At 41.3% G+C, this 72,089-nt stretch overlaps 1 protein-coding gene across 1 annotated transcript; it reads left to right on the forward strand.

The window, feature by feature from the left end:
- The first annotated feature begins 12,562 nt into the window (after positions 1-12,562).
- On the forward strand, positions 12,563-40,600 carry LOC148509676 (nicotinamide N-methyltransferase-like). The gene is made up of 5 exons (XM_088442944.1): positions 12,563-12,710; positions 12,979-13,186; positions 13,465-13,880; positions 39,584-39,791; positions 40,174-40,600. Exons 1-5 carry the CDS (start codon positions 12,563-12,565, stop codon positions 40,598-40,600), a joined length of 1,407 nt encoding a protein of 468 aa, XP_088299070.1.
- Positions 40,601-72,089: the final 31,489 nt, after the last annotated feature.

Consider the following 72,089-nt stretch of genomic DNA (forward strand, 5'->3'; position numbering starts at 1 on the left):
GCACATTGTATATTGTATATGTTTAACCATATACATTCCACCTTACCAAGTTTGCAAATTCCTATTAGAAATTTGTCTTCAAATTAAAAACAAAACAGAATCGGGTCATTTTTCTACTAATATATATATATATATATATATATATATATATATACAGGGTGGTCCATTAGTGTGAAAACACACTTATAAAAAAGAAATAACTAAGGGAATAATAATCCAGTGTCTACACATATGATATGAGAGTGGGGAAAACTTTTAGGGTATGTCACCAGTATGGCGGTCATCTTGAGGTTGGCCATCTTGGATGCAAACTCTAATTTTTTAATTGGGAAGGTAGTCATGTGACACATCAAACAGATGCAGAATTGTCTAAGAAAAACAATAGTGTTCTTCGGTTTAATATATTTTTATTTATTCTCCAATTTTAGCATAAAATGTATAGGATATGTTGGAAGTGCTGTCCACCATGTTGCAGTGTTAAGGATATTCTCTTTTCCCATTCTTCATGAACCTTTAACAACATGTCTGGATGAATCTAAGCACAAGCATCAACAATTTGTTGTTGCAGATGATAACTATATTGTATCTTCACAGCAGAAACACGTTCCTTTAGGTAACCTTAGAGTAAATAAATCCAATGGAGTTAAATCTGGGGATCTCTGTGGCCACTGAACTGGACATCTATGGCCAAGTCACCATTGGGGAAACTGCACATCAAAATATCCCTGACAATGAGTCCATATATACATGTATTTTTTTGTAATAGGATATTATTTACAGAAAAAATGTGATTCAGCTGGTTGGGGACTTAATAATAGAAAGCTACAGTAGTTTGTACTGAAACATGCAGCTGTCAGACTGTGGACTTTCTGGTAGCCCAGACTGAAAGTTGGGCTTTAAGGAGCCCACAAGTCTGGACTAACACTTAGGATTTGAAGATGGGAGAGCTTTGCTCATTTAGGAGAGAGGATATGTGAGGTTCCATTGGCCGTGAATGAGGGATCTGTCTGAGATAGCAAACTTTGATAATCAGCGAACCTGCAGTAATTAGAGATCTTTGGAGAACGATGATGTATGAGGTGGTGTGGAGGCAAGACACTGCAGTGTGACTGAAACTGATCCCAACAGTAAGCTACAGTGCAGGGGGGAAATTGAAACTTATCCCACCCTGTAAGGGATGGAGGATTGAGTTACAGTAGTCAGCTGGTGGAGAGGGATTGTGAGGGGCTGAAGATCAGCCTCGTGAGGTGGAGCAGAAGGCAGGAGAATGGCACATGCAGAGTAAATAAGCCATGATAAGCGGAGTAGATAACACTAGTAAGGAACTGCCACTGTTCGAATGCTGGCAGCAGTGACGAAGAGGACTCAGGTGCAGCTGACACCTCCTGAGGCAGTGATATGACTGCAGCTAAGTTGGACTGATCACATGGGCTACTGATGAGAGGCTGAGACAGAGGTGCAGGTGATCCCTATAGAGAAAAGCAGGACCTGGTCACTATCCAGGTAATCAGGGCTGAAAAATCACCTCATATTTTGTCAGACACTTGTAAACGTTCTACAGTGGCTATTGAGACCCAATTCAGGGGAAACCCACAAATATTAAGTATACCCCTGATTTGGTCCCTCTATTTCCAACAGCAGCCTCAAATAGGTTTCTATGGGGGTGCAATAATATCAGATTTACCAAGCAGTTTGGTCCCTGAAGCTTACACCATCTGAAGATGGCATTTCATACCTCCCAACTGTCCAACATTCAGCAGGACAGTCCCATTTTTTTGGGACTATCCTGCTGTCCCACCCGCGGGCCGCAGTTTCCCGTGGTGGGGGGGAAGTTGGGGGAAGCATAAAGTTGGGGAAGCGTGTATGCAGAGCAAGAATAGATGCTGTGTGCATGCGCATAGCATCTATTCACAGAAGGGGGGAAGCCTGGGGGAAGCCCAGCATCTCGGAGATGCTGGGCACACCCCGTAGTGATGAAAAAGGGGTGTTTTCTCTCATTTTCTTCTTCATTCAGTGCAGTGCACACAGTTTTTGTCCAATGAGAGCAGGGGATGAGAGTCGGAGAGCTGGGTGTGGAGCAACTATGGAAGAAGACGAGGTGAAAAAGAAACTTATTTGGTGGGGTCCTGAGAGGTGAACCTGTCTGTGAGAGGGGGCCCTGTGCTCCTAACTTTATTATAATCTTGTGTTTCTGAATCTATCAGAAGCAGCCAGTCATTGGTGTCAGGTAGGTGTGTGCTTTAGCAGTGCTGGCTGGAGAGTTAATGAATAACTCATCACATTCACACTCATCACATTCATATCTCCAGACAGCACTAGGAGCTCAGCCAGTGTGAGTGTGAATGATTAACAATTAATTAACTCTGCCAGGTGCCAGGCCCCTCAGCTGTCCAGCCCAGTACAGGAGTACTGGCTGTCCCCCCCCCTGATGGCGGCCCTGAGAGAGGTCATGGGTAGTGGGTAGCCAAAAACATTTTACCTTGTAAACTTCTAATTTAGAAAAAGGAGGGGGGGTTAACCCTCTGTTGTTCCTCAGCACACTGAATAATACCTGCAACAATATATGAAGACTATATGGTCATAGAATTCAGAGATATTAGTTGCATACATTTGCATATACATGGGAAGCTGCTAGGCCACGTCACTTCTTCTCTGTCATTAGCAGTCCATAATACTAAGGGGTTCATGTCCGGGGCACAGTGCACCCTGAAAAATGTCCAGCCCAGGACCCCCCCAGGGCATCACACAAAAAATGCAAAAAGAGTGGCAGTTAAGTGTAAAGTATAGATGTGTAAGACTAATGAATAAGTGTTGAAAAAAGGGGTTAAAATATATGTGAAATATTACATGAATAAAATGCAAACATAACATGTGATGTGAAAAGCAACTATGTGTATTAAGTGGTGATGCCCTGAGGAGGCCCAGCCAGACCAGCCCCGGGGGCCCTACACCCAAACGTTCACCCCAAATGTATGATATACCAATTATAAGGCCTCATGATAAAGGCCCTGAGAGAGATCATGGGTAGTGGGTAGCCCAAAACTTTTTACCTTGTAAAATTCTAATTTATATAGACACTGTTGCTAGGTAGAGAGCTTAGTTAGAGGGATGTAAATGTGGGTATGCATTATGTGGGGTTATATAATAATTCTCAACTTGAACATTCATTGTACTTGTATATTAAAGTGTAAACTCTTTTTTTATTGAGACAATGGACCTCATTCAGAGCCGGTCGCACAGAGCGTGCGGTCGGTCTGAATGAGGGGAGGACCTCTTGAATTTTCAAGATGTCCTCCTTTGCGGTGGTAAGGCTGTGGGTTAACACCCACAGCCTTACGACCGCCTAAGGTGATAGTCGTGATGGTCAAGACCATCGCCACCATCGGGGCTTATGACGAGACCCTAGAGTAGGGTCTCACTTGTCATAAGCCCCGGAGAGCTTCTGGCTCTGTCTGAGCCGGAAGCTCTCCACTGACATCACTACTGATGTCAGTGGGGCCTCCCCCAAACAGTAGGCATTCCCATGGGAACACCTCCGTTTGGGCTGCCACCCCCCTTGCCCACCTTCCAAACGGGGCGAGCTGTCAATCAACATCGACAGCTCGCCCCCTTTGGATCGAGACCTGCTACGACGGGCGCTGTCGGTCGTAGCGGGTCTCACGCATGCGGACGACGGCGCTGGCACCTTCGTGTGCATGCTCTGTGGGGGGCCATCGACCTGGTCCGAGCGCATTGGCGCTAACGACCGGGTCTGAATGACCCCCAATATCTCTATAAGCTTTCATACTGGCGTCAAATAGTAGAATAGCTTTCCCTACATACTTCTGAGATTTGTAATATATAATTCTAACATTAAGGAGTTTGTTTTCTAACCCACTTTAAACTTTACACCTTATTCTAAAAGAGAAAAGAGCTTCTACTATGAAGTGAACTTGCATGCAGGAAACTGTTACATTTGTAACCAAAATATATTGTTCAACAGATGATAATAGGTAGACCCTAGGCTACCTCAATCACTGCGAGTGCTACAGAGAAAAAAAGAGCCAGGTGACGTGTACAGTGACGATCCAGTTTATTTATGGATGCCCATATGTTGGTGTAAAAATGCCCAGCCATGCCTGTGCTAGTGCCAGCACACCCTGTTTACACAAACCTGCCCCAGCCACCACCCACTGATGCCCCATTCTGTCACTCAAACTACCGCTCTGGAAGTATGCTTGACAGCAATCATTTCCTCATCACAGTAATGGATTCATGCACATGCACTGCGACACATACACAAGCGCAGTTATCAACAATCGCTCGGCTGCTTGCGATTGCAGCCTAGTGAACAGGTCTGAATCAGGCACCTTGTCCATATCCCTGTGCAGTGGCGGATCTATATTTTTGGGGCCCTGAAGCTTAAATTTTTATGGGGGCCCCTTTGCAACCAGCAACAAGGTCCAAACTACATTGAACAATGGTCCAAAGGGCCTTTCTGCCCTTGCAAGGACCTTGTGGCCCAAATGGTGTTGATGTAGAAACCCCCCAGAGAGTGGAAGACAGTAGATAGATGTAGAAACCCCTCAGAGAGTGAGAGACTGTATATAGATAGATGTTAAAAAAAACAGAGTCAGAGACTGTAGATAGATAGATAGATAGATAGATAGATAGATAGATAGATAGATAGATAGATGTAGAAACCCCCAAGAGAGAGAGAGAGACTATTGATAGATCACATAACCAAAACTTTCTCACTTCCTCTGTAGCTATTGGTTCCCCTGAGTGGGATCACTGGAATCTCCCCCACACTGCGTGCTCCCACTTCCAAGCTGCATGCAATTCCTTAGCTTTCAGTTTGTGGTCAGTACAAATGGAGATAGGAGCATTTAGTGGCATCTGGCAGTACTGCACTCGACAGTGATACTGACTTCAGCTCTCTAGTCTGCACCCGGCCAGCTCATAAGATCTGCTTGGCACTGTAGATAAAGTGTCTGCTGGCCAGTACTGAACAAGGGGGGGTGGGGTTTCTGCATACTCAGAATCCACCCCTACATGCACTACTGTAGAGCATATTCTAAGGTCAATATTAAGTACTTCAATCTATTGGCTTATAATTCTATCACTAAAATAACCTTATTTTAATTCCACACACTTAAAAAGACAATTGATTTTGTTAATAAATTAGCTCATTAAAAAAATATGCTTCAGGGCCCCTCCAGGGTAAGGGGCCCTGAAGCTCAAGCTTCATAAGTTTCACAGTAGATCTGCCTCTGGTCCTGTGCAAGTTAAGGTCTGCCTACAGCCTCACTTCAGCTAGATTCATAGTGGAAGGACTGCCATTTGTCAGCTCTATCTTGTATCCAGTCAGCAGTCCTATGCTCTCGTCAATTCTGTAAATCTCTACTGCTGGAGGCTTAAATCCAATCAGCCACATAAGTACCGGTGTGAATATCCATCACTAAGGGAACAATGGGTGGCTGTTAAAGGTGGAAGATCCTCTCCTTGGCTCTAGAGGTTTTACACAACTGTGTGAGATCCGCCACACAGGCAGATCTGGATATCCTTAACCTGCAAAACAGATGAGACAGAGTGTGGCTGAGGAGTCCTGGTTGCCATTGCTTTGTGACAACAGTCTTTGGAAAAATCTAGAAGCAAGCATTTCAGACCTCATCTTTCTCCTGGATCCAGCCCTCCACCTTCAGAAGAGGAACCAATGCAAATCAATAGGGTTAAGATTTCTGCTAAAGAACTTTAGAGATGATGGCAACTCACTCTCTGCAGAAAAAGGATTCTGTTATCACAGTCTCCATAGTACTTCCCTCCAGCACTGATTCCTTATCGGCTCCTTTGTATTCAGGAGCAGTGGAAAATTTTATTTCAGCTGATTACGTAGACAAGCATCAAATTCCTATAAAAGCCTTACCTCAAATGCTTTCCTTATCTACTGTGGATAGCAGCATAATTCCCCATGGTTCAGTCTCCATATGCACCAAACTCCTGACTCTTTGGAAAGGAATTCTCCATTCCAAGCAGATCTCGTTTTTGGTGATTCCCAAAGCAACCCATTCACTTGTTCTAGGCCTCTCATGGTTGCGTACCTATAACCCACAGATAGATTGGTCTACCATGCAAATTCTGTTTTGGAGTAAAGCCTGCTCTTCTGTTTACAAAAAGGAATTTCTCTTCAGTCTCCAGACTCGTTTAGAATTGAGAAATTACCTTTCTAATACCATCAGTATCAAGATGTCTTCAGCAAAGGTGGCGCTGACAACTTACCACCTCATCGTGAATGGGATTGCACGACCAATTTACTTCCCAGAAAGTCACCTCCTTGCGCCATTCTTACCCAATTTCCATTCCTGAAACTGCTGCAGTTGTCAGCTTATATTAAAGAGAATCTTGAAAGGGTTTTTTTTTTGCCCATCCTCCTCACCAGCAGGAGCAGGATTCCTTTTCAACAAGAAAAAGATGATGGCCTTCGCCCCAGCATTGACTATGGTGGGCTTAACAATATAACCATCCACTGCCTCTTATCAACAAATTATTCAACCGTGTCAAGGGATCCACTATAGTCACTAAACTTTACCTTGGTGGGACCTACAATTTAATCCACATCAGTTAAGGAGACAAGTGGAAAGCTGCTTTTAATAAAGGGACGGGCACAATGAGAACCTTGTGATGCTTTCTGGCCTCAGCAATGCCCCAGTAGTGTTTTCCGAGACCTGTTCTATCAGTCTGTTGTGGTGTACCTCGACAATATTCTCATCTTTTTTGTGACCTTCACACACATCAAAAGCAGGTTAAAGAAGTTCTCCACTGGCTGCAATCTAATTAATTTATATTGTGAGCTTGAGAAGTGCATCTTTGAAGTTCCATCCATTGCATTCTTAGGCTATATCATATCTGGAATAAATCTTCAAATGGACCCTGAGAAAGTAAAAGCAATTCAAACATGGTACAAACCTTCATCACTAAAAGTGACTGAAGATTCTTAGGGTTCGATAATCACTATTAGAAGTTTATTTGTGGTTTCTCCACCTTGGTAGCTCCCATAACTGCCCTTATACAGAAGAGTGCAAACCCAACTCAATGGCCTCCAGAAGCAAAATGAAAACCAGATGTTGCATAGCCATTTATCGTGGAGATAGACCCATCTTCTGAGGGAGTAGGAGCAATTATTTGTCTAAAGTCACAGATAACAATGCTTCATTCCTGTGTATTCTTTTCTAGAAAATGATCTCCAGCAGAAAGAATCTACCCAATCAGGGAGAATGAACTTCTTGCCATAAATTTGGCATTCAAAGATTCGTGCTATCTATTAGAGGGTGCTCAATTTCACCTTCACAGTATTCACGGATTATAAGAATCTCCTAAAAACCGTGCAATGTCAAATGGGTCTTATTCTTTTCATGCTTCAATTTTAAATTAACTTACTGTCCGGGATCCCAGAATGTGAAGGCAAATGCTTTATCTCGCTCTTTGTCACATGAGGAAGATTTATCTCCGGAGGAACTTATTTCAATACTTTGTTCCTACTGTTTTTGAATCCTCCACTGGGGAAAACCTTCATGAAACCTGAGCTACAGAAAAAATTCATCCGAAACCGCCTCTTGTGCAAACTGTGCCCTGTACAAAGTTCCATGTCAAGCTCCTGCAGGTCCTCTTCATTCTTTATGCATTCAAATCCGACCATGGTCCTATATTTCAATGGATTTCATGACTGATCTTCCACCACCTAAAGGATTTGAACACAAGCTGGGTAATAGATGACCTGTTCTTGAAAATGGCTCTTTTTATTCCTTTGTTCGGTCTACCCTTGGCTCCACATTTGGCCCAGTTGTTTATTTCAGATAATTTTCATTTACATGGTCTGCCAGTTGAAATCATCTTGGACAGAGGGGTTCAATTTGCTGTCAGATTCTTGAGATCACTTTGTTCATCTTTTCAAGTCAAACTAAAATTCTCCAAAGCCTATCACCCTCAAAGTAACTGCCATACAGAGCTTGTGAACCAAGACCTCGAAACTTTTCTACATCTGTATGTTTCATCTTATCAAGATGATTGGGTAGAACTACTCCCTTGGGCCAATTCTCCCACAACAATAACTATCATACACCTTCTGGGTCCACTCCATTCTTCACTGTTCTTCACTGAGTACCAGAGTTTCAGTCTTCAATGTACCTGCAGCAAATTCATCCATACAAAGATTGCAAGAATCTGGAAGGAGGTTCATGCCCTGAAAAACTCTATTCGCTATTAAACATCCACTGATAGGAGAAGGAAGGTGATACCTCAATTGCAAAAAGGTGACAAAGTATGGTTATCTACATAAAATATTAGATTAAGAGTACTTTCAATGAGTTCGCACCTTGTTACATTGGGCCATTTCCTATCTTGTCTTAAAAGTCATAGACCAGATACCAAACACCTTTCATATCTCATTGCTTAAGTCTCTTGTTTTTAAATGCCTCCAAACTATGCTCCTAAAGGGACCTAAAGTTCAAACCCAACATGGAGTAGAATTTGAGATAGAAAGAATTCTGGCTTCTAGCTTAAGTTAAGGATGTCTTCAATATTTATTTAACTGGAAAGGATACGGTCCTGAAAAGAGGTCCTGGGTCTTCTCAGAGGATGTTCAAGCTACTCTACTTATCAAGAAATTCCACATCAAGTTCCCACACAAAACTAATAAGCATGCAGAGGCTGCTTCTAAAGGAGGGGGTACTGTCACAAATCAATGGCGACTTGGTCTCCCCATCTGACTCTCTCTCACCTGTTTTGCAGGTTAAGTATTTCCAGATTTGCCTGAGAGATCTGTTTAGCATACAAGCTGCAGCATGTGTCTGTGTTGCTGGATTCCCTTTCAGGCTGATTATGCACCTGAGAATATTGGTGCGTACACACAGTACAACTTTCATGAATGATATCAATATCATTCATATCATTATTGTTCATATTGTTCACTTTTTTTCAGTCCCCAACCTGACAATGACCAATGATGCACGTTCCCGCATGGACGATAAAGATATATTTCATCGTCCATGATTGCAGGCCAACTTGGATGATATCATCAACTTTGCCTGTTCAGAGATGTGGAAGGATGACTTCCCTGAAAGATATCTTTCAAGTAGTTGGCGGTACAGATTGTACCATGTGTATGCACCATATCTATCTGTGAGGTCTGCAGATTCTTGATTACAGCAGAGTGTACAGTCCAGCTGGTAGTGCTGAACCTGAACTGCAGAGTTCATGTGGAAGTATTGTTTTTAGTCTTTAGTGCTTGCCATTCTCTCTGCATATCCACAGTGTGCTCCATGTCAAAGTTCCCTCCAGGGCTCCCCTGCTACAGTGAGATCTTCCTCAGCCTGCACTACTGCAGACTGTAACATTCACTACTGTGAGGGGTGGGTGCTCACCTCTCCAGAGTCCAGACTAGTTTGCTTGACTATCTGCACTCCTTATCAGTGTATATCAGTGCAGCTGCTTTCAGATGTCTGTGTCTCTTTCATTTCCAGCCCAGTCCGCCTGCTATGTCTGTCCTCTGTTATGCTGGGATGAGGCTTGGTCCCTGCAAGCAAGACACCTGCTACTACTGTAGCTGTGTAACTCTTTGTGCAGCATGGCAGTGTGCAAGGAGCCGGGTTGGCACTTTATGAGAGCCTGCACCCTCTGCAGCATTAATAGCCAGCCAGGCAGTAAGCAGAGAATGCTGTCTGGACACTCTAGTGCCAGAGCTGGGTCAGAGCAGCTCTGATCAGGGGGGGCCCTGCCTACAGTGTACGTGTCCCTCCAAACCATACCAATGTTTCCCCTACCATCCGCACCAAAGTTTTCCACCCATCTGCATTACTTTGTTCCTCCACCCTATCCGCACCACTGTTTTTCACCCATCTGCTTCGCTTTGGCTACCCCCCCTCTGTACTGCTTTACCTGCCCTCCTCTGCATGCCTTTTTGTCTCACCTATAATCGCTGCTCTGTCTCCCCACATCTACACCACTTTTATCCCATCTGCAAAGCTCTATTTTCTGCTTACACCTCAGTTGCATAGACTGCATGTGTGTATTCCAATGAGCACACAATTCTGTGAATTAGCAGCTCCACCATTTTGTGAGTGACAGCAATCTCACTCTGTGAGAGTGCTGAACCTGCAGTTAACCACAGGGTGTGATGGCATACCATATCTGTATTGCACAAGGAACACGTCCATTAAGGCATCAGCCTTATTGATCGCAAATTCATTGCTTTTCTTAGTTTGAGTGGCACAAATCCAGTAGGTTATGTGAAATTTCAGATCATATCTAAAAAGCCTTAATGGGACATGTAAAATGGTAAGGTTTTTAGTCAATGGATATATATATATGTATATATATAATATATATATATATATATATATATATATACACACAAGTACATGGGATGCACTCATCATACCGATTACAGAAATTCCGGCACTTAGAATGCCGGCACTGAATCCTGACACCTGTCAGAATCCCGGTGCCAGCATCCCAACTGCCAGTACCCCAACGGTTAGTATTTGGGTTAGGGGGAGGATTGGGGTTAGGCTGCAGGGAGGAGGCTAGGTTTAGGCTGTGGGGAGGGAGGGTTAGGTTTAGGCTGTGGGGGAGGGTTAGGTTTAGCCTGTGGGAAGGATTAGGGTTAGTGGTAGGGGTAGGGAAAGGGTTAGGAGACTGACCGACAGGTGCTGGTATCCTAACCCTGTCGGAAGGTAGGCTTCAGGATTCTGAACACCAGTATACCGAGCACCGACATCCCGTACCCAACACAAGTATATATACATTCCAAAGATAAGAACCTTATGGTTTCACATGTATCATTAAGGCTTCTTATATATGATCTAAAATTTCATAAAACTGCTGTAACTCTTCCACTCAAATTTGAAAATCCAATGTTCCTTCAGAAATACAGATATGGTGCCATCATGCTCAGTGGTTAACTCCAGATTCAGCACTCTCATGGAGTGAGATTGCGGTCACTCACAAAATGGTGGAGTTGCTTATTCACATATGTGTGCTCACTGGAACATCTGGAACACCTGTGTAGTCTCTGTGCTATCCAGTGATTGGGAGCTGGGAGAGGCTGGATACTGTCAACTTGGAGTTCACAGTCCATTGTGCTGGTTTACTCCAACACACAGTTCATACAATAAGTACTTCTTCAAGTTGTGGACTATGAACTCCAAGCTGACAGTATCCAGCCTCTTCCCTTCTCATGTAAATAGATTTTAAATGATCTAACAATTACTACATTTAATTAGCAATATTTACACATTTGACAATACCATTTGTTGAACAATATCTTTTGGTTACATACAGTATGCAACAATTTCCTTCCTACAGGTTCACCTCATACTAGAAGCTCTTTTTTATTTTAGAATAAGGTGTGAAGTTTAAAGTACGATGAAAAACAAAACCCTTAATTTTAGATTTATGTAATATAAATCTCAGAGGTATGTAGGGAAAGCTATTCCACTATTTGAATCCCTAATGAGAGCTTATAGATAGAGATATTGTCTCAATAAACCAGAATAATAATACTCTATAACACAGGTTCTCAAACTTGTTCCTCAGGACACCAAACAGTTCATGTTTTCCATGTCTCCTCTCAGAATCACAAGTGTAATAATTAACTCCACCTGTGGATCTTTTAAAATGTGTCACTGAGTAATGAATACACCTGTGCACCTGCTGGGTGATTAGAAAAAGTGACCTGTGTGGTGTCCTGAGGACCGATTTGAGAACCTCTGCTTTATAATATATAAGTACAATGAATGAATGAAGTGGAGAATTATTATGTAACCCCACATGCATACCCACATTTACACCTAATTAACTAAGCTCTCTACCTAACCACAGTACCTATATAAATTAGAATTTTACAAGGTAAAATGTTTTTGGCTGCTACCCATTGTCCCTGGCCATCCTTTCGGTGGTGCACTTTCTTTTTAGAACAGGGCCCAAGTTCACATTGCGAGCTCCTTTGCATCAAATGCAACTTAAGATAAATATGCAGAGTCAAGAGGATCTTTGAGAGAAATATTTTTCTGACATGGTTGATGTGACTATATAGATATACTGGCCTTATTTTGTGTAGTCAGTACATTAATGTGCTTCTTGATTTCAATAGTGCTCATTTTTTTATTTTATGAAGCCACTAGTTTAAATTTAAAGTTTGCTAGTTGTGGCTTTAACCAAAGATAATAGACTCACTGAAAGGGGGTATTTTTAATTTAAAGACAAATAGCTAATGGGTCTTTTCAAGCTTACTAAGATAGCGTGTAGAGGTGTAATCATAAACAGAAAATAAATACTGATGATTCATATCACATTGTATCACTGTGATATTATCACCTGGTTAGGTCAAATATTTAATCCTTGTAATTGTCATAAGATCTCTGCACATAGTGATACATTTATTGTCAGCTGTGTATGAGAACATTCAAATGAGAGTAAATAACTACACGATTCTGCTGCATAAAAAGAGAACAGCCATACATAGTACTATAAGGCTACAGATACAAATCAGAGACTCATCCCGTCCTGTGTGATAGAAGACAAGAGAATGGAAGCTAGACCCAAGTTGAAACTTTATCATCAGCATGGGATGGATTCCAGGGACTTCCTTAAATGTTACTTTGAAGCAGAAAGTGCTTTCAGAGATGAGACAATGGTATTTGTTATGGAGAAGCTGCACAGTGCATTAGTAACAGGTGTGTATTCAGGATAAATGGTTGCTTTAGATATATAACATGGTTATATAGAGTACAGACATGGGTGTAGTCATGATAGAACTGGAGGAGCTGGTTCCGGCAGGGGGCACCAAAGGCGGTGGATAGGCAGTGTTTTTTTTTCTTTAAACACTTTAGATATAGACCGCCACAATTGCTCAGTACACTGGTCCCCAAGCACCTTCTAGAAGATAATAGCTGTACTATATACTGTATAATGTTGTATTTCTTCTTTGAATCTTTCCTGCAGGTCATAAAAAAGGAGAAACTTTGATTGACATCAGTCTCGGATCCATGGTTCATCAACTTTTTGTTACGGGTGAATTTTTTAAAGAGATCACTATACTAAAATTAAGAGAATCCTGTATTATGGAACTCAACAAATGGGTGAACACCCGCACTGGGGCTTTTGATTGGACTCATGCATCTAAGATTGTTTCCAAGCTGGGAGGCATCAGGTAAAATGTGATTCTAAACATACAGTATAAGAACATAAAGGATGAGTCAAACTAACAAAAATGTAAAGTGAAGAAATCATTAAGATACCTTACACATAAATAGCACATGGAGAATTACAAGCAAAGTGTTTATGGTCTTTGAAATGATCATTTTATTTTTTGTTTGATTGTTGTTTTTTTTTGTGGCTGAGGTATAAAGAAACGGAAGTGAAACATACAGTTCTGCAATGTCCTGTGAACCTGCTGTATTATATAATATAATGGTTTAATTATTTTAGTGTCAAAGAACAAGAAAAGGAAGAAAAGGTGAAGGAAACCATTAAACACATTGTGAAAATTGACTTCAGCAATGAAAACCTCACAGATTCGGTGGTGTTACCACAAGCTGACTGTCTACTGACAGTGGGGGTGCTGGATGCTGTTAGTCAGGACCAACATGATTACATCAGGAACCTGAGGAAGATGTCAAACCTGCTTAAACCTGGGGGATACTTTATTGTAATTGGGGGCTTAAATGCCACATATTACACTGCTGGTAATGATAGGCTACATGCATTTAACTATGATGAAAGTTTTGTTAGAAAGATTTTCACCGATGAAGGATTTGTAATTCGTTCCTGTGAGTTACTTGATAGAAATGTAGAGAGTGACCTCTTAGATTATAAGCAACTGATGGTCCTTACTGCTGAGAAATGTAAATGTTAATTATTTTTTTTACTCATGCTTCTAATGAACCAAAAGTAAAAATTGCTAAAAAGGTTTGTTTTTGTGTTTTTTATTCAAAGCAAGGAGTTGGGGTATATAAAGGGTAGAGGTTCTGATACTATTAATAGATGATGCCAACACTCATCTAAACTGCTGAAGGTCCTTTGTCCAGGAATGATGATGTTCATCCATGCAAGATGACGTTTTGCCTCTTTCTGAGTTCCGTTTTTTTTTGGGGAAAAATCCGAACTCAACGTGCAAACTCGAACCTATCCGAGCCTGCACATCCCTAATATGAATACAATCATTTCTATACTCACCAAGATATGAGAGATAGTATGTCCCAGCTCCTGGCCAGACACTGCTCGCCACTTGTTGAGGTAGTGAAAAAACGACAGGTGTAGGTGTTGTAAAGGTAAAGCAGTGCTTCCAACTGTGTCAAATTAATTTTAACCAGGTGTTCCATTGTTGCATAAAGTAATAGACTCCAATCCAATATACTTAAGAATTTGTCATTAATTAATTAATTGAATAAATAGATCTCGCCCTTAACTGGGAGCATGCATATCTCCCATGGTTATAATGCAGAATAACAACGATTGACTTCAGTACAGAGTTTTTATATCTTTCTATTACAATCTTCAGTTAATACGCCCACTTACGTCATGCTTCTAGAACATTCTACATTATTCCATATTATGCAAGCATATAATGACATTTGGCATATTCAAATATAACATTCATCAGATTGGACAAGTTTATTCTTATGGCCTCTTTCTTTGGCAATCAAAGAAGATTCCTCATGAGATACTCGTGTTCTGTATATCTATATTTGGTTTGTATCTTACACTAGCCCAGAATTATATGTACATGGTCAAGTTCTTGTACAATTCTTCAGATAAACACTTCATAGGGAGTTGTCTTTAAAGACATCTCAACTCTTTTACTTAGTCTGTCTAAGTTTTAATAAGCAGAGTGGCTGTACAAAGGCCATTTTGAATTTTATGAGCTGTATTCTCATATTTAATTATGGAATTATGTAAAGTATAATGTTTCTTATAAACTAAACTTCAACAATTCCACCGTTTAGATATACACATTTTACATGTGCTATATCTTGTGTATTATATTAGGATGTAATGTTCATCAACCTCCATCTCTTGTATGTTTTCACTTTTGTGTGTTCTCATTTTACAAGTAGCCATCTGAATACAGCATAGGCCAACTCTATAGAATGCATAGGTAAAAAGAATCAGGATTATGATCAGAATAAACATTGTCAGTACATAAAATGTGTTTAAAAAAAAGAAAACAATTTCCAAATCCTGAAAATCAAAAACTAGAATCTAATCATGAATCTTTATCATAATTTACTCATTCAAATTCTTCTTTCATATTATGAGCTTCGTCCATGTAATTAGTAATAATGGCTTCTCGATCTGTAGTATGTAGTATCATTGGTCAAATAATTACAACAGCTAATTCCAAGATTTGTATACAAAATTAGACAATATTCTCCAGTCTGTACACTTAATTAATCAATTATGGGCGGTGCTGTAGTAACAGTTCATTCTGGAATGTTTTTAATTCATGTCCAACATATCTGAATGTTTTATCATAAGTTCAGTCTCATTGTCAATAATATTGTCCAATTCACTAATTTCATGTTGATTATACAAATACCCCCTATAATCATACGTAAGGATGTTAGCAAAGGTGGTACCAACACAATGTTTCACTGAAGTATCAATCAGGGAAATGTATCTTTTATTCACTGGAACAATGTCTCTATTAGAATGTCTGGCATCCTGCAAGAGAACTTTTCACAAATTATCATTTATTATAACATAAAATTGTAGTATCAGGCTGCCTAAATAGAAACTATCTTCAGAATTAATTGGCAACCATTTATAAGTATACTTTTCACATATATATAATAAAGATTATTTGGTACCAAGAAAAGAACATAAAACCCTAATACCATGGTAGTGGGATGCAATTGGGAAGCCGGCTGACATTATACTGACAGTTGGCTTCCTGACTGTCATATCCTGGCGAGGGTGAAATGACCAGGTCTAGATGTAGACATCCCTCATTTTACTGACGCCAGAAGATCGGCGCCCGGCATCCCAATCGAAGGGATGCCGGGCACCGTGAGCAGACAGCTGCAGGGGGGGAGGGTTAGGTTTAGGGCTCCCAAGGGGGGACTTAGGGTTGGGCACCCCCCCGGGAGGTTAGGGTTAGGCTAGGGGGAGGGTTAGGGTTAGGCACCAGCCCGGGGGACATATGTTTAGGCAGCAGGGAAGGGGGGCTTAGGTTTAGGCACTTAGATGGGGGATTAGGGTTAGGCACTTGGGGGGAGGTTAGGGTTAGGCACCCCTAAGGGAGGGTTAGGATTAGGGGGTAGGATAGGATAGTTAGTACTTACCTGGGAACGATCAGGATTTCCAGCGTTGTTGGGCTCCCGCTGCCGGGATCTCTTTCCTCTGTCAGCCTGACGCTGCCGGGATTCGAACTGCCGGCCATGCGGTCGGTGGTATTACATATCGATTCTATTTTAGCAACTAACATTCCTAATATGTCTGCACTATATGATCTGTCTCACTATTTGGAACACTCACTATAGGAACATACACAGGTAATGTATAATCAAATACCTCATTGTAAAAATCTATTGTACATAGAAAGCATTCAACTCTTCAAATCTTCCTTACATTGTTCAGTACAATGATAAACTTAAGTTTCTACACAGTAAGGATCTTATTTCAATATTCTGACTCAACATTCCCTACTTGTATGGGGTGTTCTAGTATTGGACTAGTAAACATTCCTGCAGTTGTCCAGATCTGAGGTGTACAGTAGTCTGCTTCATTTCATAAAATATCTTATTGAAACAACATGGAATGTGTTGACCTACATATGGAACGAGCACAATTACTAGTGGTTTTGTCAAGTTATAGTTATCAGTAACCCCTTTTTTTCCTTCACAACTTTTAATTACACAATTCTCACATGTTTCTATAGTAACTATCTTAGTAATTTTAGTATATTTCAACTCAACAATGGTTCTGTTACAAATTCAACAATTAGTAGCATTTAATACTTTACCCATCAATTAATAATTTTGTAGAATTGTATAATAACCAATATTATCCATACACCATAGTATACACCTTTCTTCTGGTTTAGAACAGTAATCACAAATTCACTTTTCAATAGGTAATAAATCAGCTTCCTGACACCGATCATTTAACTCTCTTGTGTTCCTGCTTAGAAAAGAGGAAGGAAAGTACTTATTAGAATAATCTCCATCATCCACACTACTGGATGTGTACTCATACCATAAATCATTGCTCACCCTCTACTACTGGATGTGTACTCATACCATAAACCTTTGCTCGCCATCTCTCCAAAGAAAATAAGTCTCAATGTTGCAATAAACATGACTGTTTCCATCAAGCAACTAAGGAAATTAAAAGTTTTTGTCATCAGTCTATATGTATATTGTCTATTGTAAGTAATCGTCTCCATCTTGATTGAAGATTTCTCATAAATGCAACTTAGTCTCTATATCAGTCTTTATATCTCAGTCTCTATATCAGCACTTGAGTCTGAGGACCTGATTCAGGGCCAGTCGCAAGCGCTGTGCACTCGCAAGCGGCCCAATGGTCTGTGAACGCGCATGCGCACGCTTCATTCTGCGCATGCACAAACTACTCATTGCGATTGCATGCCGCTCGCTTACCCTACAAAGATAGCCCAGTGTAATGAGTGACAGGATAGGCCGTTTGTGGGTGGTATTAGGGGCAGGACACTAATAACGGTGGAGTGGAGGTGCAAACACAGGCGTGCCTGAGTATTTCAATGCCATTTCAGAGGCATGCATAATTAACAGGCAGCGTCATAGTACACATCACTTGCCTTTTTTACACTGAAATCCTCGCAGTGCTTGCGGTAGTGTAAAGGCAACCACAATCACTGCATTCTCTTCTGATAGTTCTCGATGTACCAATGTTTTTAGACACTTCCTGGAGATGATGTGTGCCAGTGGGTGGCTCAACATATTCTAATGGGCATCTGCACACACAAAGTGATTGCTCGTTAAGACATAGTGGGCGTGCTTATGCCTTGGAGAGCGATCGCTTCCCATGCCGTCACTTGATCATATTTGCATATGCTCTGTGTGAGCGTATGCATCTAGTGAGCGGGTCTGAATCAGGCCCTGAGTCTTTAGGCCCCTTTAAGCTTGGATCTTTCTCTGACCTTTTTCAATGCGAGACGTGGATCCAGGTGTCCTTCTCAGCAACCTTTATAGCTGTATATGTTTTCAGCATTACTTTGCCGAGCCAAGGACCATCCCATTGATCTGTAAGGGCACCAGAATGTAACACAAAAACTTCTCATCATGCCATAGTCTCTAGGCTGTATTTCATCTACTGGACCAAATGCTGGTGTTGGTTGAATATCCTGTTGAACTTCCTGAAGGTCTTCTTATAGCTGCTTAGACAATTGTAAAATATATATAGAACAGTCAAATCATGTTGTAATTTCAAATTAGTCTTTGGTTAATAACACATCTTGATTGTAGCCCAAATAACAGTTAATAAGGAGAGAGACTGAGATGAGGCTCAGGTGTGATTCTCTCCTTTGTAAGTTTAACTATCCTATTTTTTATAACACCATTAAGTCTACTATGATGTGTGTGTAACTTTGATTCTATTCCCTTCATTTCACATATTTGAAAAACTATTTTCCAGTAACTTTCAATAACACTAGGTACACTATACCTTACATACAAATTCTTGCAAAATCTTTTTCAGTATAAGCTCAGCAGTAAATTCAGTAAACTCAGCGGTATCTAAAAACATGTTAACAATATATTTTAAAACATCCTGAAAACATAACAATAACATACTTTAATCATTTTTTTTTATTAACATACTTTAATCATTTTTTGTAGCTAATTAAAATTAATTTTCAGTATCTGTAGTGTTTGGCAAATGTTTTAGTAGGTACCATTTTCTCTACATTGTTTCTCAACCAAATTACACAACTTTCACATTTAGCTCTGGCTCGAGCATACCAGTAAGATTGTACAATGTGATTCATATTTTCTGCTCTTAAATGTACTAACCCATGAACACCTTCTGCAAGGGCTGGTAAGAATATTTGTAATTCACTCAAATACCCAATACCATCTTCTCTTGTAAAAATGGTTTAATATCCAAATATTGACCTCATTGTGAGAAGTATTTTCCTCATATTGTATCAACTGGTCAAATGTGATATCCTTAAATAACATCAACTTAGTGTCTATATATGGCTCATCATATGTATTTAAACTGCCTCTCATACTGCCCTGTCAGCTAATCTGTTCCCCGTGGAAATAATATCAATCCGTTTGGTATATACCTAACACTTAATTACTGCAACTTATTTTAGTAACCATATTGCCTCTATCAGTTCTTTAACTGTGCATGTGAAATTGTAGGTCCCGAAGCTATGCGGTAACCCCTATACTTCCAATTGCTCTAATCAATGCTGTTCATTCAGCTAACTGTGCATAGTGTGGTAGTTACTACATACCCTGTCACCCAAAAAAACATTACTGTACGTGTCTGTCTATAACAGATCTCATCAGTAAAGAGAACTAAGGGCCTGATTCAGACCCACTCGCGAGCGGCTGTCCGCTCGCAAGTGGGTCGATGTTATGGACTGAGCATGCGCACGACGGAGGGAGCTCCGTCGTGTGCATGCGCCAGACGCGACGAGCGAAGGAAAGTCCTTCGCTCGTTGTGTCCGATCAAAGGGGGCGTGCTGTCAATGTTGATTGACAGCACGCCCCCTTTGGTGGGCGTGCCGGGGGCGTGCCTCCCTGACGGGGGCGTTCCCACGGGAACGCCTCCCGTCAGAAGCCGGCCCACTGACATCACTAGTGATGTCAGTGGGAGTGATTTTGGCTCTGATAGAGCCAAAATCACTCCGGAGCTTGCGGTTGAAAACCTCAACCGCAGGCTCCGGCTCGCAAATTCGATGGTCGCGATGGTCTCGACCATCGCGACCATCACAATGCACGCTCGTATAGCCTGTGGGTGGTGACCCACAGCTATACGAGCGTCCAGGAGGACGCTCCATGAAAATGGAGCCCGGCCCTCATTCAGAGCGTGCGCTCTGCTCAGAGCGTACGGCTCTGAATGAGGGCCTAAGTCAGGATTATCTAATTAAACTTCAACAAATGTCTGTTCTAACAGAAAAGTTTTTATTCATGCATTTAATTGTTCAAAAATATTTTTATATTTCATTATTGCAAACATGTTCATTTTCTTCCTTTTCCTCACCATCAACCATATTCCCCCTGTTGCAGATAAAGAAGATCAATGTAGCACGATTCAAAATATGACATCTGTGATCTGTGATTGATAGGAGTCTAAAAAACAATCTCCCATTGAGAAAATCTGGCTGTAGGAACATGTTTAAGTTGAGCATCATTAAATATCTGAACAACAGTATGTAAAACAAATAGATGCAATTCATCTTAACAATTAATGCCACCATTTAAGTATATCAATGTCTTCAACCTGGCGGTAAACAACATCCTGTATATTTAAACTTATCAGTATACTGTTGGATTTTGTCCCATTAAACTTTGTAACCTGCTTCTGCAAAAGAAACACAACAATTGTTTAGTATCTTCCATTCTGAAATAACTTGGAATATATCAGAAGATCACTGTTATATAAGGACTAAGGCCCTGATTCAGACCCACTCGCGAGCGGCTGTCCACTCGCAAGTGGGTCGATGTTCTGCACTGAGCATGCGCACGACGGAGGGAGCTCCGTCGTGCGCATGCGCCAGACGCGATGAGCGAAGGAAAGTCCTTCGCTCATTGTGTCTGATCAAAGGGGGCGTGCTGTCGATGTTGATTGACAGCACGCCCCCTTTGGTGGGCGTGCCGGGGGCGTGTCTCCCTGACGGGGGCGTTCCCACGGGAACGCCTGCCATCAGAAGCCGGCCCACTGACATCACTAGTGATGTCAGTGGGAGTGATTTTGGCTCTGATAGAGCCAAAATCACTCCGAAGCTTGCGGTTGAAAACCTCAACCGCAGGCTCCGGCTCGCAGTTTCGATGGTCGCGATGGTCAAGACCATCGCGGCCATCAAACTGCGCGCTCGTATAGGCTGTTGGTGGTGACCCACAGCTATACAAGCATCCAGGAGGACGCTCTATTTTTATGGAGGGCGGCCCTCATTCAGAGCATGCGCTCTGCTCAGAGCGTACGGCTCTGAATGAGGGCCTAAGTCACCTGTAAGAACAAAAAAATTGCAGATTATTCTTCAAAAGACCATAAGAACAAACTTTGTCTATCTGATGATGTCAGTGGGTGTACAGGGGGCGTATTACCTGAAGACTGTAATGGAAGCTATAAAGCCTTTGTAATGAAATCAATCGTTATTCTTGCATTATAAGCCTGGGGGATATGTGCTCCCAGTTAAGGGCTAAATCGATTTATTGAATTAATTAATAAATGACAAATTCTTAAGTATACTGGATTGGAATCTATTACTTTAAGCAACAATGAAATACCAGGTAAAAATTAGGATTCTACAGCATCTAATAAAAAGTATGTCTCATAACCTCCTTTCACCAGTACCCTTGGCTGAGGTACAAAAGAAACCTATGATGGAAGAATACAAGGTCTATACTCATGCTATGAAAGAGATAAAGCATTTTATCCCCTTGAAACAAAACTTTTTTTTTCTTCAGTGAAGCTGAAGCAGAGAGAGTGGTAATGTACACTGATGTACTGAGGCCCTGATTCAGAGCCAGATGCTCTGACAGAGCGCTCGCTCTGAATCAGGGCCGGCCTTCTGGTTTTTTAGAATGGCCTCCTGGCCGCTCGCATAGCTGTGGGTGAACTTGTGGTAGGGTCTCGTGGCCGCAAGCCCCAGAGAGATTTCAGCTCTAACAGAGCCGAAATCTCTCCCACTGACATCACTCGTGATGTCAGTGGGACCACCCCCAAACGGAGGCGTTCACATGGGAATGCCTCCTATATACAGAGCACTGCCCCAGCCCATCCACCAAAGGGGGAAAACTGTCACTCAACATCGACAGCTCGCCCCCTTTGTTGCGAGACCCGGATAGCGACGGAGTGCCTGTCGCTATTCGGATCTCGCGCATGCGCACGACGGAGCCTTCTGCATCATGCGCATGCACACTGGCCCACCATCGACCTGAATCTGAGTCTGAATCAGGCCCTGAGTACACAGATGGACAGTTTTCTCACTATGAAAATATTCAAACATGTAAAACAATTATTGTTACAATTATATTTATCAGGATGAAAAATAATACAATCCTGCTCTGTATATAGGAAATACAGTATATAGAATCATATTTCTGTCCCTAATCTGCTTTTAGTTCACTTTCAACTGCATTTTTTCTAAACTCTTTTATCTAAATCTTCATAAGTTTTTTTTCTCTTCTCTGCAAGATGTTTCTCCCGTGCCGTTTTGAAGTTAACAAGTATATTAAAGGATTGTTCTTCCCACTCTAGATATTGAATTGTTACACTACTGTTTTACGTAATGCATCATTCAACCTATCCATAAAAAGTCCCTTAATCGTATAAGTAATCTACGTAATCTTTAAGATTTTCCAATAATCTCTTATAATAATCAGCAACTGGTTCAAACTTTTCTTATTTAGTCTAGTATTACGTTAAACATTTGGTCTATGGTCAGTAATAATATTAACACTATATGCCTCATGAATCACATTACTTCAATGAACAATTTCCATCCCTTATCTATAGGTTCATGTAACAATGACAATGTCAGAAATCTCTAAGCATCTACAGCTCTTTAGCAAATTCTTTCTTTGGTCTGGGAAATTCTAAACTTCTTTTTTTTTCTTGGCAACAATATCATCAGCCTGCATTTTTTTTTTTCTTTTTTTTTCTTGACTCAATCTATTTAACCCTGTAAGCTTTAGTTTATGCTGATGCAGATACTGTGACAGTGTCTGTTTGCAAAGGTTCTACGTATTTTATTTATCTGATCACTAAAATCAGAATCTGTAACACTATTTTAAGTCATATATAACACTATTTTTAAAATTACAGGAACAACCATAGGAATAATAAGAAAGTGTAGGGTTTAAGGATGTTTTACTCATGCGTGTGGGATGAACTCTGCATTCAATTTAGATTACTCATAACAATTATTCATCACAGAACTGCACATAATCAGGATTAATTTGTTTCATGATGTAATATGCAGACGATTGTTCTGAGCGAATTTTAGCCTTTATCAGCACCCATGGTTGCTCCATGTCTATATTACCCCTTGGGGCACATCTTTCTTATGAAAAAAATGTCTTCTATCCCAACCAATATTCCGCACACCAATACAAATTTCTTCTAATTAATGCACATATGCTGTACACATGATTCATATATTCTTCACTACACAAATAATGAACACATAACTTCTAAAGAACTTCTTCTAACCTAAAGTGTGGGTGATCAGTCCACACTCTTAAAATTTTACAGTATCTCAATACACTTAAATCAACAATATTTTAGAAATATTACTTAAATGTAACAACAAACAATGTAAAATCAGCTCTGAGATCAACTTTAGCTACACCCACTGGTCACCTGTCTCCTCTCACTCTCTCAAAACATCTCGGAGTACAGAAATAAGTATATGAATACAATAATTTTTATACTCACCAAGATATGAGAGATAGGATGTCCCAGCTCCTGGCCAGACACTTCTCCCCACTTGTTGAGGTAGTGAAGAAAATGACAGGTGTAGGTATTATTAAGGTAAAGCAGTGCCTCCAACTGTATAAAATTAATTTTTACCAGGTGTTCCATTGTTGCATAAAGTAATAGACTCCAATCCAATATACTTAACAATTTGTCATTTATTAATTAATTAAATAGATCTAGCCATTAACTGGGAGCATACATATCTCCCAGGGTTATAATGCAGGAATAATAATGATTGACTTCTTTGGCAATCAAATAGAAATAGATTCCTTCATGAGATACTCATTGTGTTCTGTATATCTATATTTGGTTTGTATCTTACACCAGCCCAGAATTATACATACTGTACATGGTCAAGTTCTTGTGCAATTCTTCATATAAACACTTTCATAGGGAGTTGTCTATAAAGACATCTCAACTCTTTTACTTACTGTAGTATGTCTAAGTTTTAATAAACAGAATGGCTGTACAAAGGCCATTTTGAATTGCATGAGCTGTATTCTCATATTTAAATATGGAATTATGTAAAATATAATGTATCTTATAAACTATTTTTCCACATGACTCACAGAAATATATCACTAATGAGAAATATGTGCAGTTCTACATGGTTGGACCAATGACAAAGAAGACAAAGAAGACCATCAAAAATGAAATCTGAAGACGTTACAGGCAATGCACCACCATAATATGCTTTTAGGCTGTATTTATATGTGATTACTGACTCAATGGGAGATATTTACTTATAACTGTGCAAAACCTAAGCCAGTCAGAGGTTTACTTGTATTGTCTAACGTACAGTAGCTTATACATACCACTAGATTTTCGGATCTATGTGAGAAACATGAGAGATAAACGAGATAGAAAGAGTAAAAGAAAAAAATAGAATGAGAGCAAGAGAGTAAGAAAAATAGATATGAGTGAAAACATGAAGTATAAGTTGAAGACAGAAGAATAGAGCGAGCACCTCCAAACTAATGACAATGAGAAGGTGTAGAGGCAAGAAAACCCTAAATAGAAGGTTGTGTTTAGAAGAGTTGGTGGGCTATACTCCATGGGCACAGAGTGAACAGGCTGTACTCCAGAGTAACAAAGATGGTGGACTATACGCCATGGAACAGAGTAGGTGAGCTATACTCCATGGTAACAGAGTGGGTGGGCTATACTCCATGGGAACAGAGTGGGTGGACTATACTCCATAGTAACAAAGTTGGTCGACGATACGCCATGGAACAGAGTGGGTGTGCTATACCCAATGGCAACAGAGTGGGTGGGCTATACTCAATGGCAACAGAGTGGGTGGACTATACTCCATTTTAACTGAGTGGGTGGACTATACTCCATGGGAACAGAGTGGGTGGATGATACTCCATAGTAACAAAGTGGGTGGGCTATACTCCATGAAACAGAGTTGGTGGGCTATACTCCATGGGAACAGAGTGGGTGGACTATACTCCATAGTAACAAAGTGGGTGGGCTACACTCCATGGGAATAGAGTGGGTGGACTATATGCCAAGGAACAGAGAGGGTGGACTATACTCCATGGTAACAGAGTGGGTGGACTATACTCCATGGGAACAGAGTGGGTTGGCTATACTCCATGGAACAGAGTGGGTGGGCTATACTCCATGGTAACAGAGTGAGTGGTCTATACTCCATGGTAACAGAGTGGGTGGACTATACTCCATGGGAACAGATTGGTGGAACTGTGGTGGAGAGGTTATATGATTATGGCATTAACTTGAATCGCAGCAACACCCTACCTACCAGAGCAGCCATGTGTAGTGTGGGGACAGTACACATTTATGTTCTGAGGCAGAATGCGAGCAGGGGCCCAGATGGTGATGTTGTACAGTGGTAGAGGATGGATAGAAACATAGAAAAATATAATTTGATGGCAGATAAGAAGCACTTGGCCAATCTAGTCTGCCCTTGAGATGTCAAGGCCCATGTGGTGCTGGTCAGATGCAGGCCGCGAGCTGAGCTCATAAGGGAGTGTTGTTGTCAAACTGGTTTAGAAAATTCAAGACTTACCAGACTCTTGGCTCTGTGCTAGCTGAGAGGATGGCCATATGGTGGGGTTGAGCATTTCCTCAATGTACATTAATCTCTACATGATATAAAATGAAGTTCATCATTGTGATATATCTTCACATTTTAGGCAGCGCAAGCTAAGAAAGTGCTCAGACATCCATTATTTTATTGACTTGCTTAACTAAAATCACAACTGCTCATTTTGTCATACATTATTGTTTCATACACCTAAACCTTTCTCAAAAAATGCTCTATAGTATAGTGAAAACTGCATCACAAACAAGATTTAGTGGTTCTCAAGATTATATATATATATATATATATATATATTAGACAATTAATAGACAAGTACTGTAAGTGCACTAATTTCCAAGTAAGTGCCTTCATCACAAATTAACAGTTTGTCCATGTGGTTATAAAATAACCCACGAGGCACTTTATAAAGGGTTTTTTTTCTTCAAATTAACTAAAATTTATACTGTGTGTGACACAAATGCTGCGCATGCTGAACCGAGTGATACAATATCTCCAAGTCATTGTATTGTGAGATTACACATTGTATCCAATCAATGCAGTTCAGTTAGGAGCAATCATCACAGTTATATAATGTTTATCAGTTTGTTTAAAGCAATCATCAAAAATGCATTGGTATAGTCATGAATTACATATAACACAGGGACTGATTCACATCTCAATACCTGAATAGTCAATGTTTCAGGATGACTGCACAAAGGGAACAAACAAACATCTTCAGATGGCAATGATTGATAGAAAGAGCAAGATCAGAGCAAGTAAGGGAGCAAGTGGCGGTAGAGTTAAGATGATGTGTGGGTATGAAGTAGGTGAGTGTGGCCATGAGCAGGTACAGAGGACAGTGACACGACCCTGGATAATAAATGGCTAAACGAGGGTGTCTGAGGAATCCTCAATATATATGTTTTTTCTCTATGGAGTGTGTGTGTTCTGTCATTTTCTTATATACACTGATCAGCAGCTTAATAAACTGTGTCTGCAACAAGTTCCACAATGATTTGCGGTGTTTTCTGTAAGCGGATAGAGACAATTTCTGAGTGAAGGCAGATTGTGCTACTCCACAGTCCATCACAATGAAATGCATTGCAGTGACATTTTATTAAATGCATTAACTTTTTTCTTTATTTTTATTCTCTTATATACACTGATCCACGGCTAAATGTATGAACTGCATCTGAGACAAAGTTCACAAAGATTTGCAACATGTTCTCTATGTGGGTAGTGCAGCAGGAGGAGCAGTTCATGCTCAATATAGAGCCTTTGTTGAGTCGCCATGGTCACAATTTAAAATGGGCTGTCCCCTCCCAAAGATCTACCAGCCCTGGTATTTTCCCCGTGCCCCTGTTTATTTTTAAGTAAAGACAAAATTCTGATGATTCATATCACATTGTAGCATTGTAACATCGACTGGGTAGGTCAAATATTTAATTATCATTAATAATTGTCCATTAAGATTTTTCTGTACATAGTGATACATTTATAGTCAGCTGTGTATGAGGACATACTAATTAGCATAAATAACTATCTACACTCTTCTCATCCTCCTACTCTATTACCTCTCCTCTTGATCCTATACCCTCACAAATCAGTAAAGCTCTGTCTCCTGTTCTCATCTCACACTTAACTAAAATCTGTAATCTCTCTTTCTCTACTGGTATCTTTCCATCACTGTTCAAGCATGCAGTGATTACTCCCATTTTGAAAAAACTAAATTCTGACCCTAATTCTCTCTCAAATTACTGTCCTATGTCCCAGTTCCCATGCCCATCCAAGCTAATGGAGAGACTTGCCTACACTCGCCTCACACACTTTCTTAACACCCACAACTTATTGGACCCACTTCAGTCAGGCTTTCATTCCCAACACTCCACTGAGACAGCACTGACTAAGGTAGTAAATGATCTGGTCACTGCCAAGGCTAAAGGCCATTATTCACTTCTAATTCTTATAGATCTCTCTGCTGCCTTTGACAGCTGTATAAAAATCTATAGAAATCTAACTTTTATCAGGTGTTCCATTGTTGTATATAGTAATAAAGTCCAATCCGGTATACTTAAGAATTTTCCATTTTATTAATTAATTAAATAAATAGATCAAGCCCTTTAACTGGGACATATTCTCCCAGGGTTGATGCAGCAAAACAACACCCATTGACATTGTCACACAGTACTTATACCCTATTACAATATTCAGGTTATATGCCTCCCTTATACACCCACTAACATTATCAGATAGACAAAGCTTGTTCTTGCTAGCTCCTCCTTGGCAATCAGAATCGAAACTGAATTCTTTTAAGAGATATTCATGGCATGCTGCATCCCCATATTTAGTCTGAGTGTTGTTCTCAACACAAGTATACACATAGGGGCAAGCTCTTGTTCACTGTGTTAGATAAACAGTTTTCCTTGGGAGCAGCCTTAAAGACACACACAAATTTCCATTTAAATGTGAGTTTGGAGAGAGAAACAAAATGGACATGCAAATGCCCTATTGAATCTCATGAACTGCTTCATTATACAGCATAAAGCATATGTAAATTAGTCTTTGACAGCTCCAACCTTAGATAAGCACATTAATTACATGTGCTATATCTCATCTCCATTTCTTGTATGTTTTCATTCTTAAAGTAGCCATCTGAATACAGCATAGGCCAACTACAAAAGAAATCAGGATTAAGATTTCAAGAATAAACTTTGTCTGTACATAAAATATGTTAAAAAACATTTCTAAACCTGAAAATCAAAAATTAGTATCTAATCATGATCATCTTAAATCACTTTAGAGTCTTTATCATAATGTATTCATTGAAATTCTTCTTTTATAGTATAAGCTGCATTCATGTAATTGATAATAATGGCTTCTTCATCTGTAGTATCATTGGTCAAATAACTTCAACAGTGAATTTCAAGGTTTGTATAAAAAGTTCGACAATATCCTCCAGTCTGTACAATTAAGCAATCAATTATGGCGGTGTTGTAGTAATTGTTCATTCCGGAATATTTTTAATAAATGTCCAACATATATGAATGTCTTATCATATAAAGTCCAATATCATTGTCAATAAATTTGTCTAGTTCAATAATTTCATGTTGATTATCCAAATATCCCCAATTATCATACGTAAGGATGTTAGCAAAGATGTTTCCAACATGATGTCTCACTGAAGTATCAATTTGGGAAATGTATTTTTTATTCACTGGATCAATATCTCATGTAAAATGTCTGGCATCCTGCAAAATAACTTATCACAAATTATTATGAGTTATAACATAAAACAGTAATATCAGTTTGCCTAAAATGGAAATATCTTCTGAATTAATTGGCAATAATGTGTAAGCATACTTTCCTCATAGGTGGTAAAGATCATCTGGTAACAAGAATATAACATCAAACCCAAATATCATGGTAGTAATTAACATTCCTAATATGTCTGAACTATATGATCTGTATAACTATTTGGAACACTCACTATTAGAACTAATCCCTAGCAGTGTATAATCAAATGCCTCATTGTAAAAATACATTGTACATAATAAGCATCTAGTTCTTTAAAAATCTTCCTTACATTGTTCAGTATAGCAAGGAACTTAAGGTTTGTACACAGTAAAGATTTTATTACAATATTCTGATTCAACATTTTCTACTTGTATTGGACTAGTAAACATTCCTGCAGTTATTCAGATCTGAGGTGTAGTCTGCTTCATTTCATATACTTTCTTATAAAAACAAAATGGAATACGTTCACTTACATATGAAAATAACATAATTACTAGTGGTTTTGTCAAGTTATAGTTATCAGTAACCCCTTTTCCTGTTTTTTTCCTATTTTTTTTTTTAATTACACAATTCTCTCTTGTTTTTATGTTAATTATCTTAGTCATTTCAGTATATTTCAACTCAACAATTTTTATGGCACAAATTAAAAAATTAGTAGCATTTAATACTTTACCCATCAATGAATATTTTTGTAGAATTGGATACTCTTTTGAATAATATCCATACACCATAGTATACACCTTTCTTCTGGTTTAGTACAGTAAATGCAAATGCACTTTTCAGTAGATGATAAATCAGATTTCTGACACCGATAATTTAACCTGCTTAGAAAAGAGGAAGGAAAGGACATATTAGAATAACCCCATCAACCACACTACTGGATGTGTAGTCATACCAGACCATGAACCCTTGCTCGCCCTCTCTCCAAAAAAAAAAATGTCTCAATGTTGCAATAAACATGATTGTTTCCATCACGCAGCTAAGAAAAATTAAGGTTTTCTTTGTCATCAGTGGTGTCTATATCATAGTCTATTGTAAACAATAATCTCCATCTTGATTGAAAAGTTCTCATAAATCCAATTTAGTTAGTCTTATATCACAGTCTTTATATCAAAACTTGAGTCTGAGAATAAGTCCCCTTTAAGCTCGATCTCTCTCTGACCTTTTTCAATGCAAGCCATGGATCCAGGTGTCCTTCTCAGCAACCTTTATAGCTGTATCTGTTGTCAGCATTACTTTGCCATGTCAAGGACCATCCCATTGATCTGTAAGGGAACCAGAATATAACAAACTTCTCATCATACCATCATAGTCTCTAGACTGTCTTTCATTTTCTGTATCAAATGCTGATATTGGTTGAATATCCTGTTGAGCTTCCCCGAAATTCGTCTTGTTGTAGCTGCTTAGACAATTGTATAAAATATTGAACAGTCAAATTATGTTGTAATCTCAAATCAGTCTTTGGTTTAGTAATCTTTGGTTTAGTAACACATCTTGATTGTAGTTAAAAAAAACAATTAATAAGGAGAGATTGAGATAAGGCTCAGGTGTGATTCTATTACTATGAAGCACCAAATGTAGGCCTTCAAACAATGCCATTCCTGTATCTTTTGTAAGTTTAACTCATTTATTTCTTATAACACCATTGTGTGTAACTTTGATTCTATTCCCATCAAATCACTTATTTGAAAAACTTCCCCTGTAACTTTCAATAACACTTACAGTAATCAAACTATACCTTACATGCAAATTCCTCCAAAATCTCTTCTCTTAGCATTACGGAGCTATAAATTCAGTAAACTCCAAAAACATGCTAACACTATATTTTAAAACATCCCAAAACCTTAAAAAGAACATTAATCCTCTTTTTAATCAACATGCTTCAATCCTTTTTAATCAACATACTTCAATCCTTCTTTTTTTCTTCATTGGTAACTGAATAAAATCAATTATCAATAGTATGTTTTAGTAGGTACCATTTTCTCTACATTATTTATCAACCAAATTACATAAACATTCACATTTTCTCTTTATCTCTGGCTCGAGCATACCAGTAAGATTGTACAATGCGATTCATATTGTCTGCTCTTAAATGTACTAACCCATGAACAACCCCTATATGGCTTGTAATAATTTCAATTCTACTCAAATACCCATTGTCATCTTCTCTTGTAACAATGCTTTAATTTCCAGACATTGACCTCATTGTGAGAAGTATTTTCCAGATATTGCCTTAATTGGTCAAATTGGTCAACATCAACTGAGTTTCTATAACTAGCTTATTATATGTACTTAAAATTAGCTTTCATACTACCCTGTCCATTAATATATTACCCATGAAAATATTATCAATCTCTTTAGTATTTACCCAACACTTAATTACTACAACTTATTTTTAGTAGACATTGCTTCTTTCAGTTCTTTAACTGTTTGTACATGTAAAATTGTAGTTCCCAGAAGCTATGCGGTAACCCCTATGCTTTCAATTGCTATAATCAATACTGTACATTACATTCAGTTAACTACGTTGAATGTGGTAGTTTCTGTAACCAAAAAAAAAAACATTATGTATCTGTCTGAAACAGCTATCATCAGTAAAGAGAACTAAGTCATGATTATCTAATGAAACTTTCCATTACTGAAAAATATTTTTATATTTCATTATTGCAAACATATTCATTGTCTTCCTTTTCCTCACTGTTAACCATAATCAACCATATCCCCCCCTGTTGAGGATAAAGAAGATCAAGGTAGCACAATTGAAAATATGACACGCAAGATTGATATGAGTCTAAAATATTATCCCCATCAAGAAAATCTGGCTGTAGGAACATGTTTAAGTTTAGCATTATTAAATATCTGAACAACAGTATGTAAAACAAATAACTTAAAAAATAATGCCACCCTTTAAGGATATAAATGTCTTCGAGCTGGTGGAAAACAACGTCCTGTAAATTATCAGTATACAGTTGGATTTTGTCCTATTTAACTTTTAACTTGCTTCTGCAAAAGAAACACAATAATTGTTAATATTTCTTTTTAAAGTTTACAATAACTTTGAATGTAACAACAGATCACTGTTAGATAAGGGCTGATTCATCTGTAAGAACAAAAAAATTGCAGATTATTCATCAAATATTGTAAACTGTTTATGACTTTTTTTTGGAATATTACCCGTCTTTTTAAAACACTAAGTAGATATAGCGTATCTACTAATAAGTATGTCTCACCTTCTTTTATTAGAACCCTGGCTGAGGTACAAAAGAAACCTATGACACAAGAATACGGACACAGTCTCATGCTCTGAGATAGTTAAAGCATTTCCTTGAAACAAAAAACTTTTTTTTTCTTTTCTCCTCGGTGCAGTTTTTCGATCTGGGAGGGGTACACAGAGAGAGTGAAACTCACACTGACACACTAGTTACACAGACTTTTTTTTTTTCACTCTGAAATATTCAATCAAGCAAAACATTTAGGAATTATGGTCTGTATATAGGAAGTATATAGGATCATATTTATTAGACCACTCTAATATAGATGAAGTATCTACACTCTTCTCATCTCATTCCTAATACTCCACAGAAACAGCATTCTCTTCCTATACAAACACTATAATCCCTAGGTTTTCAAGACACATCCCTTCTTGATTAACATCCTACTTATATAATCGCTCTTATACTGTGCAATTTTCTGATTCTACCTCCATTCTTAGCACACTAATCTGCTCCTTTGGTTTTCAGTATCATCTGTATGCAGAGGATACTCAAATTTACCTATCCTCCCCAGTTTTGTCACCATTTATGCTGGTTTGTGCCACTATCTCTTCACCATTACATCTTGGCATGTCATCTCGCCACCTCAAAATTAATATATCCACAATAGAATTAATTATATCTTCACCAGCCAATAGTAGTTACCAACCTGATATCTTTATAACTATTGACAACTCGACAATCAACCCCACTTCACAAGCTCTTTGCCTAGCTGTCATCTTTAATTCTGAACCATCTTATATTCCCCACATTCAATCTGTCTGTAAATCCTGTCACATGCATCTAAAAAACATAGCCAAAATTCGACCATATCTTACGCAAGACAATGCAACAAATTTAACACATGCAGTCATTATTTCCAGCATTGACAATTGCAATAGTCTCATTATTGGTCTTCCCCACTATACAGCATTTTGAATATAGCTGCGAGGTTGACCTTTCTCACCAAACATTCAGTGTCTGCTAATCCACTCTGTCAGTCCCTCTATTGGCTCCCGGTCTTCTACCGTATTCAATTTAAAACACTTACACTCACGCATAAAGCTATTAACTCCAACATACATCTCTTCACTTATCTCAAAATATCATCCAACCCGACATCTCTGCTCTGCCCAAGATCTGCATCTGTCATCCCCCTTTTAAAGTTAACAATTATGTTAAAGGATAGTTCTTCCCACTCTAGATATTAAAATGTTATTATGTTATGCATCATTCACCCTATCCTTAAAAAGTCCCTTAAGCATGTAATCATGTTGAATCCTTTATGATTATCAGCAACTGCCTCAAACATTTCTTATTTAGTCTGGTATAACGTAGCATTAAACATTTGGCTTATGGTTAGTAATAATATCAGTACTATTTATCTCAAATATGACATTTCTAAAAATTAGCTGTTTTCAATCTTTCACTATTGGTTTATGTACCAATGATAATGTAACACATTTCTATTCATCTACAGTATTTACAGCTTTTTCCTTTTGTAAGCTCTCTTTTGTCTGGGGTATTCTGAACTTCTAAGCACTTTTTCTTGGCAACAATAATGTAAAACAGCCTGAACTTTTTTTTTTCTTGAATCATCTTCTATTTAACCATTTAAACTTTACATTGACACAGATTCCGTGACAATGTGTTTTCACATCTCTATAACTATCTGATAATACTATGTTAAGGATTTTAGAATATTTTTAAACATTACTGACACAATTATAGAAATAGCAATAGCAGCTGCAGCCTGCCATTGTGTTCCCAACAACATACATTTGTTTAAGAAAGTGTAGAGTTTAAAGACATGAATAGTGCGCGGGCTGATCTCTGCATTTAATTTAGAATTACTTATACCAATTATGTAAAAATTACAAATTCACACTTTACACTGCGCTTTTTATTTCCATCCACTGGAATACACATTTTATCATCTCTTGTCATTTTAACACTCACCATAGAAACGCACATAGTCAGAATATGCTTTCTATGATGACCTGTTTTTCTCCAAGCAAATACAAACACATTTTTAAAGTGTTACCTCTTGGGACACATCTGTCTGAATAATAGGTAAATTTCCACATTTCATATATTCATGATTCCTATATTCTTCACTACACAAATATTAAATATATAACATCTCAATATTTTTTTCTTTTTAACTTGAATTGTGGGTGATCAGTCCACAGTCTAAAATTATTAAAGCATCTTAATACAGTTAACTCTATTTTTAGCAATATTACTTAAATGCAACAACACACAATATAAAATCATCTCTGAGTTCAACTTTAGCCACACCCCCTCATCACCAGGTCACTCGTTTCCTCTCATTCTTACATAATACCTCAGAGCACTGAAACATACATATATATATATATATATACACATAATGCATATATATAATTAATTCTGATACTCACGAAGATTTTGGAGATTGGATGTCCCAGCTGCTGGCCAGACAGAAGGTACAGCCACTCCTCTCCCATTGTTGAGGTAGTGAGGAAACCTGACAGGTGCACAGGTAGATGTCGTAATGCAATAGCAGTGCCTCCTGCTGTTTAAAATCTATAGAAATCTACCTTTTATCAGGTGTTCCATTGTAGCATATAGTAATAAAGTCCAATCCAGTATACTTAAGAATTTGTGATTTTATTAATTAATGAAATAAATAGATCAAGCCCTTTAACTGGGACATAATCTCCAAGGGTTGATGCAGCAAAACAACACTCATTGACATTGTCACACAGTACTTATACCCTATTACAATATTCAGGTTATACGCCTCCCTTATACACCCACTAACATTATCAGATAGACAAAGCTTGTTCTTGCTAGCTCCTCCTTGGCAATCACAATCGAAACTGAATTCTTTTAAGAAATACTCATGGCGTGCTGCATCCCCATATTTAGTCTGAGTGTTGTTCTCAACCCAAGTATACATATATGGGCAAGCTCTTGTTCACTGTGTTAGATAAACAGTTTTCCTTGGGAGCAGCCTTAAAGACACACACTAATTTCCATTTAAATGTGAGTTTGGACAGAGAAACAAAATGGATGTGCAAATGCACTATTGAATCTCATGAACTGCTTCATTATACAGCATAAAGCATATGTAAATTAGTCTTTGACACACTGTTGACCACTCTCTTCTCATACTAACACTACAATTCCTAAGTCTTCAAGACACAGCCCTTTTCTCATCCTACCTATCTAATCGCTCTTTCACAGATTGCATTTCTGATTCTACCTCCACTTCACTACCTCTATCAGTTGGAGTACCACAAGGCTCAGTAAAATGTCCTCTTCTTTTCTCAATCTATACCACCTCTCTTGGCAAACTAATCAGCTCTTTTGGTTTTCAGTATCATCTGTACGTGGAAGATACTCAAATATATCTATCCTCCCTTGATTTGTCACCATCTGTGCTGGTCCATGTCACTGAATTTCTTTCTGCCATTTCATCTTGGATGTCATCTCGCCACCTCAAACTTAATATATCCAAAACAGAATTAATTACATTTCCACCACCCAATAGTAGTTACCATCCTGATGTCTTTATTACTGTTGACAACTCAACAATCAACCCCAAATGACAAGCTCACTGCCTAGGTGTCATCCTTGACTCTGAACTGTCTTTTGTTCCCCACATTCAATCTGTTTCTAAATCCTGTTACATACTGTACATCTAAAAAATGTAGCTAAAATTTTACCATATCTTACACAAGACACTGCAAAAACTCTAATACATGCACTCATTATTTCCAGCATTGACTATTGCAATAGTCTCCTTATTGGTCTTCCCAAAAACAGGCTCTCCCCACTACAATCCATTTTGAAATCAGCTGTGAGGCTAATCTTTCTCACCAAACGTTTAGTGTCTGCTGATCCACTCTGTCAGTCCCTCCATTCGCTGCCGGTCTTCTACCATATTCAGTTTAAAATACTGACACTCACACATAAAGCTATTAACCAAACCACACCAACATACATCTCTTCACTTATCTCAAAATATCTTCCTACCCGACATCTCCGCTCTGCACAAGATCTGCGTCTCTCATCCCCACGTATTACTTGTTCCCATGCATGGTTACAGGACTTTTTTCGAGCTGCATCCACCCTATGGAATGCCCTCCCACACACAATAAGACTTTCCACTAGTTTCCAAACTTTCAAGCGTTCTCTGAAAACTCACCTATTCAGGCAAGCTTATCAGATTCCAAGACTGCCCACATAACCTTTTATAGCTTCCCTATCTAACTCCCTTCTTATAGTAATGGAGCAACAGTGTATCAAAGTGTATCAAAGAAGCGTCCTGGCTATCACGTTTCATCACATATCAAGTGACTTTACCTTTGATTAAGTCACATGATATGTTACAAAATGTGTTAGGCAGGACGTATTCTTTGATACACTGTTGCGCCATTGTACTTGATCCATGCACTCCCAACCTCCATACTCTGTGGGGCCCATTTATCAATAATCACATACACAATGTGATCTGGGTGTGATATTAGCACCCTTGATCACATTGCAGTATGCAATGATAGCACTGAGATGTAATTAAAGGAGCCTGTCCCTGCGATGTGTTCAGAGTGAAGACAACGCATCAGAGATTTCTTCACTTCCTTCTCCAGATCACACATGCGTGGAAGCCATTGTCGAGGATGCAAAGTGTAGCCCACAGATTAAAGCAGCATAATGCCATCTGCCATTGCTGTTGGAAATAGAGGGACCACAGACAATAGTAAAGATATCTGCTGCAATCCATCCATATAACATCTGGGGGATACTGTACTTAGTATTTGTGGATTTCCCCCTGAATTGGGTCTCAATAGCCACTGTAGAATGTTTACAAGTGTCAGACAAAATTTGAGGTGATTTTGCAGCCCTGATTTACTTTGATAGTGACCAGGTCCTGCTTTTCTCTATAGGGATCAACAGCACCTCTGTCTCAGCCTCTTATCAGTAGCCCATGTGATCAGTCAAACTTAGCTGCAGTCATATTGTTGCCTTAGGAGTTGTCAGCTGCACCTGAGTCCTCCTCGTTACTGCTGATAGCACTCGCACAGTGGCAGTTCCTTACTGGTGTTAACTACTCTGCTTATCATGGCTTATCTAGTCTGCATGTGCCATTCTCCTGCCTTCTGCTTTACCTCAGGAGGCTGATCTTCAACCCCTCACAATCCCTCTCCACCAGCTGCCTACTGTAACTCGATCCTCCACCCCTTGGCTGCAGTGGAAACAAGGTGGGCTAGTTACTGGGATTAGTTTGTTTCCCCCCTGCACTGTAGCTTACTGTTGGGATCAGTTTCAGTCACACTGCTGTGTCTTGTCTCCACACCACCTCAGACATCATCGGTGTCCGACGGTCTCTATTTATGGCCGGTACGCTGATTATCAAAGTTTGCTACCTCAGACATATCCCTCCTTCACTGCCACTGGCACATCTTAAATCCTCTCTCCTAAACGAGCAAAGCTCTCCCATCTTCAAATCCTTATTGTCAGTCTGGACCGTTGGGCTCCTTAAATCCCAACTGTCGGTCTGGGCTTCCAGAAAGTCCACAGTCTGACAGCTGCACTTTTCAGTACAAACCACTGTAGTTTTCCACTATAGGTCTCCAACCAGTTAAATCACATATTTTCTGTAAATTTTAATAACTTATATTACAAAAAAAATACATCTATATACTGTATAAGGACTCTTTATGGGCTCATTGTCAGGGATATCTTGATGTGCAGTTTCCCCAAAGGTGACTTAGCCATAGAGGTCCAGTTCAGTGGCCACAGAAATCCATTGGATTTATTTATTCTAGGGTTACCTAAAGGAATTTATTTATGCTGTGAAGATACAAGATAGTTATCACCTGCAACAACAAATTGTTGATGCTTGTGCTTAGATTCAGCCAGACATGTTGTTAAAGGTTCATGAGGAATGAGAAAAGAGAATATCCTTAACACTGCAACATGGTGGACAGAACTTCCAACATATCCTTTAAATTTTATGTTAAAATTGGAGAATAAATAAAAATATATTAAACCGAACACTATTGTTTTTCTTATACAATTCTGCATCTGTTTGGTGCGTAACATTAATAAATGGGTGACTATATAGTGAACAGGAAGGAGTGTAGTGTGGGGAGAACCTAGGAGCCGATTCCGACAGCAGATGCTAAGCATGGTGGATTGGCAGAGTTTTCTTTTCTTTAAATGTTCTAAATATAGACCTCCACAGCAGTGCTACAAGGGCAATAATGATCTTCCTTTCACAGGTGTATGTATGTATATGAAGCCAGTGCTCAGGTCCATGTTATTGAAGTGAGACTTGGTCTCTGTCTGTAAATAGCCTCACACCCTAATTCCTCAGCTTTGAGAGCATTTTTTTTAATAGAGCCTGTACTAGCCTCTGTCTGACAGAACCATTCTGTTGTCTCATGGCCACCCTACCCCTCTGGCCCTAGTAACATCTCTACCCACACTACCCTCCAGCCCCAGTGATATCCACGACTTGCCCTACCCTCTGGCCCCAGTGCCATCCACGACCTGCCCTACCCTCTGGCCCTAGTAACATACACTACTCACCCTACCCTCCAGCCCCAGTGACATACACTACCTGCCCTACCCTCTGGCCCTAGTGACATCCACTACCTGCCCTACCCTCTGGCCCCAGTGACATACATTACCTGCCCTACCCTCTGGCCCCAGTGACATACACTACCTGCCAAATCCTCTGGCCCCATTGACATACACTATATGCAATACCCTCTGGCCCAGTGGCATGGTTGAATATATCTTAAAGCTGCACCTGCTATTCACATTGAATGTCCATCTCTGCTTGCAATATATTGCCAGTCCTGATCTGTAGATAACATGTCGATGCTTTCAGCAATTATATTTATTGTGCCTGTATATGGCCTTGATAATATACACCAGTCAGATATTTGTGATCACCAGAGTATTGTATAAGTTCCTACTGTCCTGAGTTTTAAGACCTGGCAGCATCCTTAGTGCTGGTGATTGTATCACTCTAAGGGAAGAACGGGTGGCTGTTATAGGCTGAAGACCTCTGTAGCATGGCTGTAGGGATCTCATTTATACCTTGTGTCTATTAAGTCATTCACAAAGCTGTGAGCAATGCATTAACTCTTGGAGTGCCAGTAATTTATTTAACATGCAGTATTAAAGCTGGAAACATACATCAAGAAATCAGATTCAGTATGTGACCAATGCTGGGACTCTCATTATCTTTCTTTGCCATTATCTCACTGTAACTCTATAGATTGTTATTTTTCTGCTTTTTTCAGAATTTTTCCTGCAGGTTGTATTGAAGGAGAAACTTTGATTGACATCAGTATAGGATCTATCCTTCATCCACTTTTTCTTATAAGTCAATTTTTTAAAGAAATCATTATACTAAAATTGAGAGAGTCCTGTATTATGGAACTCAACAAATGGGTGAACACCTGCACTGGGGCTTTTGATTGGACTCATGCATCTAAGATTATTACTGAGCTGGGAGGCATCAGGTAAAATGTGATTCTAAACATAAAAGATGAGTCAATTTTAAAACATAATAACAAAATTTTAATTTAAAGAATAACTGTTTAGCTTTGAATGGAGATCTGAGAGATGGATGATAATAGTGAATATTTCCTAGCTATTTCTTCCGATTTAACAGTTCCCATAATGCAGGTAGCAAGCCAGGGGAAAAAAAAATTATGAAGATACCTTACACATAAAGAGCAGATATAGAGTTACAAGGAAAGTGTTTATACTCTTAGAGAAGATCATTTGGGGTTTTTTTTTTGTTTGTTTTTTTGTGGTATAAAAAACTGAAGTGAAATACACAGTTCTGCACTGCCACTTGAAACTGCAATATTATATAATGTAATAGTTTAATTATTTTAGTGTGGAAGAACAAGACAAGGAAGAAAAGTTGAAGGAAACAATTAAATGCATTGTGAAATTTGACCTCAGCAAAGAAAACCTCACGGATCCGGTGATGTTACCACAAGCTGACTGTATAGTCACTGCATGGTTGCTGGATGTGGTTTGTCAGGACCAACAAGATTACATCAGAAACCTGAGGAAGATGTCAAAGTTGCTTAAGCCTGGGGGATACTTTATTGTAATTGGGTGCTTAAATATCACATATTACACTGTTGGTAATGACAGGTTACATGCATTTAATTATGATGAAAGTTTTCTACAAAAGAACCTCACAGATGAAGGATTCGTAATTGGTTCCTGGGAGTTACTTGATGGAAAAGTAGACAGTGATCTCATAGATTATAAGCAATTTATGATCCTTACTGCTGTCAAAGGAAATATTTAGGATGTCAGAGTAGTGGCCATTGGCTAAATGGATGATACCTTCAAAAGCTTCTTAAAAACTACTGATCTACCTTAGTTATTATTACCTTCTATAGTCCTAAGCCATTTTCTAAATCTTACAGCTCTTATCATGTGACGTAGATAAAGATTATATAAATAAAATTAATTATAAATAATTTTTTCCTCATGTTTCTAGTAAACCAAAATAAAAAAAATGCTAAAATGGTTTATTTTTAAGTTTTTTATTCAAAGCAAGGAGTTGGGGCATATAATGGGTGGAGGTTCTGCTACAATGATAAGAACAACCTGTTTCTGAAAAAAATGATGGTACTTAGTACCATTAAGTACCCTCAGAAGAATAATACTAATGAGAAGTTTTACATTGTTGGACCGATGACAAAGAAAGACATCAAAATTGATTTGTTTATGTTAAAGGCAATGCACCATTGTAAAATGGTTTTAGGCTATATTTATATGTGAGTCCTGACTCAATGGCAGATATTTACTTGTAAATGTGCAAAACCCAAGCCAGTGAAAGGTTTTCTTTTATTGTCTAACTTACAGTAGCTTATATTAACCACTAGATTTTCAGGTCTATATGAGAAAAGGAAGGGATAAACGGAGACAAATAATGTGTAAAACTAAAAAAAAAATTAGAGCAAAAGAGAGTAAGAAAAACAAATATGAGAGAAAACATAGAAATAGTAATAAAGAATAAGGTGAAGAGCGAAGAGAGTGAGCACCTCCAAACTAAGAAAAATGCTTAAGTCCAAGAGGTATATTTACTAAAGTAAACTGAACATTTAACTAGCACCTTCTATAGAATAATGGCTAGAATCTGATTAGTTGCTATGGGCAACATCTCAATTTCTAAAAACTCTCACTTTAGTAAATGTACCCCAAAAAGTAGGATACCATACTATAAGGGTCTCATCGCAAACCCGATGGTCATGATGGTCTTGACCATCGTGACCATCTTCCTGGCCGCTCGCTATAGCTGTGGGTGGTCACCCACAGCTATGCGAGCAGCCAGGAGGCTGTTCTAAAAAAAAAAAAGACCGGCCCTGATTCACAGCGAGCACTCTGTCAGAGCAAGCGGCTCTGAATCAGGGCCCAAGTGGGTTAGCTATACTCTATGGGAACAGAGTGGGTGGAACAAGGTGCTCTGGACATTCTAACAAGCCACAGCCGCACCTTCTCACATGTTGCAATTCCCTCAGCACCGATCCAGGCCTCCTTCACCCAGGCTGCTCCGACACATATATACGTGAGTATATCAGAGTGCCTGTTACCGGACCATTCACAGTGGCCTGAGACCTTCATACTGGCTGCTATTAATTGTTTTATCCATGCCGGCTGGATGCGGTAGCGGCTGACGGGGTGCTTCTTGGTCAGCTTCATGTACAGTGGCTCTTACCAACATGTTTAACCCTGTACTATTCACCTATATGGACTTGACATGGAAAGCGGATACACTGTATAATTACAGGTATTATTAACTCTAATCTGTGGAAACTAACCTTTTGCAACTGTTGCATCTGACTGTGTACAAATCACACACCATAGATTTATTCCAAGGACACAGTGCAGCTTGAGACATTACTAACAGAGAACATTTGTATTAATTTACAATTTATTGTCATCTATATGACACCACCATTCCTTTACTTCATTATTTTATAATTTTTTTACAATTGTCTTATATCTTAACATTTATTATATTAGTATTGTATTATTTCTTTCTATATTCAATATATTTTTGTGCTACATGAACCTATTGCCATTTATGTCATTTCTCTTTATTATATAATTGATTATTTTATTAAATATTTTTCTATATAAATGCTTGTATATTAGCGCAGTTTTTCTCTATTTCTATGGTTCTATGGTTGTGGGGTGGCAATTTTCTCCCCTTTTCTGTATTGACCACTGCAGTAACAATTAGCAACAGTGTAAATCTGAGTGCCTTGGTATTTTTTTCTAACAGAGTGGGTGGGCTGTACTCCATGGGAACAGAGTGAAAGGCTATACTCCATGGGAACATGGTGCATGGGCTATACTCCATGAGAACAAAGTACTGTAGGTGGGCTATACTCCATGAGAACAAAGTAGGTGGGCTATACTCAATGTGAACAGAGTAGGTGAAATACACTCCATAAGAACAGAGTGGGTGGGCTATATTCCATGGGAACAGAGTGGTGAGCTTTACTCCAAGGGAACAGAGTGGATGAGCTATATTTTACATTAACAAATTGGGTGGACTATAGTCCATGGGAACAGTTGGAGGACTATACTCCATTGGAACAGAGTGGGTGGGCTATACTCCATGGGAACAGAGGGGGAAGGCTATACTCCATGGGAACAGAGTGAGTGGACTATACTCCATAAGAACAAAGTGTGTGTGCTATACTCCATGGGAACAAAGTGGGTGGCCTATACTCCATGGAAACAGAGTGGGAGGGCTATACTCCATGGAAAGAGAGTAGGTGGGCTATGTTCCATGGGAAGAGGGTGCATGGGTTATACTCCATGGGAAAAGAGTAGGTGGACTATATTCCATGAGAACAGAGTGGGTGGGCTATACTCTATGGGAGCAGATTGGGCGACCTATAATTTATGGTAACAGAGTGGGTGGGCTATACTCCATGAGAACAGAGTGGGTGGCCTATACTACATGGGAACAGAATGGGTGGGCTACACTCTATGGGAACAGAGTAGGTGGGGTATCCTCCATGGGAACAGAGTGGGTGGGGTTTCCTCCATTAGAACAGAGTGGGTGGGGTATCCTCCATGGGAACAGAGTGGGTGAGGTATCCTCCATGGGAACAGAGTGGGTGGTGTATACTCCATGAGAACAGAGTGGGTGGGGTATCCTCAATGAGAACAGATTCAGTGGACTATATTTCATGGGAAGAGAGTGGGTGGGTTATACTCCATGGGAGCAGTGGGTGGGCTATACTCCATGGGAACAGAGTGGGTGGGCTATACTCCATGGGAACAGAGTGGGAGGGCTAAACTCCATGGGAACAGAGTGGATGTGCTATACTCTGTGGGAACAGAGTGGGTGAGCTATACTTCTCAGGAACTGAGTGGGTGGGTTATGCTCCATGGGAACAGATTGGGTGGGCTATACTCCATGGGAACAGAGTAAGTGGGCTATATTCCATGGGAACAGAGTGCATGAGCTATACTCAATGTGAACAGAGTAGGTGAACTGTACTCCATGAGTGGATGGGCTATAGTCCATGAGAACATAGTGGGTGGGCTATACTCCATGGGAACAGAGTTGGTGTGCTATACTCCATTGGAATAGAGTCGTTGGGTTATTGTCCATGGGAAAAGAGTGGTGAACTTTACTCCATGGGAACAGAGTGGATGAGCTATACTTTACAGTAACAGATTGGGTGGGCTATTCTCAATGAGAAGAGAATGGGTGGGCTATACTCCATGGGAACAGTGTGGGTGGGCTATAGTCCATGGGAATAGTCGGGGGACTATACTCCATGGGAACAGAGTGGGTGGGCTATAATCCATGGGAACAGAGTGCGAAGGCTATACTCCATGGGAACAGAGTGGGTGGGCTAAACTCCATGGGAGCAGAGTTGGAGAGCTATATTCCATGGAAGCAGAGTGCATGGGCTATAGTCCATTGGAGCAGAGTGGGGGGCTATACTCCATGGGAACAGAGTGGGAGGGCTAAACTCCATGGGAACAGAGTGGATGTGCTATACTCTGTGGGAACAGAGTGGGTGAGCTATACTTCTCAGGAACTGAGTGGGTGGGTTATGCTCCATGGGAACAGATTGGGTGGGCTATACTCCATGGGAACAGAGTAAGTGGGCTATATTCCATGGGAACAGAGTGCATGAGCTATACTCAATGTGAACAGAGTAGGTGAACTGTACTCCATGAGTGGATGGGCTATAGTCCATGAGAACATAGTGGGTGGGCTATACTCCATGGGAACAGAGTTGGTGTGCTATACTCCATTGGAATAGAGTCGTTGGGTTATAGTCCATGGGAAAAGAGTGGTGAACTTTACTCCATGGGAACAGAGTGGATGAGCTATACTTTACAGTAACAGATTGGGTGGGCTATTCTCAATGAGAAGAGAATGGGTGGGCTATACTCCATGGGAACAGTGTGGGTGGGCTATAGTCCATGGGAATAGTCGGGGGACTATACTCCATGGAACAGAGTGGGTGGGCTATACTCCAAGGGAACAGAGTGCGAAGGCTATACTCCATGGGAACAGAGTGGGTGGGCTAAACTCCATGGGAGCAGAGTTGGAGAGCTATATTCCATGGAAGCAGAGTGCATGGGCTATAGTCCATTGGAGCAGAGTGGGGGGCTATACTCCATGGGAACAGAGTGGGTGGGCTATACTCCATGGGAACAGAGTGGGTGGGCTATACTCTATAAGAACAGAGTGGTTGGTCTATACCACATGGGAGCAGAGTGGTAGGGCTATACTCCATGTGAACAGAGTGAGAGGGCTGTACTCCATGAGAAAAGAGTGGGTAGGCTATACTTCACTGCCCCCTGACTGTAATTAGACACAACATGTTTGACTTATTTAAAGTAATCAAACTTTACATTGGAACACAATACATGTACATGGGCACGTAGTACATAGGTATATCCAGCATGTATGGGCCAAGATTACTACATCCTACAAGCCAGTTTAATGGACCAACATAATGTCTCTCTCTCTACAATCAACAGGCACATAATAGACAGCATAAGAACTATACAACAAGAAAGAATGATACATAAGTATCACTGCACTGCACCTCATTGCGGTGCTCATTTTACTGGTCATATCTTCCATTCTATGAGGGCTAGGTTTTCGAGATCGGTATCCAGTGGTAGACCTTGCCCCTGCCTTACTAGTGTACATTCTCATCATAATTAATTTGCACATTCTGCCCAGATTGGTTTTAGTATGTTTGGTGGATGCATCATCAGAAGCTTCTTTCTTAGACTCTAATCCATCTACTGGGCTACCTCCTCCTCTAGCTCTGCCGCTGCCTGGACCTCCTTATCCATTCTCCTGCTACTCTCCCCCCCATAGCAAGTATACATAAAGAACACAGAGAGAAAAAAACACAGACAACTGAAACCTAAGCTAAAGCTGGCCATACATCCAACCACCTTACCTTCAACCAGCCAACTGTCCAACTTATTTGTACAACTAAAACAGTGCTGCACACATCAAACCAACTTTTTCATCAGACCAGCCAACCAGCCAACTTTTATATCAGATCAGCCAACTTCTCTCCAACCTGCAATGTCACAGAAGTAGGTGGACAGTGTCTGTCTACTTCTGCATGTTTTGAATAAATGTGTCATGCTTCTATAGTGCATAAGCAAGCAGCACATATATGCACAATTAGTTAAAAGGCTGGCCCCCAGTGAGGGGTCTTTGGCATGGTGGGGGCCATGGGTGCCCAGTAGGGGTACATGAGGGGTTTCAGGCATGGGAAGAGGCCATGGGGGCCCCGGGAGGGGTACATTATGCTGGATGTCATGTCTTCTCACAATGACGTCCCGGGGTGTGATCTGTGTGGTGACCTTCATGCACCTCACTTCTCACAGGCTGGCAGCACAGCATCACACCTCTCACAAGCTGGCAGCACAGCACCTCCCCTCTCACAGGCTGACAGAACAGCACCTCACCTCTCACAGGCTAGCAGCACAGCACCTCACCTCTCACAGGCTGGCAGCACAGCATCACACCTCTCACAAACTGGCAGCATAGCACCTCACCTCTCACAGGCTGGCAGCACAGCATCACACCTCTCACAGGCTGGCAGCACAGCACCTCACCTCTCTCAGACTGGCAGCACTGTACCTCACCTCTCTCAGTCTACCAATAATGCCTCTCTGGGTCTGGCAGCAAAGCACCTCATCTCTCACAGGCTGCTCATTAATCTGCATCTCACTGCAGTGCTCATTTGACTGGTCATTTCTCCAGTTCTATAGGGGTACTCAAGACTGGTACCCCCTAGTAGTCCTGGTCAATGCCTTTCCAATGGTACCACCTGGGTGCTTGCTGGATCTAAGGGACTAGACCTAGAGAATTTCAAAGTCCAGGACCTGAAACCAGCATTGTCTGTTTGAAAAAAATCAACTACTAAGCCCAGGAGGGGAACCAGCCATCCCCCCTTAATATTCCATACTTCTTTTGTGTTGGGTTTTGTGAAGTTACAGCTCTGAATCTGTGACCCAGCCTGAGCCAAATCCCTAGACCCCACTGGCCCCTGTCTGCCCTTCTCCCAGAGCTGCAACTAGACTTTTTGGTGCCCTGTGCTGAGAGAGCATTGGTGCCCCCCCACCCATTTTTTAAATAGGGACATAAGATAGTGCCCCTGAAAAAGGGCCATGGCCTCATGGGGAAGAGCCAGGGAAGAGATAGGGGAGGCCAGGAGATGCTGGGGATAAAAGAAAAGGAAGCTAAAAGTGAGAATGATAATAAACAGGAAAATTAACAGGCCCAAACAGCACCCCCTGCCCTGCAGTGCCCTGTGCCATGGCACTGGTCACACTACCCTAGTTACGGCCCTGGAACAAGCAGTGTTCCAAGACCTCTTCTATCCGTCTGTTGTGGTGTACTTCAACGATAATCTCATCTATTCTTGTGACCATCACACACATCAGAAGCAGGTTAAAGAAGTTCTCCAATGGCTGCAAACTAATTAATTTAATTGTAAGTTTGAGAAGTGCATCTTTGAAGTTCCATCCATCACGTTCTTAGGCTATATCATATCTGGAATAAGTCTTCAAATGGACCCTGAGAAAGTAAAAGCAATTCAAACATGGTCCGAGCCTTCATCACTAAAAGTGACTCAAAGATTCTTAGAGTTCGCTAATCACTATCAAAATTTATTCGTGGTATCTCCACCTTGGTAGCTCCCATAACTGGCCTTACACAGAAGAGTGCAAACCCAACTCAATAGCCTCCAAAAGCTAAATCAAAACCAGATGTTGCACACCCATTTACCATGGAGATAGACCGATCTACCTAGGGAGTAGGATCAATTCTTTCTCAAAAATCCACAAATAACAATGCTTCATCCCTGTGTATTCTTTTCCAGAAAATTATCTCCAGCAGAAAGAAACTACCCAATCAGGGAGAATGAACTTCTTGCCATAAAATTGGCATTAAACGAATGGTGCTGTTAGAGGGTGCTCAATTTCCCATTACAGTATTCACAGATTATAAGAATCTGCTTTTCCTAAAAACCGTGCAATGTCAGTTTTCCAGGCAGGCTAGATGGGCCTTTTTCTTAACGCGCTTCAACTTCAAATTAACTTACTGTCAGGGAACCCAGAATTTGAAGGCGGATGCTTTATCTCACACGAGGAACTTTGTTTCAATAGTTTGTTCCTACTGTATTTGCATCCTTCACTGGGGAAACCTTAATGAAACCTGAGCTACAGAAAAAACTCATCCAAAACCACCGCTTGTGCAAACTTTGCCCATTACAAACTTCCATGTCAAGCTCCTGCAGGTCCTCTTCATCCTTTAATTATTCAAATCCAACCATGGTCCTATATTTCAATAGATTTCATGACTGATCTTCCACCATCTAAAGAATTTAACACAGTCTGGGTCATAGTTGACCGTTTCTTGAAAATGGCTCATTTTATTCCTTTGTTTGTCCTACCCTCAGCTCCACATTTGGCCAAGTTGCTTATTTCAGATACTTTTCATTTTCATAGTCTTCCAGATGAAATCATCTTGGACAGAGGGGTTCAATTTGTTGTCAGAGATCACTTTGTTCATCTTTTCAAGTCAAACTAAAGTTCCACACAACCTATCACCCTCAAAGTAATGGCCAAACAGAGCTTGTGAACTAAGACCTCGAAACCTTTCTACCTATGTATATTCCATCTTATAAAGACGATTGGATAGAACTACTCTCTTGGGCCAAATTCTCCCACAACAATACCTATCATACGCCTTCCATTCTTCACTGTTTACAGCCTACATCCTAGAGTACCTAGAGTTTCAGTCTTCAATGTACCTGCAGCAAATTCATCCTTACAAAGATTTGCAAGAATCTGGAAAGAGGTTTATGCTCTGAAAAACTCTTCTATTTGCTATTAAACATTCACTGATAGGAGAAGGAAGGTGATACCTCAATTGCAAAAAGGTGACAAAGTATGGTACATAATATATTAGATTAAGAGTACCTTCAATGAAGTTCGCACCTTGATACATTGGGCCATTTCCTGTCTTAAAAGTCATAAACCCAGTTGCCTACCTTTTTCATTTACTTCCTTCACTTCAGATACCAAATACTTTCCATATCTCATTGCTTAAGCCTCTTGTCTTGAATTGCTTCCAAACTAGGGGCCCGATTCAGACCCAGACACTAAATCGAGATCGCTTGCTATGGGCGATTGTCGGCCATCTGCGCATGCGTATGCACAGATGGCAGTATGCGTAGCAGTGCGCGTGCGCAATCAGTCTGTGTTATGGGGAAGTGCTTGTTCGAAGCCCACAGATGGGCCACTCCTATGAGTGACAGATAGTGCCGTTTGTGGGTGCTAACAGGGTAAGGACCTGGAAAACAGGGGAGTGGATGTGCGAACGCAGACAAGTCTGAGCATCAAAACTATGTTCTTTGGGTGGCCATAATTAACATGGAAGTGTCATTGTACACGTCATCTGGTTGTATTTCAGCCAGCAGTAATCGCAGTGCTTGTGGCGGGGTAGGGTCTACCTTAAGGGCTGTGTGCAGCTCCGATGGCTCTCGATGTTACCGATTAATCAAACACTTTCTGGAGATAATGTGTGCTAAAAAAGAGAAATGGGTGTCATTACACCAGCATGCAATCATTCTACCATTGCTCTGTAAGACATAGAGGGTGTCCTTTAGCCAGGCTGTGCGCGGCATTTGAATATCTGCCCCCTGATGGCTGCAAGAGAGCACAGCATAGCATCTGGGTCTGAATCACCCCCTATGCTCCTAAAGTGACCTATAATACAAACCTAACATGGAGTGGAATTTGAGATAGAAAGAATTCTGGATCCTTGCTTAAGCTACGGATGTCTTCAATATTTATTTGACTGGAAAGGATATGGTCCTGAAGAGAGGTCCTGGGTCTTTTTAGAGGATATTCATGCCCCTCTACTTATCAAGAAATTCCACATCAAGTTCCCTAAAGCATCCGGAGGCAGCTTCTAAAGAAGGGGTACTGTTACAAAGCAGCGGCAATCAGGTCTCCCCAGCTGTGCTCTGTCCAGTGGCGAAACCAGGGCAGGGCCCCTGGCTTGTGCCCTGGGCACCGTGGGACTGGCGGCGCAGGTCGCGCCATCAGCCAGGGTCATAACTAGAGTAGTGCAACCTGTGCCATGGCACAGGGCACTGCAGAGCAGGGGGCGCTGTTTGGGCCTTTCAAATTTCCTGTTTATTATTATTCTCACTTGTTGCTTCCTCTTCTTTTATCCCCAGCATCTCCTGGCCTCCCCTATCTCTTCCCTGGCCCTTCCCCATGAGGCCTTTTTCAGGTGCAATAGCTTATGTTCCTATTTAAAAAATGGGTTAGGAGGAGCCAATGCTCTCTCTGGCACAGGGCACCAAAAAGTCTAGTTACGGCTCTGCCGCTTGCCACGTCCTAGTTAGTCAGTGTAGTGCCAACTGCAGTTAGGTAGGGTCTCATTCAGACCCGCTCGCAAGCACATGAGCATTCGCAAGCGGGTCGATGTTGGCCTCTGCGCATGCGCAGCAGCCACACTGCACGTGCTCAAGCCCTGGAGCAAGAGAGAAATTCTCTCACTCCGGGTCTCACTATATAAGGGGCGGCTGTAGATGTTGATCGACAGCTCGCAATGTTTTGTAGGTATGGCGGGGGGGGGTGGCTTCACAAATGGATGCATTCCGATCTCTGGGGCTTGCGGCAGATGAGACCCTACCACAAGGGTCTCATCACAAGCCCCGATGCTCGTGATGGTCTTGACCATCGCGACCATCATCCTGGCTGCTCGTTAAAGCTGTGGGTGGTAGCCCACATCCTAGTGAGCGGCCAGGAGGCTGGAACATTTTTAATACGCGGCCGCCCTCATTCAGAGCGAGTGCTCACATTTTGCGAGCGCCTCTGAATGAGGTACTTAATGCGATCAGCACTACACATTTACTCAGGACCACCAAGTGTTGTCCTGTGCTGCACAGCCATGCCCCTTCCCTCACCTGAGCACTTACCCAATCGTGCCAGACGAAGAATGGGAGGTGGGCTCAGGCTAGCCAGTGCATTTACACACACATCGCAGCCGATGCGGCCCCAAAAATACATTTTAGCATAGAATAGAAGAGGGCTATCATTTAGAAACCGCAGCAAAACAGCCACCAGACCCCCAGGGTTTAGAACAGAATAGAACCCGCCGTCAAACCACCACCAAACCGCCAGAGTTTAGAACCCGCCTCTTAGTAAATTTTGCCCTCTGTGAGGTCTGCAGATTCTTGATTACAGCACAGTGTACAGTTCAGCTAGCAGTGCTGAACCTGAACTGCAGAGTTCATGTGGAAGTATTGTTGTCAGTCCTTAGGGCTTGCCATTCTCTCTGCATATCTACAATGTGCTCCATGTCAGAGTTCCCTCAAGGGCTCCTCTGCCACATTGAGCTCTGGGCCCAATTCAGACTCATTCACAAGGCTGAGTTGGCACGTAGCTGGCCGATTTCGCAATCTGCGCATGCGTACAAAACACAGTGCGCATGCACAAACCAGTCACTGTGATCGAGAAGCGATCACAGCCAGTACATAGACGCTCCACAAATATGAGTAACAGGACGTGCCGTTTGTGGGTGGTGGCATGGAGTGGACAAAGAAAACAGGGTGTAGTTCTGCGAATGCAGGTGTGTCTGTGCTTCTGAACGCTGTTTCTGGCGCATACATAATTAAGATGCATCGTCAGCATACACGTTACATGGCTCATTTACTCACAGCAGCACTCGATAGGGTATGGTCAGCCACAAGTGCTGCATATGGGTCTGATGTTACTACACTTCCTGGAGATGATGTTTGTTGCTCAGGGAAAGTGGGCGTCTTATGTCAGGCTGGTGGGCGTCTAATCTCATACTGCAAATGCATGGTAAGGCATAGTTGGTGTGCTAAAGTTTTGTCAATGTACGTGTTTGGATGGTTTGTGGCATTTTTATAATGTATTTGTGGTGACACAGTTGCATGTGATGCTTTCTAGCTACAGGAAAATGATAGGAAGTGTTTTTCGGGTTCTTCATCGGTTTTCAGACATTTATTTGACTGCGGAGTCTATTGAAAATGTGCTGTCTAATGGAATTCAATTCTGGAACAAACTGATGGGTTTCAGCATTAAAATTCAACAGACAGTCAAATACGATGCTTAGTAAATACTGCATTTAGACTAGAGATGAGCGGGTTCGGATCTCAGAGATCCAAACCCACTGGAATGTAAAGATCCAGGCAAGAAACAAACATGCATTCGGTTCCCCCACCGGCCCCAGATCTCAAACCGAGGCAAAACCATAGAGACAAAATATCACGGCTCGCAAGCTTTCGTCTCTATGTATATAAGGGACCACGTGGCGGCCGCCATTTCACTCCGGCTCTGGAGACTGAACAGGGAGGGTGGGTAGTGTAGGGCTGGGAGAGGTAGTATTTACCTGTGCTGGTGCTGTTCTGGTGCTGTGCTGGTTCTGTGCTGTGCTGTCTGCTGTGTCCTGGGCTGGTGCACTGCTGATCTGGTGCATCTGGTGCTGTCCCTGCTGTGCTGTCTGCTGAGTCCATCTAGGCTGGTGCTGTTGCTGATCCATCTGGGCTGGTGCTGTGCTGTCTTCTATGTCCATCTGGGACAAGTTCTGAACCTAAAAAAAATATATATATATATATATATATATATATATATAGTATTTTTATTTTTTTTCTATGTGTGCATGTTAGACTTAGCCGCACAAGATACAGCAACGCAACCTAGTGCTGCCCAACTCCAGTCATCATCAATCTGTGCTCTGGTCCCAAGTTCTGAACCCGGAAAAGAAAATAAAACAAATAGTGTCTTTTGTCTATTTTTTTTCTGTGTGTGCGTGTTAGGCTTAGCCACACAAAATACCGCAATGCAAGTTGCAACCTAGTGCTGCCCAACTCCAGTCATCATCAATATGTGCACCCGAAAAAAAATAAAACAAATAGTGTCTTTTGTCTGTGTGCGCACGACTGCATGTGTGTGAATTTTGTAATCACACCTTGGCTACACTATTGGTGCTTGTGACACTGCTTCAAGACTGCAGAAAATATAGAGGGCTGTCACATGACAGGAGACCAAGGCCAAGAACCACATGTTGAAGCTGCAGCCAGCAGTCATCATGATGATGCAAGGCCATCAACTTCCTCATCCTCTATGAAGGCCCATGCTCCAGGGCTTAAGTCACGCCATGGATATGGTAAATCTACTTTTACTGTAGTAAAGAAAAAAAAATCGAAAGGCAAGTTGCCTTTAGATAAACAAAAAATTGGCAACATGCCATTCACTACACAAAGTGGCAAGGAAAGGATAAGGCCTTGGCCTTTATTTATGATGACTGCTGGTTCTGATAGCCCTTCTGCTTGTAGTAGTGGTGGTGGTACCATTAAAAAATGTAAAGTTGTTTAGAAGAATAAGACAGCTCTGGAAAAACCAACTGTGTGCCCTGAGAAATCGAAATCACAAATAACAGGGGAGTGTGCAAGTGTGTCTCCTCCAAGTTCCAACATTTGTGTTCCCTCTGTAAATGTGGGTAAGGGCAGTCAACATCTTGCAGACGCAGTCAGTGAGGATGCTTCTGTGGAGTTGCACATGGTAGTTGAAGGCGCTAAGTATGATGAGGATGTTGATGATGATGTTGGTGATGAGGATGTTGATGCCATGGATGTCCTTTGTGTAAATAAGGCAACAGCTGATGCCCATGGTTTGAAAAAGCCAAATCTCATTGCTGTCATGCAGGGGCAAAATACAAAAAAATCCACTTCTCACGTGTGGAATTATTTCCACCCCAATCCGGACAATAGTTGTCAAGCCATATATAACCATTGCCAAGCAAGAGTCGGTAGAGGGAGGTACCTAAACCACTTAAGAACCTCCTCTTTGTTATGTCACTTGGAACGCATTCATCAAATTTCAAAGTGTATGTCGCCAAGTTCCAAAACTCAAAACGTAACAAGTCCAGTATCACCTACCTGCTCCCTCTCTGTGGGATCCAAGCACCTTCGATCTCCACCACCAACACCTGCATCATCAACATCCTCATTTGTCATCAGGAGTAGTCCTTCTGCATCCAATGTTGTTATTCGAAGCATGATTGACTCCTCTCCTATCCGTGATACCTCAGAAGGATCCTTGATGCTGCTGTTGCTGTGAGTGGATCTTCTTCCCAGAAGGGGACCAGGAGGAAGACTACATGTAGTGTATCCTCCAAAAAACAATTAACTGTCAAACAATTGTTTGCAAGGGAAACAAGTATGACAGCAATCATCCAGTTGCACAGCAGATTACTGATGCATAACAGCTATACTGGTATTAGATGTGCATCCAGTATCCGCCATTACTGCAGTGGGTTATCAACAGTTAATTGATGTCCTCTGTCCACACTACCAGATCCCTTCTAGATTACACTTCGCTAAAACAGCAATTCCAAGTCTGTACAAGGTCATTAAAAAAAACCTTATTAATGTCCTCAGAAATGCTGTTGTACCCACTGTCCATTTGACCTCTGATATGTGGACAAGTGGGACAGGGCAAACTAAAGATTACATGACTGTGACAGCCCACTGGGTAGGTGTATTGCCTACAACAGCAACATCAGCAGCAACATCTACCAAAAGACAGCTGATTCAGAGGCAGGCTACTCTTTGTATAACTGGTTTCACTAAGAGGCATACCGCTGAGAACCTCTTAGAAAAACTCAGGGAAATCATTGCTAAATGGCTACCCAACTTGGACTCGCCTTGGGATTTGTGATTTCGGACAATGCCACAATATATATTGTGAGAGCATTACATGTGGGCAAATTCCAACATGTCCCATGTTTTGCTCACACAATTAATTTGGTGGTGCAACATTTTTAAAAAAATGACAGGGGAATGCAGGAGATGCTCTCGGTGGCCCGCAAAATATCCAGACATTTTAGACATTCGGCAACCACTTGTCGAAGATTGCATGACAATCAGGTACTGTAAAATTTGCCCTGCCACCAGCTGAAGCAAGAGGTAGTAACTCTGTGGAATTCTACCCTCTATATACTTCAGCGGATGGAGGAACAGAAAAGGCCATCCAGGGCTATACAACGGTCTATGGCATAGGCCATGGAGGGGGAATGCACCTTACTCAAATACAGTGGAGAATCATTTCCATGTTGTGCAAGGTTCTCAAACCCTTTGAACTATCCACACGTGAAGTTAGTTCAGACACTGACAATTTGAGTCAGGTCATTCCCCTCATCAGACTTTTGCAAAAACAGCTGGAGAAACTGAAGGAGGAACTGAAATGGAGTGATTGTGCAAGCGATGTTGGACTGGTGGATCAAGCCCTTGATTCACTTCACCAGGATCCAAGAGTCGTCAATCTATTGAAATCTGAAAAATATATTTTAGCGACCATTCTGGATCCTAGGTTTAAGACCTACCTTGTGAGTTTTTGTCCAATAGACCGAAATCTATAACTATTCAAAGAGCTGTTAGTAAAAAAATTGTCAGCTGCAGTCGCACGTGAAACGCCATCATCTCCTCCTTCAGTTTCTGCAGCTGCCAGGAAAAGACTGAATTTTCCTTACAGAATGCCTGCTGGTCATGCAGATCGTTCACAAAAAAATTACATCTGGTCGGGCCTGAGAGAACTGCCTACTAGTGATATGTCTACGGTGACTATGTGTGAAACGGTCTCCATTCACAGAATGGTGGAGGACTATTTCAGAGATAACATCCTAATATTTTATGTGATATTAGCTGTTTTTTTTATTTTTAAGAAAAAATCCAAATCCAAAAGTAAAACCCGAAAACAAAACACAAAGGTGAGGTTTTAGCAAAACCAATCCAGATACAAAACCAGGGGAAATCCAGATCCAAAACCAAAACACGGGGGTCAGTGCATATTACTAATTTAGACCCTCGAAACCAACAGTGATGTCCATTGGAAGCCAAACACAATTCTTAGTAAATTTAACCCACAAGGTGAGTTTCATTATTGTATTGGTATTAAAACAGTTATCCTAATTTAATGGCACACACATGTCGTATTTTTTTACTGCTTTCTGAGCTCCAGGAATTCCCAAACAACTCAGCCATATAGTACTGCATCTTGGGACAAGAACCCACAGACAGGTATTGGTGTAGGAACATAAAGGGCCATAATCAATTAGGTGCGAAAAGTCCATTTCTGCGGAAAAGATTCGCCGGTGACGTAATTTCGCCAGGCAAAAAGTTTTCCCCGTATTCAGTTCCAAATTACTTTTCGTCGGTGCGGAAACTTAATGCATTGAAATAGGCGAAAAAGATTCGCCTATGAAACCTGTCGGAAAAAAGTGCAGAATTGGGGTTTTAGGTGCAAACTTGCGGGAACCACCCAGCACCCTTGGGACAGTCCCCCAAAGGTAAACTGTGTCAAAAAAAAGTTTAAAAAAATTTAAGAACACACCAAAAAAGTACTTTCATTTTGGGGTGAAAAAACAAAGTTGGGGGACATACTTAAAAACTGGCGAAATAGACTCCAGGGGGGTCCTCAAGTATGCCCCAGGTGTTTTTAAGATTGCAGGTGCTTGCGGCAGGTGGTTTATTTTAAAACTTCACTTTAGCAACTTGTATCCCAACTTTGCTGGGACTAGATATTTTCTTAAAAAAAACCTTCTAAACACGATTTTTCACCACTTCTGCAAAGACGCTAAATAACAGCTAGTGAGATAATTTAAGTACCCCAAATACCTTCACCACGGCTATCTAAAGTGATCCCCAATGTCAGTGCATCTTTTGGGTGGTGTCAGGCTAATTTCCCCAAATCTGACAGGACTTTTCGCTGGTTTCGAATGTGCTGGGTTCCGTTTTCGCCGATTTGGAATTGAATACGGGGATAAGCAGGGACGAGCGTGATACTATTCTGCATACAAAACCAGCGATGATGGCGAAAACCTCGGCAGCAGGACTTTTCGCACCTAGGCCCTCATTCAGACCCACTCGCGAGCGGCTGTCCGCTCGCAAGTGGGTCGATGGTCTGCACTGCGCATGCGCACGACGGAGGGAGCTCCGTCGTGCGCCTGCGCGAGACGTGCCGATCGAAGGACTTTCCTTTGCTCGGAGTGTCTCATCAAAGGGGGCGTGCTGTCGATGTTGACTGACAGCATGCCCCCTTTGGTGGGCATGCTGGGGGCGTGCCTGCCAAACGGAGGCGTTCCCAAGGTAACGCCTACCGTCTGAAGCCGGCCCCACTGCCATCACTAGTGATGTCAGTGGGAGTGATTTTGGCTCTGATAAAGCTAAAATCACTCCTGGCCTTACGGTTGAAAACCTCAACCGCAGGCTGTTGCTCGCAGTGGCGATGGTCGCGATAGTCAAGACCATCGCGACCATCATCCTGCACGCTCGTATATGCTGTGGGTGGTGACCCACTGCTATACGAGCGTCCAGGAGGACGCTCCATATTAAGGGAGGTGGGCCCTGATTCAGAGCGAGAGCTCTGGTCAGAGCGTCCGGTTCTGAATCAGGGCCTTAATTCAATATGGGCCTAAATGTGAATCTTCAGCAATAAAACAATATTTAATAAATAGCATTTACCAACTATAGACGTTTTACTGTATAATTACATATACAGGTTGAATCTCCCATTTCTAAAATGCTTGGCACCAGAAGTATTTTGAATATTAGATTTTTCCATATTTTGGAATATTAGCATACCATAATGAGATGTTTTGGGAATGGGACCCAAGACTAAACACAGTGTGTCTCATGCAGACCCACTCGCGAGCACAGGACGCTCGCAAGCGGGTCGATGGTACCCAAATGCGCATGCGCACGATGGAGGCTGCTCCGTCATGTGCATGCGCGAGACCCGGCGAGAGATGGGGAAGCCGTCGCTCGAGGTCTCGCACCAAAGGGGGCGTGCTGTCGATGGTGATTGACAGCACGCCCCCTTTGGTGGGCGAGCTGGGGGCATGGCTGCAAGACGGAGGCGTCCCCATGGGAACGCCGTTCCATCTGGGTCCGGCCCTACTGACATCAGTAGTGATGTCAGTGGGAGTGATTTTGGCTCTGATAGAGCCAAAATCACTCCAGGGCTTGCGGCAGTGAGACCCTACCACAGGGTCTCATCGCAAGCCCAATGGTCGCGATGGTCTTGACCATCGCGACCATCATCATGGACGCTCACATAAGCTGTGGGTGGTAACCCACAGCTATGCGAGCATCCATGAGGCCACTCCAATTTAGGTAGCCTGGCCCTGATTCAGAGCGAACACTCTGGTCAGAGCGTCCGGCTCTGAATCAGGCCCAGAATGCATTAATGTTTCATAAACACCTTGTACACACAGCCTGAAGGTTATTGTATACATTATCTTTAATCATTTTGTACATCAATCAAAGTTTGTGTACATACTCAAAATATTATTTAAGTTTTATATACACCTTAAACACAAAGCCTGAAGGTAATTTTCTACAATCTTTAATAATTTTGTGCATCAAACAAAGTTTGTGTACATACACTAAATTAATTTAAATTTCATATACACCTTATACACAGCCTGAAGGTCATTTTATAATAAACAAAGTTTGAGTACATTGAACCACGGAATGCAAAGGTGTAACTATCTCAGTCGCACTCAATAAAAATGCATATTTTTAAATACTTGGATATGGGACACTATCCAAGTATTTGATCATAGTTAATGAGAGGTTCAGTATATACTGAACCTCTCATTAACTATGATGCAATGTCCTGGGCCAAAATGTATTTTCAATAACATAAGTTTTATTATAATTGGCCCTTTTGAGTGCCTTATTTTCGAAATACTATATATATATATATATATATATACATATATATATATATATATATTTATATATTTTATTCTATGTGGCAGTATCACCAGAGGTGGCACTGGTCAGCAGCAGATTCTGTGTGGGGTAGGAGAGATCCGCCCACACAGACTAGAAAAGCATTGTGGGAAGATGCCTAATTGCTGCTTTGTGTATAGAGCTCAGGTGTGGTTTTGGTTTTGCAAAACTACCCTCATATGAGCACTACCTTGATTTTTTTCCTTCTGTATACTCTTGTAAGACTGACTATCCCCTTTATGGTAGCTACTACACAAGCACACCATAACAGCATCCACCTTTATCTTGTTTGCTAGATATATTTTTATATCTTAAGACTAGAGATGTGTGCCGACCCTCATGTTTTGGTTTTGGATCTGGATTCCCCCCTGGTTTTGGATCTGGATTGGTTTTGCCAAACACCTCACCTCCTTGTTTTGTTTTCGTGTATTGGTTTTGGATCAGGATTTTTTCTTAAAAAATCATAAAAACAGCTAAAATCACATAAAATGGGCCTGTTTTTGTTCCTACAGTATAATTAACCTCAATAACATTTATTTCCAGTAATTTCCTATCAATTTTGACCACCTCACAATATTATTTGCTTCATCTAGTTAAGGCCAAAAGGTTGCATCCAGCTAGCTGTCTGACTAAGATAAGTGACACAGTGGGCGGCACTAACATATGGCAGTTCAGCTTCTAATTTCCAATATGGATACAGTGTGTTATACAGTGTGGGTTGGATTTAATAGTGCACTTACTGTGACAGCAGTGTCGGCAGACCGGGGTTGCTGACGGTGTCCTCAGAACATGGAATGGCAGTTCTGCGGTGCATGCAGTGTTCTCAGTGAAGGGTACCGGTGATGTCGGCAGTGTGGTGGTGCCAGTGGTGTCTTTAGTGCAGGTTTGCTGGCAGTGTTGGCAGTGTGGGGGTGGCCAGCAGTGTCTTTAGTGCAGCTTTTCTGGCTGTGTTGGCAGTGCGGGGTTTGCTGATGGTGTCCTCAGTACATGGAATGGCAGCGCTGCAGTGCTGGCAGTGTTCTCAGTGAAGGGTACCAGCAGTGTCAGTAGAGTGGGTGTGCCAGCAGTGTCCTCAGTGCAGGTTTGCTGACTGTGTCAGCAGTGCAGGGGTGTTCTCAATGCAGGGTGCCAGCTGTGTCAGCAGTGCGGGCATGCCACCAGTGTCCTCAGTGCTGGTTTGCTGACTGTGTCAGCAGTGCAGGGGTGTTTTCAATGCAGGGTGACAGCAGTGTCGGCAGAGCGGGGGTGGCAGTGGTGTCCTCAGTGCATGTGTGCTGACAGTGTCAGCAGTGCAGGGGTGCTGGTGGTGTCCTCAGTGTGGGAGTATCAGCAGTGTCGGGGTCGCTGATGGTGTCCACAGTGCATGGGGCAGCAGTGCAGAGGTTGCCTGCAGTGTCGGCAGTGGTGGTGTTGACAGCAAGGGATGCTGCCAATTGGGGTGCCGGTGGTGTCAGGCAGCAGGGGATGGTGGGCACCATCTTCTTTTTCTTCTGTGTGCATTTTCAATGTGACAGATGGCTCTCTCAACTGCCCTTAAGCCCGCTCAATCCAAAACCTCACGACCCGACAGCAGGGTCGCGATGTTTTGCCTTGGGTGAGGGATCCAGGGCAGGCAGGGAGATCTGAGCTTTGCTCAGATCACCCCAGTTCCCCGAAATTTGGGTGGGTTCAGATCTCTGAGATCCGAACCCGCTCATCTCTATTTAAGATGAGGTGTGTGCCACTGCCCTTGTGTGTTTTGGGTCGCAATGTTTTGGGGAGGGATCCAGGGCAGGCAGGGAGATCCGAGCTTTGCTCAGATCACCCCGGATCCCCGAAATTCGGGTGGGTTCAGATCTCTGACCCGCTCATCTCTACTTAAGATGAGGTGTGCGCTAACCCCCCTATTTTTATGTTTTATGTTTTAGTTTTGTATTTCCTTTGTGTTTTGGATCTGGACTGGTTTTGCCAAAACTGCCCTTGTGTGTTTTGGATTTGGTTTTGGATCTGTATTTTTTCTAAAAAAAAATCATCAAAACAGCTAAAATCACATAATATGGGTTTTTTTTGTTCCTATGGCAATATTAACCTTAATTACCTTAATTTCCACTCATTTCCAGTCAATTTTAACCACTACACAGCTCACAAAATTGTTTTCATCTGGTTTAGGCACAAAATTTGCACTAAGCTATCTAGCTGACTAAGCTAAGTGGCAGCAGTTGGCGGCACAAACACGTAGCATTTTAACTGCCAACATGGCCCATAAGGAAAACATTTTTCATTAATCAAGAGGCCTGAGGAAGATGGAATATGTATTTAGTTGATGGCAGGGACAGGAAGGGTTGATTGTTAGTAAATGTAATAAAAATTTTTGATTCCGAAGCAAATTTATGAGGGGGGAGGGTAGAGCATGGGTAAACAATATGTCCCATGTTTTGCCCACAAAATCAACTTGGTGGTTCAGAATATTTTTTAAAATTAAAGGGGCATGCAGGAGATGCTGTGTGTGGCCATAAACATTTCTGAACATTTTTGGCACTCAGCAACCCCATGTCAAAGATTGCAGAAGCTGTGGCAATTCAACTTCCAACATGGCACATCAGGAAACAAATGTTGGAGTTGGAGGGAGTTGGAGTATGTATGTAGTTGAGGGTAGGGAAAGGAAGATTTGATTAGTAGTAAATTTAATTTAAAATAGTTATTCCAAAGCAAATTTATGAGTGAGGAGGTGAGGCATTTACAAAAAATATTTAAATCATTCACATCAGTCCTTGCCCCAGAAGAATCCTTGAGAGCTATGCCTGCTACTGGGAGTGGATTTTCATCCCAGAAGGAAACCAGGAAGACTATCAGTAGTACTTTAAAAAACAATTGACTGTTAAACAATACTTTTCAAGGGGAAGCAAATATGACAGCAGTCACCCAGTTGCACAACGGATCACTGACACCATAACATCTATGCTGGTATTACATGTGCATCCAATATCCACCAATAATGCAGTGAGTTTTAGACAGTTAATTGAGGTCCCTAGTCCCCGCTACCAAATCCCATCAAGATTCCACTTCACTAGAAAAGCAATTCCCAACCTGTACAGTGACAAAAAATTTAATTAGTGGCCTCCAACATGCCCACTCTCCACTTAACCACAGATATGTCGGCAAGCTGAACAGAGCAAATGCAAGATTTAAGATTCAAGGTTTAAGTCCTACATTGTGTCTTTCTTCTCAATGGACACAGATCTGAAGAGATGCAAAGAGCTGTTGGTAAGCAAGTTGTCAGCTCAATTGGCACATGATACAGCATTGGCTTCTTCAGTTACTCCAGCAAGTGCATCTGCCGATAGAAAACTAAACTTTCCCAAAAGAACCGCCGCTGGTGATGCAGATGAGTCAACACAACCAAGTTTTGACATCTGGTCAGGTCTAAAGGAATTGCCTACAATTAATGACCTCTACCATGACTCCATCTGTTATGGTCACCATACAAAGAAAGGTTGAGGACTATTTTACATTTTTTAATGATAGAATACAATGGCAAATAGACATGTCGGACAGTCCGTGTGACTACTAGCAGGAAAAAAAGGCAATTTGGAGCGCCATGCACAAACTGGCTCTGCTTTACTTGAGCTGCCCACCCTCCAGTGTGTACTCAGAAAGAGTTTTCATCGCAGCCAGGAACCTTGTCAGCTATCGGCATAGGAGGCTACTTCCTCAATGTGTGGAAAAGATGAAGTCCATCAAAATGAACTACAAATTCTATGCCAATTACTTCCACAAATTACAGAGGCACCTGTAATTGTGGATTCCAGCGAGGACTAATTAATATAGTGTGAAGATGAGGTACAAACTGATGAGAGTGAGGAATTGGATGATGATACTGACAACATCTTGCCTCTGTAAAGCCAGTTTGTGCATGTAGAGATCATTGGCAGCAATGTCAGCTGCCAATTGTTAGGTTGTTCTGTGGGGGCCCAACAAACTAATTGCTTCATGATTGATATTGTTGATGAAGGTGTTGGTGGTAAAGATGGCAGGTGCTTGTATCTAGCAGAGAGAAGGGAAATTGCTGATGCTGGACTGCTTGTTGGTACATTTTTTAAACAAAGTTTCTGAATTTTGAAAACTTTTTTGATGGATGTGCTGCAGATGATGTAACAGGTAGGCGATTCCTATATGGTTAAGGTTGCTACCTCTACTCACTCTGACTTTACAAAGGTTACAGATGACTTGACAATTGTTGTCTGGATTTGGGTAGAAATAATCCCACACATAAGAAGTGGATTGTTTGTTTTGTGCCCAGGCATGACAATGGGCTTTTGCTTATCATGGGCAATAACTGTTTCTTCCACTGGTGCCTAATTTAAACAAGGAACATCCTCATCAACAACATCCTTATTAGCGTCAGCTACACAAATATCCTGCTCACCCTGGTACACTTCCACAGAAGCATCTTCAATTTCTATGTCAGCATGTTCACTTGTGCTTACATCATCATAAGTGGCAGAACCACCAGCCATAAATAAAGACCAAGGCCTTATCTTTTCCATGCCATTTCATGTGGTGAAAGGTATATTGCCAATTTTATGTCTTTCTGCAGCTAACTTTCCCTTTGATGTTTTTTTCTTTACCACTGTAAAAGATTGGTACTTAATATTAGATATGCTGACTTAGGCCCTGTATGCCCTTGGGCATCAGCTTTAGTAGATGATGTAGATGGCCTAGTATCAGCATGACTGATAGCACTGGCAGCAGCTCCAGCACTAGTAAGTGGTTTCTGCTCTCCTCTCAACTGATCGTTTTTCATATTAACAAACACGAAAGAAGTGGGGTACAGCACACATGTCAACTTGTACCAATTTTAAATAATACACTGCGGTATCAATGATCCAAAAGATTTTTTATGAATAAGAAAAGAATAAACACAGCACTGCCACTTACAGTGTCACAAGATTTTTTTTATGAACAAGAAAAGAATAACACAGTGTCACATGATTATTTATGAATAAGAATAACACACTGCGCTACCACTTAGTGTCACATGATTATTTATGAATAAGAATAATACACTGCGCTACCACTTACAGAGTCACAAGATTATTTCTGAATAAGAATAACACACTGCGCTGCCACTTACAGTGTCACAAGATTATTTATTAATAAAAATAACACACAGGGCTACCACTTACAGTGATGTCATTATATTTTATATATAATGCATATAATTTAGCACTTTGTTGTGGTCTTGTAGTCGGTGTGTAGACTAATTATTTATTTACAATTGAGGAAAGTAGTGAAAAGTAGCATTTTTTTATTGCTAATTTTGGGTTATTAAATTGTAAATTTGTGAATATTACACTGCGGTTCCACTTACAGTGTCACAGGATTTTTTTCAAATACACTGCGTTTTCAACTTACAGTGTCACAATATTTTTAACAAATACACTGCATTTTCCACTTACAATATCACAATATTTGTAATGAATACTCTGCATTTTCCTCTTACAGTGTCACAATATTTATCATACACCGCTGCCACTTACAGTGTCACAAACAATATGTGTATGAATATTACACTGCGGTCTGACCGACAGCGTCAGAGTAAAACATAATAATAATACACTGGGGTACAGCCCAAAAAATATATTATTTTTTATTATTATATCATTAGCTATTATTTTTTTATCCACTGGGTACCCTTGGATGGACAGAGCACGCCTGGATGGATACAGCAGCCCCTGCCCCTGGATGGATACAGAAACCCCTGGATGGACACAGCAGCCCCATGCCCTGGATGGACACAGCAGCCTCTGGTTGTACACAGCAGCCCCTGGCCTAGATTGACACAGGAACTGCTGAATGGACATAGCAGCTCCTGGATGGACACAGCACCCAATTACCCCTGGATTGATACAGCAACTCTGGGATGGACACAGCAGCCCCTGGATGGACACAGTAGCCACTGCCCCTGGATGGACACAGCATCCCCTGGAAGGACACATTAGCCCCTTAATGTATCCAGCAGCCCCTGCACTGGACAGATACAGCAGCCCTTGGATGGATACAGCACATCTGTTCACTACACTCTCCACAGCTGGAGTGACATGGCACCGATGACAGGATACCTTATAGTATGCAAAACCCGCGAGAATCCGACAACAGGAGAATTACGTTTTCCCTCATTTTTGGATCGAAGTAAGATGGGGACTCCTGAGCTGTACTCGGCTCTCCGCTCATAACGAGAAGATTGGGTGGGTCCGGTTATCAGAGAACCAGACCCGCTCATCTCTACTTAAGACCGTCTGCACTTGGTATAGTATGGTTTGGGAAAGTCATGCTACCAGTGGTTAAATGGAGCTCTGTCATTGATTGCAGTTGAGTTGCTGCATCATGGTGCTTCCAGGGTTGGAAATACATTCTTATTATACATTTATTTGCAGTAGATCCTATCCTTGGAAGGAAGGCTATTTAACTGTATCATGTCATTGGAGGAATAGAGAGGTTTTATTACTGGAGGCAAGGGAGAGACTTTTGTTTACATAAGACTTAAGCTCTTGATAAAAAAAATAAATATATATATATATAGTTTCAGAATACATATCGGCACTCCAGTGCTCAAATGCAGAATCTTGCTCAGATGCTCTCCTCGAGGGTCGGTGTCCCCGCAATATAGTCATGTAAGTAGAATATGTGTCACTTCAATATTTAAATAAAGAACCCCATGGCAGGGGAATCTATTTGTGCAGTCAACATTTCGGGGATCGAATCCCCTTCCTCAGGACAAATACTGTAATACTCAAATAGACACATAAACTATCATCTTACCTTTATCCCTTTGTGCTAATCTGTGAAAGCTGTTACCGGAGGTCAGAGAAGCGCACCCGCCCAGCAAGATGCTGCACAATGATGTTGGCACTGCGTGTCATGCTGTTGCCCAAGCAACCCTGAAACCGTCTTCTCCTCCAGGGAACCGGCTGTAACAAACATACCCATACAAGTTTAATTTAGATAAAATAACACTAAAATCTAGCCAGACTGTTTATTTATCTTTAAGAATACTTAATTAATACTATTGGATGATAAACATGATTAGTATTATTACTGGCTACTCATGCCATAATTAAGTCTCCACATATGCCATCATTAAGTCTCCCTATATGTATATGGGTTGGGTATGGGATGCTGCCACTCAGGATCCTGGTTGTCAGAATCCCGTTGCCAGCTTCTTAACATTGTTAGGATACCGACACCTGTTGGTAAGTATCCTAACCCTATCCTACCTACCCCTAAACCTAACACTCCCTCCCGACTGCCTAAACCTAACCTCTCCCCTGCAGCCTAAACTTAACACTCCCTCCTGACTGCCTAAACTTAACCTCTCTCCTGCAGCCAAAGCCTATTTTCCCCTCTTGTGTCTAATACTCTTTAATATGCAAGTACAATGAATGTTTAAGAAGATAATTATTATATAACCCCACAAAATGCATACCCACATGTACACCCCTCTAACTAAGCTCTCTATCTACCCACAGTGCCTCAAGAAATTAGAATTTTACAAGGTAAAATGTTTTTGACTGCTACCTGGCCATCCTTTTGGTGGTGGACTTTCTTTGTAGAACAGGGCCCAAGTTCACGTTGCAAGCTCCTTTGCATCAAACTAAGTAACTTATGATAAATATGCAGAGTCAAGCGGGTCTTTGGGCTCTATTTACTACAATCCGCATTTGTAATGCAGATTGTAGTGTGATATTACCGACTGAATTCGCATTGCGAATTCAGGCAATATCACAGGGATTTACTACAAATCCCTTGCAAGGACAGAGCTTGCGAGAAAGCTCTGTTCCTGCGAATCCCCTCTGCACACTAGGCACGTTTTTTTTGGAAAAAAATATCGTGACAAAGTGTCCCATTGCCAAGCCCCGCCCCCCACAATCGCGGACCCCCTCGACTCCCCCGTGACTTCCCCTCCCTCAATAGCACTTACCTGCAGTCATTGGTGCTCTGCTGATGTCTTCTATGCTTCTGGTCAGCTGACATCCCATACTGCACTGGGACACAGTCACCTGATGACCGGGCCGCAGTGCAGCATGGGACACCAGCTGACCAGAGGGAGAACATCACCAGAGAGATCAGCTTGCGGTCTGTTTAGACCACACAGCTGATCACTGTGACTGGCTCAAGGCTCTGCTCTGCCCGTTACTGCAGAGCAGGAGTCCGGTAACCGGGGAGACCCTGGATCACGCCACCTCCAGGTGGCGTTATTATCACAGGGCCTCCCTAGGTATTGTTTTCACTATTTAATTTTAGTAACTACCATGCAGATCACATTTCCCATTACAATTATAGGAAATGCGATCTGATTACTAAAAATAAGTGATACATAGGGGTTGGAGTAGAATTTTACGAATTCTACTCCAATTGCCCTGTAGTAACTGTAGGTGATACTAAAATAATGTGAAAAGGGTGTGAAAACACCCTTTTTCACTTTATTTTAGTAAAAATAATGATAATAAATAGTGTCCTTTGAGAGAAATATTTTTCTGACATTGATGAGGTGACTATATAGATATGCTGGCTATGCCAGTGTTACCTTATTGTTTGTAGTCAGTACATTAATGTGTTTCTTGTTTGCAGTAGTGCTCAATTTCTAATGTTATGAAGCCACTGGTTTAAATGTAAAGTTTGCTACTTGTGGCTTTAACCAAAGATAATATAGTCTCTGCATAACTGAATGTAAGTTTATGAGCAGCTGTAGTTTTTAAAAAGGCTGTCACCTGCTGGTAACTATATATTTTTCCAGTTTTAAACCTTAAAGACAAATTAACCACCACACTTAAAGGGGTGTAGTTTAAAGACAAATTAACCACCACACTGAAATGGGTTTAATTATCTAATGGGTCTTTTCAAGATTATTATTCCTCTTTTCCACCATAAATACTGGCCAGACCCAGCTCAGACACCATTTATTCAGCACCATCGATCTGGGTTATTCTCAGGTTAGCCGTGTTCACACAGAAACCGGGTCTGCCCTGCTAAACTTGTGAGGTCATAAAAGTGGGAGGTGACTGCTCCACAACCACCAATCAGCTCATTTTAGACATGACCTAGGTTGGATAACCCAGGTTATGCCGTTTACACTGCACCATTACCCAGGTCCTTGGTAACTACCTGGGTTGGATTGCTGGGTCACTTGACCTGGTTATTGTTCAGGGACCCTTTTACACTGACCTATGACCCGGGTAGATCCAGCAATAACCCAGGTTATTGCTCTGGTGAAAAAGAGGTATAAGATGGAGTGTAGTGGTTTTAATCATAAACATAAACAAAATACTGATATTCAAAACACATTGTAGCGTTGTAGCATTATCACCTGGTTAGGTCAAATATTTACTCATCATTAATTGTCATAAGATCTCTGCATATAAGTGATACATTTATATAGTCAAATGTGTTAGTAAATTCTAATGAGTGTAAATAACTGTAGGATTCTGCTGCATATAAATAGAACAGCCATACATATTACTATAAGGCTACAGATACAGAGACTCATCCCGTCCTGTGTGACAGAAGACAAGAGAATGGAAGCCAGACCCAATATGAAGCTTTATCATGTGCATGGGATGGATTCCAGGGACTTCCTTCAATGTTACTTTGAGGCAGAAAGTGCATTCAGAGATGAGTTTATGGTATTTATTATGGAGAAGCTGCACAGCGCTTTAGTAACAGGTTTGTATTCTGTATAAATTGTTGCGATTTCTTAGTTTTTTTTAATTAAATCTGCAAAAATGTCAAAAAACAGTATGGGGTATTGTGTATAGAATTTTGAGGAAAAAAATGAATTAATTCCATTTTGGAATAAGGCTGTAACATAATAAAATGTGGAAAAAGTGAAGCGTTGTGAATACTTTCTGGATGCGCTGTAGATACTATATATATATATATATATATATATATATATATACATATATATATATATATGCAAGTGTGTATATATATATGAAAAACAAAAGGTGGAGAAAGAGCGCCTCCTAGTGCATTAAAGCAATATATATTGTGACCTTCACCAAAGGTAATCACCCTCTGTGCAGATGGGGGTGTACCTTATATAGTGGAATACACCACTTTTAAGACAGCAAGAACAATCACAATGGATCCTTTACTTTCCAATCTCTGGAGACCATTAGACTACTCCTTCCATACAGACCATGGTAAATCAGCATGAAGAGGAAAACGGAAAGACCATAGTGTAATACTACACACACAAATTTATTATACAATAGTAAGCATATCAAATGCCCGTACATGAAATATAAAATATCAGAGCTTATCTGTAGATATGTGTCACTGGTAGAGGATCACTTGCCATGCCACACACTACCTCAACGCGTTTCGTCCATTACAAAGGTTCTGGACTTCATCATACGGTAGATACATATATGTGTGTGTACTATATATATATATATATATATATATATATACTAGAAACCCCCCTTTAAAAATCCTGTTTGCTCGTGACCAGGTACCACCATCTCATCTGTCCCTGATAACTCACCATTAGTGGGTGCAGGCTCAGGTAATCGGGTGTGTGAAACAAATTACCTGCCCTAACCACACCCCAGCAACATGTTACCCGCTTTACCCTCTGGCAAAAATAATATACACTACCCACCCTACTCTCTGGCCCCAGTAATATACATTACACACCCAACCTTCTGGCCCCAGAATCATACACTACACCCCCAACCTTCTGGCCCCAGGGACATACACTACCTGCTCTACACTCTGGCCCCAATGACATACACTACCTGCACTACTCTCTGGCCCCAGTGACATACACTACACGCCCAACCTTCTGGCCACAGTGTCATACACTACCTGCCCTACCCGGTGGCCCCAGGGATATGCATTAAATGCCTTACCCCCCCCTGGCCCCCCGGATATATACTACTCCCAGTCCACCATACATAAAGTGCTTTCCCATGGCCCAGGAACATACACTACCCACCTTAGTGGCCCAAGGGACATACACTACCTGTCCCACCCCTGGCCACAGGGACATAAACTACCCATTCTACCTCCCTGGTGACAGGGATATACACGATCTACCCTACCACCCCACCCCCCAAAGCCTTAGGGACATATACTACCTGCCCACCCCCCAAACCCCTAAAACATATAGTTAAAACTAAGGATGTGCAACGACCACTGTTCGTGTTTTGTGTTTTGGTTTTGGATCTGGATCTTTCTTTGTGTTTTGGATCTGGATTGTTTTGCCAAAACCACCCTTCCGTGTTTTGGGTTCGAGGTTTTGTGTTTTGGATCTGTATTTTTTTTTTAAATTGCATTAAAAAAAGCTAAAACCACATAATTTGTGGGTTTTTCTGCTCCTATGCTATTATTAACCCCAATAACATTAATTTCCACTAATTTCCAGTCTATTCTGAACACCTCACACTTCACAATATTGTTTTTAGGCCAAAAGGTTGCACCGAGGTAGCTGGATGACTATGCTAAGCAACACAAGTGGGCGGCACAAACACGTGGCCCTACTAGGAGTGACACTGCAGTGGCAGACAGGATGGCAGTTTGAAAAACTAGGCCCCAAACAGTACATAATGCAAAGAAAAGAAAGAAATGCAAGATGGAATTGTCCTTGGGCCCTACCACGCACCCTTATGTTGTATAAACAGGACATGCACACTTTACCAAACCAATCATTTCAGTTCCAGCGTCTGCCACACAACTGTGGCTGAAATGATTGGTTCGTTTGGGCCCCCACAAAACAAGCTGGCAATTAATCTATCCCTGCTCAAACTGGCTCTACGGAGGCAAGTTGTCATCCTCATCCTCCTCATCCACCGATTCCTCACTCTCTTCAGTGTTGTGTACATCCTCATCCTCACAGAGTATTAATTTGTCCCTGCTGGAATCCACCACCACAGGTCCCTCTGTACTTTCTGGAGGCTGGTCTCCCTGGAAGAGTTGATAATTCATTTTGATGAACATCTTCTCCACATTTTGTGGAAGCAACCTCCTATGCCTTTCGCTGACAAAGTTCCTGGCTGCACTAAACACTCTTTCGGAGTACACACTGGAGAGGGGCAACTTAGGTAAAATAGAGCCAGTTTGTACAGGGGCCTCCAAATTGCCTCTTTTTCCTGCCAGTACAGGTACAGGCTGTCTGACATGCCTACTTGGATGCTGTCACCGATGTAATCCTTCACCATTCTATCAATGGTGATAGTGTCATATGCATTGACAATATACATGTCAGAAATTGTTGCCAGGTCATTCAGTCCAGACCAGATGTCCAAACTTGGTCCCACCTGCCTTGCATTACCGCCAGTGGGATGCTTGCAAGTTGTTTGCTGGCAGCCCCAGTTGCGGGAGACAATGAAGAAGGAGCTGTTGACATGTCACGTTCCACTTCAGCTGACAGTGTTTTCACCAGCAGGTCTTTGCACCTCTGCAGGCTTGTGTCAGCCGGAAAGAGAGACACCATGTAGGCTTTCAACCTAGGATCGAGCATGGTGGCCAAAATGTAGTGGTCTGAATTCAACAGATTGACCACACAGGAATCATGGCAAAGTGAATGAAGGGCTTCATCCACAAGTCCCACATGCCGAGCAGAATCACTCCGTCTTAGCTCCTCCTTCACTTTCTCCACCTGCTTCTGCAAAAGCCTGATGAGGGGAATGACCTCACTCAAGCTGGCAGTGTCTGAACTGACTTCATGTGTGGCAAGTTCGAAGGGCTGGAGAACCTTGCACAATATGGAAATCATTCTCCACTGTGCTTGAGTCAGGTGCATAGCCCCTCCTTTGCCTATGTCATAGGTGGCTGTATAGGCTTGAATGACCTTTTGCTGCTCCTCCATCCTCTGAAGCATATAGAGGGTTGAGTTCCACTGCATCACAACCTCTTGCTTCAGGTGATGGCGGGGCAGATTCAAGAGTGTTTGATGGTGCTCCAGTCTTCGGCACGCAGTCGCTAAATGGCGAAGGTGGCCAGAAATTTTTCAGGTCACCCAAAGCGTCGCCTGCACACCCCTGTCATTTTTCAGAAAATTCTGCACCACCAAGTTTATTGTGTGAGCAAAACATGGGACGTGCTGGAATTTGCCCAGATGTAATGCCCGCACAATATTGGTGGCATTGTCAGATATCACAAATCCCCAGGAGAGTCTAAGTGGGGTAAGCCATTGGGCAATGATTTCCCTCAGTTTCTCTAAGAGGTTGTCGGTGGTGTGCCTCTTACTGAAACCGGAGATACACAGCATAGCCTGCCTTGGAACGAGCTGGTGTTTCTGAGATTCTGCTACTGGTGACGCTGCTGTTGCTCTGTAAGGTGATACATCTACCCAGTGGGCTGTCACAGTCATAAAGTCCTTAGTCTGCCCTGTTCCACTCGTCCATATGTCCGTGGTTAAGTGGATATTGGGTACAACCGCATTTTTTA

This window comes from Taudactylus pleione, unplaced genomic scaffold (genome assembly GCF_031769625.1).
Source record: "Taudactylus pleione unplaced genomic scaffold, aTauple2 ptg000318l, whole genome shotgun sequence".
Classification (NCBI taxonomy): Eukaryota; Metazoa; Chordata; class Amphibia; order Anura; family Myobatrachidae; genus Taudactylus; species Taudactylus pleione.

What these genes read in the sequence shown, in the direction of transcription:
- LOC148509676 (XM_088442944.1), top strand. Translation starts at nt 12,563, where the DNA reads ATGGAAGCTAGACCCAAGTTGAAACTTTATCATCAGCATGGGATGGAT. An exon ending in GCACAGTGCATTAGTAACAG is followed by an intron (nt 12,711 to 12,978) that starts GTGTGTATTCAG and finishes TCTTTCCTGCAG; the next exon opens with GTCATAAAAAAGGAGAAACT. An exon ending in GGTCCTTACTGCTGAGAAAT is followed by an intron (nt 13,881 to 39,583) that starts GTAAATGTTAAT and finishes TTTTTCCTGCAG; the next exon opens with GTTGTATTGAAGGAGAAACT.